A 72,089-nucleotide genomic window follows, 5' to 3' on the forward strand; every position below is an offset into this window, starting at 1 on the left:
TCATGGCTATTGCCTCCTCAGCCCTGACGGTTACTAACATCCCATTCATGATGTACTTCAAACATTGGTGTAATGATGAAGCTACTGCCCCCGCTGCGTGGATCCAAGGTCTTCCCAACAACATACTATAGGAAGGATGAATATCCATAACCTGAAGTGTCACTAGGAACATTTGCGGTCCCACATATAGCTCCACTTCTAAAGTCCCAAGTATTGGCCTAGGTGAGCCATCATATGCTCTGGCCATCATAGTACTTGGCTTCATATGAGATTCATCAATCGGCATTTCCTCCAGAATGTGCTTTGGCAATACGTTCAAGGCCGAGCCATTATCGACGAGCACCTTCCCTACGAGGCAGTCTTTGCACCTAACCGTGATGTATAAAGGCTTGTTGTGTCCGGTACCTTCAGTATCAAGCTCATCAGATGTGAAGTAGAGGTAATTAGTTGCATGGATCCTCCCCACTAAATGCTCCATAGTTTTATGCTCAATGTCCTGGGGTACATATGCCTCATTTAATACCTTTTGCAAGGCATTTCGATGCGGCTCAGAGCTGAGTATCAAGGACATAAGGGAGATCCGAGCTGGAGTCTTTTTTAGTTGATCCACTATGCAATATTCGCTATGCTTGATCAACTTCAAAAATTCATTTGATTCCTCTTCCGTTACTGGCTTATTAACTTCTGGTGCTTTGTCCGGATCTACCACTTCTTTACCCTTTTCCTTCCTCCACTCTTCAGGCGTAAAGCAACGACCACTTCTGGTCAAACCACTTATCTCCGTCTGGAACAAAGGAAGAGGAGCTCGAACGTTGGAGGCATACCCATAATTGTACGTCATGGCCTTGTGATTCTCTTTTGTGCAGGACGGTTTAACCAAGATCAGCCTTGGGGGCCCATTAGCAGTCTGTTGAACCCTGCAAACTCCTGCCATCTTATCTTGACCTTCCATCATACTTACTTCATACCTGCTCTCCATTGGTTCAATCCTCAATTGTCCCATCCTCAACATTTTAGCAATCTTTTCACAAAACTCGGTGCAATCCTCAATGTGATGTCCCTCTCTTCCATGGAACTCACAGTAGTCACCTCTCTCCAATTGGCTTACCACCTTTACCGCTAGAAATCCTGATTGGACTAACATGTCGTACAACCTTTTCATCGGCACCTTCAACACCTTGCATTGATTTCCCACTTCGATCATGCCTATTCCGCCACTGTTTGGAACATGTTTAGGCAATGGGTTTGAATTGACATTGGGCTTGTCTTCAAAAGATACCCATCCTAACCTAATAAGTTCCGATAACCTCTTCTTGAATGCATAGCAGGTTTCAATCCCATGCCCGGGATTACCCCCATGGTACTCACAAGTCAAATCGGGCTTGTACCAAATTGGGAATGGTGGTTGTAGTGGTAGTGTAGGGATAGGAGCTATTTGTCCAATGCTCAAAAGTTTGGCATACATGTCCTTCAAAGGCATGGGTAATGGTGGCAATTGTTCTGAGGTGTATCCTGAGTGGGGTCTTTGGTAATGATTTTGGTAGTTTGGTTGGTTATTTGTTCGGTTAGGTGAAAAAGATTGGTTAAAGTTTATGCGTGGGGATTGAGAGGTAGGTGCTTGTGGGCTGTGGAAATTTACTTTTTTGCCTTTATACCCGCCTTCCAAATTGTTAACGTCCCCTTCTCTTTTCCTTCCCATAAAACCTTTCTTCTCTAAAGGCTCCGCTATGCGCCCTGCTTTAATTTCTTGCTCGATTCTTTCCGCCACACGTACAACATCATAGAAATGTTGAGATGAGCTACCCATTAAATGCTCATAGTAAGGTGCCTTGAATGTATTGGCGAACAAAGTCACCATCTCCGTTTCTATCAAAGGGGGTTGCACGTGCGTGGCCTCGTCCCTCCATCTTTGTGCATAAGCCCTCACTGACTCTTGGCTTCTCTTTTCCATCGACATGAGGCTCGTTCGATCTGGAGCAATTTCCAAATTGAACTTGTATTGCTTTAGGAAAGCCTCCACTAAGTCCTTCCATTTCTTAATCTTGACATTATCCAGCCTCATGTACCAACTTAGCGCAGATCCCGATAGACTGTCTTGAAAAAAGTAGATCATTAACTTATCGTCATGAATTACTTCATCCATCTTGTTGCAATAAGATCGAAGGTGAGTGTTTGGGCATTCCAACCCAGTATACCTTATAAACTCTGGTATCCTAAAATCTTTTGGTACCGTGAGGTTAGGTACCAAGCATATTTCCGACGTTCGCAGGGGGTCAAACCAATCATTTCCCTCGACTGCTCTTAACCTTTCTTCTAATGCTGATATCTTGTCATCATTCACAAAACCCGTGGACCTATTATCGGAAGGCCCCTCGGCTGTTAAATCTACAGTGATATGAGCTTGAGGGGGCTGAATGGGAATAACAGGTGTAAAGTGCTGCCCCGTTGCTGAATCTGCCCCCATATTCTGAGATACCCCCGGGACAGGGGCCGACGGTGCTCCTATAGGTGGTTGGGTAGATGTTCCCTCCCCATTCTTGGCTTTTAAAAGTTGCTCAAGCAAATTGGTCAACCGGGAAACTTCATTTTTCACGGATTCCAACTCGGTCTGGTAGTGTGACTCTAACTGAGCTCTTTCTTCGTTTTCCATTCTTGATCTGGACCGGGTTTGGTGGACTCTGGATGTGGGACCTATGTTTCACGATCTGGAGATGCATGCATAGATGTATGAGAAAATGTATGATTGTGATGGATGCATGCATGTTTTATTGTGAACGAAAAATAACCATCCCATTATAAGCATTCTCTTGTCACATTGCTTTGATAGAAGTTCTGCCTTTCGAGTCGTTTTGCTAGAATCATGTTCACCAAGAGACAGATTTTGCATAAGAAGATGGGTCAACGCCCTTTTCATTAATGCTTGGATAAAAATACATTTAAAAAAATACAACATGCTAATCTCTTTCCTCCATAAACTCCTTAGCCAAAGGTAAGAAAGCAAAGCCGCGGTTCTCAATCTTCCCTAAAAAGGCATCGGTTTCGGCTAGGCTTCGGCGATAGCGAATGATGTCTCCTCCCACATTCCGTGCATTGATTCTAATAATTCGAGCATGTGCAGTAGCTTCATCCATTTGCTCATCGGTTTTGGTCATTTTTTCTATGAGCAACATGTTTGTTCTGTTCAAAGCAATGTTGTTGGCGTCGATTCGATCCTTGTGCTTTTCCGTTGCTACTAGCTTCTCATCCAAATACTTCGACTTTTCGCGTTCTTTGTCGAGCTTTATCCTTGCAACTTTTATCTCACTCCTCTTGGCTGCTAACTCCGCTTTAACATCCTCGAATCCTCCCCTTTTGCTTTCCAACTCTATATATTTCTTATTCAAATCCTTATACCTCCTAATCCTATCCATTAGTTCGAATTGCATTTGCACAAATTTTTCTTGGTAATATTTTGCACTTTCTTGGCAATCGCTAAAGTCCATCTCCATTGCTTCAAGTTCAGAACAACTTTGCATCCAATCCAAACTCAACCCTTTAAGCTCATTCTCACTCCTTTCCCTAGCAATCTTCTCCTCAACCAACTTTAACTCAAGCTTGGTTATTTTCGCATCTCTAGACTGTATTTGCTCATCTAGAAATGTTCTCCTTTTATCCTCTTCTAGCATCATTCCTTCCAACGTCGCCTTGTCCTTTCTGCTCTTGCTCAACTCTATTCTTATTTTGTCCACTTGCCTTCTCAATTCACCGTTAACCCTCTTTCTTTTGAGGGGTTCCTCTATGGTTTGAGGAGATTTGACTTCTACACGAGGCATGGCTGAAGCAGCTAAATCATCTTCAATATTAACCTCTTTTCCCTTAATAGGCTCCTCTATAGCGCAAGGCATGGCTGAAGCAGCTGAGGCTCTCCATTTTACATATCCTTCGCTCACACTTGGATCTCTCAAACCTTCTATTTCCACCAACACTAGATGCTTCCAATCTTGTTTGATGATCTCCAAAACTTCTTTTGCCATGGGATCTTTGAACAGACCAAAGAATTGAGCAATTCCCATAGTTCTGGGAACAAACTGTATGCCCCCAAATTGTCTTACCACTAAAGTCGGAGCATAACTCACATAACCCGTAATCCCCACCAATGGTACCCAATGCCTTTGTCCACAACTCATTAGGACCTTCGTTGTTGTTACCCATGGTGCTCTCCATTTAAAATCGCTATTAGGTAATCCTTCCAATTTATCAACCCAACCCTGGTTGTCTAGATCTCCCCATTCTTCCTCTTCCACAATCTTTAGGGGTTTTTGAGTGAACCACCAAAAATTATTGAAGACAGGTTTCTTTGTTTCGATATGGCTCACCATCCAAATATACAACAGTTGCGTGCAGCATCTCATTGCTCCTTTTCCAGCTTTTCTACAATGGTTAAGTGTCAAAAATGTTTCGGCTAAGATAGCAACCACTGGATTGATCTGTGTGTTCTCATACTCCACATAAGCAGCGGCGACCTCCAAGCTTACTAAACCAGTCTGACTTGGGAACAACACAAGGCCAAATATACCTAAGGCAATCAATCTCTCTTTTTCTACTTCTGACTCCTTTTCCAACTCTAGCATCCTCCATTTCAAACCGGTGCCATTCTTTTCCAGAAACTTTTCCAAGTTGGAGATTCTGAGCAGTTTTGACAGCTCAGGGATGATCTTGTCGGATCTCAAAGGAGAATAAATCCGATACAGGTCATTCGGAAACTCGGTCAACAATCCATATTCCTCAATCGTGGGGCACAAGTCTATGCTTCCAAAGGAGAAACATTGGTATTCTGGATCCCAAAAATGAACTAAGGCTCGCACCGCTGGGCTTAACACTTCTACCTTTGCGATTTCCATCAAACGTCCGTATTTCCTAAAAAATGCATCTTTATCCACATTCTGAAAATGAGTCGTTAACTTGTTCACCTCATTCAATATGCAATTCAGGTTCTTGATTGGCGACATCTTCTTAGCATCGCTTCTAAGGCAGTCTCCTTCAATCAATTGTGACAGTTCAGAATTCTTTCCATACTCTATGGAAGATTTGGTGATGGTCATTTCGTTCATAAATCCTGCAATTCAAAATGCATGGGGGGTTAGTCTTGTTTCGATGCAAAAGATTTATATCGGAACATACACCCTAAGGATAGGTTCTAGTTCTTTTACGTGAGACATAGGGTAGGTTTACTACTAGGTCTCTAAAAGAGGGTCTCTTGCTGTTCCAGTGATCACCCTCGTAAAGGCGATATGGAGGTCCAGCAGATAGTGGGATGGCACGTGTACCAATCACTATCAGTCTAAACACTCAGCAAAGAGTTGGGGTTTACACAAACTTAAGCCTTGACTCAAGTCATAAGGCAAGCTGCTAGTCCCCCACTTAAACTTAGAGTTACATGTGTGTGCCCTCCAAAACATAATAATAATAAAAAAGTGATGCATGACTATGGCATGTATGATAGAATGTAAAGATATATGCTAAAGCTTTTAAACAAAACATCATAAGAAAACAAAAACCAATAACATATAACATAAACAAACAAACAAATCAAGCTTAGTCCTAACATCCCCAGTGGAGTCGCCATTCTGTCACACCCCCACAAAATTTTTTTATAAAGGGCACGACATCGGCTGGCGATTTTCGTTGTGTTCTAAGGATTTGGTTCTTTGGAGTCGCCACCTAGTATTTGGTCACTAGGAACCCTAACTGGTCTTTCAGAGATTCTAAGGCAAGGGACTGGTTGCGTAAAGGGAAGGTACTAGCACCCCTAATACGCCCTACCTAAGGTAAGCTGCTTGGTGTTTGGTTTGCTCTATAGTCTATGGTGTTGGTGTTTTCTAATCCCGTCAACTCGTAAATCGCAAGGAAAAGAGAATAAAAAAAACGAAGAAAATTTCACAATTCTTAAAAAACAATTACTTTTCACGACTCGTAAACCGTGGAGAAAAAAATTTAATTTTTGAAATGTTCTCGATCGCAACCAAAGCTTCTTTCAAACATGTGCGTTGATTTATTACTCCCAATAATATTTTGGATGTTCGTTCTTTTAAGGATTTCTTCATCCAAACATTAGCGGTGAACAATAACCACAACTTCTCCTCCTAAAATAAGATTTTTATAGTTTTTGGAATATTGGCCAATACCCTTTGGAGTTTTACAAACAGGTTGTAAAATCCACAAATGCAAGAAAATGATTTGTGTTTAAGAAATCCATGCGAAAACACATTTTCAAAACTTCCAATATTTTTTTTTTTATATATAAAAAGAACATTCAAAACATGTTAGTGTATTGGCCGTATGCAACACGCAAGAAAATATATTTTTTTTTTGACGAAATCGGGTATTTTTAATACTGAATTTGTATCTCCACAGCATAAAAATACAAACTAATATTAAGTCATTTTTAAAAAGATGTACGAAAAAAATCAATAATATTTTTAAGGAATTTTTAGAAATTTTTTGAAAGCAAAAAAAACTTATCTTTGAAAATTTCAGGTGTCTCGACTAAAATCAGATATTTCAAATACTGATTTTATACCTCCATAGTATAAAAACAAAAATACAAACCCCCTAAAAAAATATATATATATATATATATATATATATATATATATATATATGAAAGGAAAATAAACAACATTTTTTTTTAGATTTTTCAGATTTTTTATAAATATTTTATATATATATAACATATACACACATATTTTATATTATATATTAATTATTAAGGGGCTGGGCCGGCCCAACTAATTGGGCCGGACTTAGCCTCACAAGTCATTGGGCCGGTATCGGCCCAAGAAAAGTGACTGGGCCGATCTCGGCCCAAGAAAAGCGAATGGGCCGATCTCGGCCCAAGAAAGAGAATGGGCCGACCTCGGCCCAAGGAAAAAAATAACTTGGTCTGGGCCGGACTCGGCCCAGGCCGCCAGGTTGGGCCAGAATCCTTCTGGCCCATATACATGCTTCTGGGCCAGAACCCATCTGGCCCAGAAGAGAAAACAGAACGGGGGGAATTAATTTCCCCCCGTCCCCTGCATGCAGAACAATTCTGCATGCAGGAGACGAAACCTACAGCAGAAGAAGAAAACAAAAGTGCAGGGGATAGAGCGTACCTGGCGGGGCTGGAGACGGTGGTTTGCTGGCAGGGCTGCGGTGGCGTGGCTCGTGGACGGCGGCTCCGGGCGGCGTTGCTGCTGTTTCTAACAATGGCTAAAAATTTCTTCCTCCTCCCCTCTCCTTCGTGTTTTTTTTTTTTTTTAGTGGCTGTTTGTTCTCGGTTTGGTTTTGGTTTTTTTGGTTTCGGTTTCCTTCTTCTCGGTTTGTTTCTGTTCTTCTCTCTCTTTCGGGCCTTACTTCTCTTCTCTCTCTCTCTTCGGTTCCTCTCTATTTATAAGGAAAAAAGGGACCGGCGTGCCTTTTGTTAGTGCGCCTTCAATCACGCAACGGCTGGTCGGCCATTGATGCTTTCGGTGGTGGTGGTGGGGGCGAGGAGAGAGAGGCGGGAAGGTTTTTCAAATTTTTCATCTTCTGTTGCTGGTAAACCGGGGGGAAAGAAGAAGATGAACAGTGTCGTTCAAAACGACACCGTTCTAGTCTTTTTTTTTTTTTTTTTATATATATGAAACGGCGTCGTTTTGGATAAAACGCGCCGTTTCATTTAAATGGCCAAACTTCAAATCAGTCCTTCAAATTCGGTCTCCGCCCCTCTTGTTGGCCGCATTTTTCACTTTGGTCCTTGGCCTCTGATTTATGCAATTGAGTCCTCAATTGATTAATAAACTTTCAATTTCTTCAATTAGGCCCCTGAACCGAATAATTGCAGCCCCTCCATTTACGCGCCTCTTCCAATTTGGTCCCTGGTTTCGGATTTTCTTAATTAAGTCCCTAATTGGCCATTAAACTTCAATATTTATGCAATTAAGCCCCTGATTTGACTTAATAAAATCCTAAAAATTATAATTTGGCCCCAGAACTTAAATTTCTTCAATTTAAAGCCCAAATTGACTTAAAAATCAATTTTCTTGCAATCAAATCCCCTATAAATCCAATAAAAATCAATTAAACCCATAAACATCCAAATTTGGGCTTCTCTCTTCAAAATTCAAAATTTCCTTCTCAATAGGGTTCTCATCCTTCAAGAATATATTGTCAAGAATCCAATCTTTGTATCTTTATACTCCTTGACCAATTTTCTGACCATTTTCCGAGCGCTTCTGCCTCTTGTCATTTTTCTAGCCTTCTTTGGCTATTTATTTTATTTTTTTGCGGGGACCCAAAAATGGGTTACAACAACACTTAAGGATAAGTCATCCTCGTTGCTAGAAAAACTAGCTGCAACCATCTGTTGATGACGTGCTGTTGATTTCATTCTACGCATCTACATAAATTTATATGAATAATTACATAATTAAATTTGATTATTTTAAAAAAATTTGGCAGCACTTCCTTTATAATGAAGACTACCCACAGTTTTCAAAAACTTGCAAATATTTACAACAACCACAAACCAATTAACTCTTATATACAACCTAACATCTATAGAAATTTAACATCTATATATATTGTCAACTAACATCTGTTGCTACCCAATTTTTGACCTATGTTTTTGATAAATTTTGAGAAAAAACCAAAAAATAGCAAAAAAACAATGAAAACCCTAAAAAAATATTTTTGATATATTTGCATCGTTTTTAGCATTTTCAGCATCGTCTTAAAAGAATTTAAATTTTCAAATGATTTTTCTCTATAAATAGAGAAGAAAAACCGGTTTAAAGAGAGGTTGTGGAGGACAATTTCCTAGGGGGAAAAATAAAAAAAAATAAAAAAAGAGAGAGGGAAGAGCCATTCGACGGGGTTGAAAAAAAACCGTAAACCTAAATTATTTCTCCCAAGCCAGCCGATTGCCTCCCTCCCTTTGCAAAAAAGGTCGGCCGCCGCTCCCTCAGTTTTTCTTCCCTTTGGCTCCTTAAACCTTCAGCCCCTTCATCACTGTAGCCCCCATTTCCTCTCATCTTCAAGTCCCACACCACTCACCATCTACTTCAGCCTTTCTCACAAACCCATGGTCCCCCACTTCCTCTGTTTCTCTCCCAAACCAGCAGCCATCCCCAACTCTTCCCTACACACACCGTGAACATCTACCTCCATTGTTCCCCCATCCCCCCCTCTGTTACATAGCCCAACCTATCCACGGTCTCCTTTAACTCTCATAGTCGACCCAACATGCCCATTGCCGGCCTTCATAGACAAGCTCTCTTCCTCGACCAACCAATCCCCAGCTCTGACTGATCTCTTTCTCAGCCATTGACAATGTCGCCTAGCAGCCTACAGGCCTTTGTCCTCACCAAAACCCGAACCGGCCACCAGCATCTGCACATACACGACAGAAGCTCAGTCGCTGGCCGCCCCTTGGTCATACCATTGGCCATCTGAAACAGAGAAGAAGGTGAAACAAAATGAAAAAAAAAAAATAGATATGCAGAATAGATAGATTTGAAAAAAGGGAAGATCGAGAGCATATCTGAAAAAAGAAAAAAAAATAAAACTGACTGTCTTGCATATTTTTTCTTCTTTTGCAGGTGACGGTGGTCCACACCTCCGGCGAGGAAGGTGAAGAGGGGAGGAAGCCGTTGTAGATCTCCCCTGTCACCTGTCATTTTACGGCGGCATGTGAACCCACGCGCTGCCATTAACGGCCGCGCGTGGAGAAGATGCGCTGACAGGATTCTGGTAGATCCCAGAAGGCTTTCTGACAGTTTCTGGATTTTTGGGGTTTATTTTGTAATTTTTGTATTGTATTTGATTTATTTAATTTTTTTTTTATTTTTGTTATTTTGTAATTATGGTGTATGTGTAAAATATAATAAAAAGGGATGTGTGTGTTTGTATGTTTTTTTTTTTATGTATGTTATTCAATTATAAAATAAAAAAAAATAAAAAGAATTTAATGTTTTAATTTGCATATGGTCAAATATCTTGAAGGACAAATAAAATCATGTTGTATTTCCCATGAAAATATAAGAACATGTTTCTATATATTTTTTTGGAAATTAATAACTAATTTATTAAAGCCTTAAAAATTTGACTAATATTTTTAAAATCACATCAAATCACAAAGCAACTTATCTCAGGTAGGGTGCGTTAGTGGTGCTAATATCTTCCCTAGCGATAATTAGTTCCTTACCCTCGAATCTCTGAGAATGATCAGTATACTCGGGCTCCTATTACCCTTCAATCAAATACTAGATGATGACTCCTAAATCTAGCATACGAATGAAAAATCACCATTAGACGCCGTGCGGGGACAAGTAATAGAATGATGACTCCACTGGGGAAGGTACTGTTTTCAACATTATCGGACTAAGCTTTGTGTTTTGACATGTTCAAGTTTTTTTTGTGTTTTGTTTTGTTTTATTCATGCATTGTATAGAATTCTCTCATGCATCACATGTTTTAATTTTTGAAAGCACACACAAGCTTCAGGTTAGGTGTGGGATTAACAACTTACTTTACGACTTTTAGTCAAGGTTTAAGTTTGTGTGAACCCCAACTCTTCATTGAGTGCTTAGACTGGTAATGATTGGTACACATGCCAACCATTACCTACCCCCATATTGCCTTTACAAAGGTGATCACTGGGACAACAAGATACCTTTTTTAGAGACCAAGTAGCAAACCAACCCTTTGTTTCACGTAAAAAGATTAGAACCTGCCTTTAGGGTGTATGCTCCGTGCACATTGTTTTGTATCTGAGCAAACCCTTCTTGAAGCATCTTGAATTCAGGACTTACGGGGGATATAATGGTCATCATTCAAGAAATTTCTATTGTAGAGTTTGAGAAAGAATAAAATTTCTTGTTTCATCATGTAAGAGTTATAACCATATGTCACCCTTCGAATGACGAGTCCATCATATAGATTACATGTTCATACATTTGTCATGCATGCACCAGGATGAAAAGTAGGCTCCCCCACCTGAGGTCTACTGGACTGAGAAAAAGATGGAAAATGAAGAAAGGGGTCAGATAAAGGCTCATTGTCAAAAGAAAATTGGAGCGTCAAAGGTGAAATAGCTAGACTCACATCTGCTTGAACAAACGTTGAGCTTTAAAAAATAGAAAGGGAATGCCTGCACAACCTTTATGGGAACACCATTTGTCCATGTCTCATAAAAAAAAAATAGCTTTCTCCTTAGCAGTCCACCAGTAGTATCCACAATACCAAAGCTGCACCTCTTCTTTTCAGTCATGAACAACGGTAACAATGCCTTCAGTCATCTACAACCTTTGCTTTTGTTTAGCTGTACTGATTGTTGCTCATAACCTCTACATCTTCCTATAGCATCCAACGGTTATTAGCCTTTTACGTCGTGAGTCAGGGCCTTCTTTCCAGTTTCCCCACCGTGAGCTCCATTCCAGTCCAGTAACACACAATGTTAGTCTGGAAAACATGATTATGCATTGAACTTCAACATAGTAGAGCTTCCTCTACAGAAATCTATTTGTGACTCTGCAAGAGGGGAATCCAAGAAGGGATATAGTAATTTTAGATCATGTGCAATTTTCCTCTACTAGTGTCATTATTAAAACATAGAAGTTGGGAGAAGAGACAAACCTGAGCTGAAAAATAGGAAAAATACTGAAACTTAAACAGAGCAGAACTCCCTCTACAGGTGTCTGTTTGTTGTACTATCAGTTCTCTTCCAATTGAGACACGTCGGCAGTGATAATGCTGTATGTTTCCGGCACTGCCAAGCTTACCTAGTTGAGAGATGACTCTGAAGGCGGATGAATAAGAGGCAAGTTGAGTTCGTGAAAGGTGATGTCATTGGCTATATTGTCCCCCGAACATCTTTAAAATGACAAGTGATTGAAAATGCTTGAAAAAAAAAACAAATATTGCCTGAAAAGCTAATCCAAGAATGGTGATGAATTGTCACTCATATTGTTATGGAATTTTGCTATTTTTGCATTTTATTTTGACAAAACATGTATTTTTATTTGTCTCTTTGTTGTTTTGAAATAACGAGATGTTTCTTTCAAAGTTTATTTTGACAAAATATTTTGATCGAACTCCAACATGCAATTAAGGCTAATCATTCATTAAAAATTAAAAGTATTTTGATTGCATAAATGACTCGATGCTTGTTAAAATGATATGGGGTGCTCGAACAAATTTTGAGCTCATACATGAAACTAAATCACCCACCATGTAGCTAAGTTTTAGTAGTATGCATAATGACATGTAATGTATTCAATAGTTATGGCCTCGCAAATCAAGGTTCTTGTAAGTCCAAATCATTACACTAGACAAGGTCAAAATTTATCGGTTCACACCAACTTTACTTGAAATGAGAAAAGGCTATCTTTCTTTTATCCTTTCACAATATTGGAAATATATCATTTGCAATCCCAGTTTAAGCCTGATAGAATATTCTTTTAAAAAAAAAAAAACCTGACCAGGATCACTCCCACAATAGGGCAAATAAGGGAAGACAAAAGTGAATCAATGAAGGCTAAGAACAAAAGTCCAACGTTTGAGAGAGAGCTAAAAGAAAGAAGACTTAGACTGGGGGCATGATAGAAAACTATGAGAAAGGCTATTTGAAATATATATATATAACATGAAAATTGCCTCCACTTAAAGGGAGGTCAAAGATAAAGGAAGGAGAATGCCTATTGAATCTAAGAAAAACAAAGAAGTTTCAAATGAGGAAAGACACAACAAATGTCAAAAGTCAATTAAAAAAAAAACAATACTAAGCTACAAACATGACTTTTGGCATCCATGATAAAGCCCCTGATGTTATCAGATGATTGAGATTATTATTCATCAAAGAAAAAGTTGGATTTTCATTATGACCTATGAGAATTCTGATATTTGAGGCTAATAAGGTTATATGCCACTTTCTCTACAAAGACAACAAGAGAAAGAGAAATGATGAATAATTGATGTAAAATTCCTTTCTTTCATAGCCATAAACCATAGCCTACTTTACATGCTTTTAAAAGCCCTTTTCGATCAAGTAAGCAATTTGAACCAATAAATGACGCTCTTAAAGCTTAAAGAGTTTTTCCATTAGGGTTGTGGCTTCATAGATTAAGCTACTTGTTATTATGCATGCTGAGAAAATAGTGCTAAAAAAAAAACTTTCTTGATAAAGCCTGAGTTCTGACTTTAGCATCTTGTTTTTCACAAAAAGGTCACCTTATCACAGACTATCAAAAGATATACCCAAGATCAGAGATTAAAATTAACACAAAGAACCATGGAAAAAAACCATTTTAATCTTTCAACGAGTAAATTTATGTTTTCCAAATATAAAATAATCAAAGGACTACATGTATTGAATGGCGTGTGTTGGGTCTTTGACCAAAGAAGCTTGAATTTCAAAAAAATACCTTTACAAAACTGACATCTCTCTTATTCCATTTCAACAATTAGACTTTGGAATAGGTATGATCTTTGAAATATGAGAGTTGATTCCCGAGCAAGAAAGATTGTCAAATAAAAAAAGCACCGATTGAGTTTACAAAGTCCTTGACAGAAGTGACATCAATACTTCTTGACACTTCTTGAAAAGTTGAGCAACCGAGGGCAATACAGTGGACCTTGAGAAGGAAAAACAAGCAATATTCAGATCAGCTAGGGGGCAATAAAAAAATGATTAAATGATGAATTAATGGAATTGAGGACAATGGTGTTGAAAGGAAGATAATAAGATGAACGAGCACTGGAGGCAAATCAATGGTTGATTAGCAATCTAAGATGAGGACAACACCAGAAAATCTCTTGATGAGTGCTGGTAGGATGCACACAACTAATCAAAGAATGATTCTCGAAAGAATTCAAGAGATGAAATGATTTGTTAAACTCCTTCATGATGAATCAAGCAACACCACACTTGAGGGCATTGTCAAGCTTCATAAACAGTGAAATCAATAATCATTGAAGACAACCTGGGATAGGTGCTACATTTATAGTGGAGTGTATAACTAGCACAAGAACGAGCCAGTACATGGAAAGAGCAAAGAAGGCTTTTGGATAGCAAACAAAGGCATCCTATGACAATATAACATAAAATAGGGGGGGACCTATATTTCAAATCAGGTAAGGATGCATGCATGTCATCTAACCTCAAAGCATTGCACATATTTTTTATTTGTTATAGGAAAATCCTCAAAAAAAGTCCAGCAAGACTGAAAAAAAAGCGAAAAGAATCATTAAGCTTATAATAATAGAGAATCATGGTTGTGATCCTAGAACGGGAAGAAGATGAGATAAACCTTATTGTCAGGAAAATCTCAAAGAAATGTGAATATCAACCTTGTCATCATGAGGAGTCTTCAGGTCAACCCTGCAATCAGGAAGCACCAAGTTTTCCAACCTTGTTATCGAGAAAAATCTAGTTAATTTCAATCATCAGGAAGGACAAATGTCAACCCTGCAATTAGGAAAGACATATGTCAGTCCTGTAAAATAACAAAAATACAAGAAAGAAAGAAAGAAAGAAAGCATCAAGTGAAAAGTTTGATTTAACCTTATCATCAAGATGAAAAATGTGAAGAACCCTACCATTAGGAAATTATCAAAAAAAGAAGAGAAGAAGAAGAAAAGGAAGAAAAAGGACGCAAGTTCAAACCTTGCCAACAAGAAGAACATATATTTTGGTTCTGGTTAAAGAGGATTGCCAAAAGGGATCTCAGGTTAACCCAACCACACACAAATGTTGATTCTGGTTAAAGTAGATCGCCAGATGGGATCTTAGGTTAGCCCAACCACGCGGATTTTGGTTCTGGTTAAAGGGGATCGCCGGATGGGATCTCAAGGTATCCCAACCATACAGAGTTTGATTCTAGTTAAAGGGGATCGCTAGATGGGATCCTAGGTAGCCCAACCATACATAGTTTGGTTCTAGTTAAAGGAGATCGTCAGATGGGATCCTAGGTATACCAACCATACAGATTTTGATTCTGGTTAAAAGGGATAGCCACAAGGGATCTTAGGTTAGCCCAACTACACATAGATGTTGGTTTTTATTGCTACTCAATTTTTGACCCATCTTTTTGATAAAATTTTCAAAAAATCCAAAAATAGAAAAAAACAACAAAAATCCAAAAAAATATGTTTTTAAATATATTTGTATCGTTTTTAGCATTTTTAGCATCGTCTCAAAAGAATTTAATTTTTCAAATGTCTTTTGAACACGTTCGACTTTTCACGCGCCATTTTTAAAAGTATTGATTTTCCTTATTGAGTCGATGTTGATATTGCTCATTTTTAAAAAAATACAAGAAAAATCATAATTTACAAAAAAAGGAAGGTTGAGGGACCAATTTTGAGGCCCAAGTAAAATTTTACCTATAAATATAGGTCCACAACTCACATAAAAGGAGGGAGCAATTTTGCATATTTGGGAGAAAACACACAAAAAAAAAACCTAACCCTAAACCCATCTCTTTCAAGCAAACCGACCACCTCCCATTTGGACAAAAAGAAATAACAGAAGCCGCCACTCACCCCCCCTCATCTAAACACAAACCTGAACCGACTGCTCCCTCACCTAACCAGACCTCTCCTTTTTTAGACCCATCGACTTCCCTTCCCCGGATCTAACATTTTCCTTTCCCCCCATTAGCCTCTCTTCCCTATTTAATAAAGGTCGGTCGCCTCCCTTCTCCTTAAAAACTAAACAACTCCAGCCTTTCTTTCCCCTCTCCATCATCCATCTTCTCTCTCAGGTTTCCCTCAACCCGTCCACCGCCAGCGACAGAGAAGCAACACCCGAACCACGTACCAGCCTTTCCCAGTGATATTTTCGCCTCAGCATCGCCACCGGCCTCCACCATAATCAACTGATAACAGTCTAGCATAGTGGCGCCCAAAGTTCCCAAATCGGTTTGCTTTCTTCCTTCAATAGTAGCCTAAGCATAGCGGCGCCCACGACCCCAAATCTGTCTGCCGCTCATCCTTCTACACCATCATCGACCAATTTGCCCGACTGAGCCGGACCCTCCAACAGTAGCGACACACCACCTTAGCCTAACACAGTGGCCTCCCCCTCACAGCGGATCTGCTATCTAAAGAAGAAGGAGAGAGAAACAGATCCAAAAGAGGAAGAAATAGATCTAAGAAGGAGAGAATCAACTGTGTTGTTATGTTTTTGGTGTTTTGCAGGTCATGGTGTCACTGCCAATGCAAAAAGGAAGAGGAGAAGAAGCCAATCTTGATTGTCCTGTTTCCCGGTTGCTTTCACGGCAACCCGTGAATCCACATGCTGCTAGTGGCGGTGGTGTATGGAGAAGACGCGTCGCCACTGTTTTTTGATCCAGAAGACTTCCCAGTAGTTGTCCCAGATTGTTGTTAGCTATTTTGTAATTTTTAAATTTTTTAATAAAATTTTTGTTTAGTTTTTTTAAAATTTTTATCATTTCTAGTGTGGATGTAAAAAAAAAAAACAGAGAAAAAAAGAAAAATATAGTGAAAGTGAATGTGTTGTTTGTATGTTTTATGGTTGTTTTTTATATATATAAAATTGTAAAGAATAAAGAAGAATTTAATATTTTGATTTGCTCATGGTTAAGGATTATGAACTTACACGTAAGTCTTATTTCTAATATCTGATGAAAAGATAAAATTTTTAAAACTTAACACATTAAAGCCACGAAGCAGCTTACCTCAAGTAGGGTGCATTAAGGGGGCTAATACCTTCCCTAACCACAACCAGTCCCTTACCCGCAAATCTCTGACAAGACCAGTACATCCGGGTTTCCTAGTAACTCTCAATGAAATACTAGGTGGTGACTTTTAAGAAAAAATCAAGCAAACAAACGAATAAAAAATCACCAATAGACGTCACGCAGGTGACGTGTGACAAAATGGCAACTCCATCAAGGAAGGTACTGTTTTTGACAATATTGGACTAAGCTTTGTGTATTTGATGTGTTTAAGTTTTTGTAATTTATCTCTTTTTTTAATGTTCTTGTATCGATGCATTTTATAGAATTGTCTCATGCACCACTTGTTTTAATTTTTGAAAGCACACACAAGCTTCTAGGTTAGGTGGGGAACTAGCGATCTGTCCTATGACTATTGATCATGGTTGTTGTAACCCATTTTTGGGTCCCCATATAAGAAAAGAGAATAATATATATATATATATATATTGAAAAAATATAGCAGTGAAAAAAGGATGCCAGAGCGCCTAGAAAATGGCCAAAAAGTAGTTGAGGAGGTTCAAAAAAATAATAATAAAAATAAAAATAATAAAGATTGAAATTTGACAGTAAATCATTGACTGGTGAGAGCACTATTGATAAAGAAAATTTTATTTGAGGAAGTACAAAATCAGATGTTGATGGACTCAATTAAATTTTATTGAAGGTTTAATTAAATTTATGGAGGGTTGATTTCAAGAAAAAAAATGTTTTTTAAGTCAATTTGGGTTTTAATTGGAAGAAATTAAAGTTCTGGAGTCAAATTATAATTTTAGAGAGTTGATTTGGTCAAATCAGGGGCTTAATTACATAAATATTAAAGTTTGATGGCTAATTAGGGACTTGATTGAAGAAATCTAAAACCAATGACTAAACTAAAAAGCGCGCTAATTGAAGGACTGATTTGAAATCTGACGCATTTTGGCACCAGTTTCCATTTAAATGAAACAACATGTTTTGGACAAAACGACACCGTTTCATGCATTTTCCAAAAAAAAAAGAGAGAGAATAAAACGAAACGGTGTCGTTTTGAGGCAACACTATTTCTTCTTCTTCTTCCCCTGGATGTGCAACAGGGGAAAAGAAGATTTTTTTTTCTTCCCCTTATTTCTTGCTCTCCCTCCCACGTGCTCTGTTAGAGCCGAAACCTGATGCCACCCGCCTCATGATGAGAAAATAGAGAAGCCGTGTCCTGCAAGCGACACCCCCATTGGACATCTCACCCGGTGTCGTGACAAGGTGGAGTGGCGGCCTCATAACATGATCAAGAGATTGATGTCTTCTTCCAAGTGTAGGAGTGTCAAAGTAATAAATAACCCGACAAGACCTGGGTCAAACCACAGGGAGGTTAATTGTATAAATTATAGATAACAAGAATACAATAACAACAACAACAACAACAATGATGATGAAGTTGATGAGAACTTTGGGATGGAAGATTAATGTAAGGATTAAACAATGATAAAAACAAATGTCAAAGTTAGAGGATCAATTAATGGTATTTCAAACAAGTATAGTATAAACTCTTATTATTACTGTTGTTCCGATTTTGTTGTTGTTACAGGTGATTGTGGTCCTCACAACCAGCAAGGAAGGGGCTTATTTTGTAATTTTTTAATTGTATTTGATACATTTTAATTTTTTGTTTTTTTGAAACATGTAAAAATGGTGTGAGTTGAGCATAGTAAAAAAGTGATGTTAGTGTGTGTGTTTGTATTTTCTTTTATGTATGTTTTCTTTAAATGTTAAAATTAAAAAAAGAAAAATAATAAAAAGAAGAAAAAAAGTATTAAGTGTTTTAATTTGTATATGGTCAAGTATTTTAAAGACAAATAAAATCATGTTGTACTTCCCATGAAAATGTAAGAACATGTTTCTACATATATTTTTAGATTTAATAACTGATTTATTAAAGAGTTAAGAATTTGACTAATATTTCAAATTTTCATATCACATCAAAATGCGAAGCAGCTTACCTCATGTAGGGTACACTAAGGGTGCTAATACTTTTCCTAACCACAATCAGTCCCTTACTCGTGAATCTTTGACAAAAACCAATGCTACTCACAAGACCCACCTACCAATCAAATACTAGGTGGCGACTCCCAAGACCCAAATCAAACAAACAAACAAAAAATTGCCATCGACGCGTGCAGGGATGTGCGACAACACTAGGCACTCATAATAAAAAGATCATTGAGAATTTTAGCATACTTTTTGTATTTGATATTAATTATTTTAACAAAGATATCTACACCCCTGTCAAATTCAAGATTATCCAATGTTGTGCACTCGTGTCATTTTAGTCGTTAAGTCTTCTAGGATGGCAGCATTGAATTTTCATGTTGCCCATGCTCCACTAGCTCATTAGCATTCATCATGGTTTCCAGTCACCTCTGGTTTTTCTCTCCAGCAATTTAGGAGCACCGAATATGCTATTGAATCTTAGGATCTCTGGTTTTTCAATTAGATATCGCTCAAATCTAGTCCTTATAATTACTCTAAACATATATATCAGAATAGCTCACGCCACCAACAAGAGAGAGAGAGAGAGATCATAAGTAATACTAAACTTGGAACTACAAAAAATTAAGGGTGACATTTCCCTCCTGATACGCAGTTTCGTTAATGATTCTCGCTGTAGATTCTTTAAATTCGGTGATATATAGCAAACAATTTTCTTGGGTATGCGAAGTGTGACAGCCCGAACAATGTGAAAAGTCAAAACAGAACATTTTTCACAATCTCTATGAATATACATTTATAAGAAAGCAGCTGAAAACGAAAAAAGATTTGAAAATCATGGACTATTAATGCTTTGTCTAGTTTTGTTATAAAATTAACCGATTTGTCTTGCTAGTCACGAGACAAGAATATCGTAAAAGATAGACCAAATTGCCAAGAAAAGATTTTAGAATAGAACAAGTCTAAACAGTCGTATTCTATTACATAATATGGCATCCATATCGAGAAAGGATTTAAAATAATATATGAAACAAGATATGTTTTGGAAATTGTACAAGATTTTATGGATTTTAAAATAATATAGCTGTACATTTAATTATGATTTAATTATGTACATCAATATAAAATAATTTAAATATAAATAATGAAATTGAAAAAAAAAACTAAATAAAAAATAAGATCAAGTTATTAAAGGTTCAAATTAAAAAAATAATTAAAAAAATATTATTTTAATAAATAGTATTTTATGAATATAGCTACAATTATGTAGACACACCTATTAGTATTTTGTTAATGCGACTTTTGGAATAGCTCTCAACCCTAATCTCCGTGCACTCAAATCTCACAACGTTCATAATTAATGCCAATTATATTGTATAAAACATGACAACAATATATAAAACATGACAACAAATATATCAAACCTACCTGGGTAGTAATGGCTATACAGTCTAGCTAGCCTGGATCAGAAAAATCCAGTTGGCACAAATAATCTTTGATATATTATTGTTGATAAGATGGATAGATACATTATGAGAATAGTCTCCATCAAGAATTAATAATAATTCAAAACGAGTGAAAAGGCACCTTTTGTAACAATATAAAGGGGCTTGAAGCAAAGTTGTAGCATTCAAGCTATCGAGTAATGGCAAATATTCAAGGAGCCTTCCTCCTCCCTTTCGTAGTCGTTGCTGGCTTGTTAGCGAGCACTCACGGTGCAAAACCTAGCCGTTACTCAATGCCCTTCAACAGGACAAGTTTTCCGAAAGATTTCACGTTTGGAGCTGGCACTGCTGCTTATCAGGTACACAGCACTTAGAGTCAGTGCAATGAACTTGTTGCTGCGTTTAATTACGCGGTGAACCTTGAGCATTTTCTTGCTTTCATATGCTTGTATTTACCCCTTGCTTTTTCTGTGTTTCTAAGTCTGAAGGAGCAGCATATATTGATGGAAAGGGACCAAGTATTTGGGACACCTTCACTAAACAGCATCCAGGTCCATTTCTCTAAACTTGGCTTCTCGGCTTTTATATGCAATTTTACTATCCATTTAACGGGGAACTTGGATTAAAAATAAAAATTACGATGTACTTGCAGAGAAAATTTGGGACCATAGCACAGGAAATGTAGCTATCGACTTTTATCATCGATACAAGGTATGGCCACTCAATTTTCCACCATGTATATCTTCGTATCATATAGCAAACTTATATATGTATATTCTAAGGAAATTCCGTTTTACTAATATTTAGTATAAAATGTCTTAGGAGGACATACAATTGATGAAAAAAATTGGCTTGGACTCCTTCAGGTTCTCCATCTCATGGTCAAGAGTGTTACCGAGTACGAAAATCACTCAAATCAATTTCTTCGGCATCACAATTATGTTCATATGATATTCATAATTGATTCTTCTTTCATTTTCAGAGGGAAAAATTAGTGGAGGAGTGAACCCTCTGGGTGTCAGATTCTACAACAATCTCATCAATGAGCTCTTAGCTAATGGTGATTATCCGATATCTACCTTGCAGTACTCCAAGCTCTACCATTGATATTTGCTTTTGGTTTCTGATTAATGTTAATTATGCACAGGCATAACACCTTTTGTAACATTGTTTCACTGGGATCTTCCACAAGCACTTGACGATGAGTATTCCGGATTCCTAAGCTCCAAAGCTGTGTAAGATACATAACAATATAGGCGAATGTAATTTTAATCTAATTACTATTGTCATAATGTTCAAGATCTCATATCACTTAATTAACTGGTAAGATTAATGTATTAGGGATGATTACCTTGACTATGCGGACTTTTGCTTCAAAACTTTTGGCGATCGAGTGAAGCACTGGTGCACATTTAATGAGCCATACTCGTTCAGCAACAATGGCTACAATGGCGGTACTTTCGCTCCAGGCCGTTGCTCTAACTATGTCGGAAACTGCACGCTCGGTAACTCCGGTACAGAACCCTACATGGTAGCCCATAACTTGATTCTTGGACATGCAGCTGCTGTGAAATTGTACAGGGAGAAATATCAGGTTTGCGTGCATACCTGGAGCTGTGTGCAATGAAATCCATAATAAATCATGATGCACTGTAAATAAATTAAACAAAGCAAAAGTGAGACTTCTTGACAAGAAAAGGCTGTGAACTTAAGGGGATATTTCATTTTTAATTGCAGGCTTCTCAAAAGGGAAAAATCGGGATCACTATAGTGACAAACTGGTTTATACCAAAATCTCCAAAATCAGAGGAAGATATCAAAGCAGCCTATAGAGAACTTGATTTTCTGTTTGGTTGGTAATTTCTTGACACTAATTTTCATCTCGCTAGTTAGTTTCTCCCTGTGATTTTTCGATGCGTGCTCATCATAACGTGCTCTTACCCTTTTTCTAAAAATCTGCCCTTAAAAATCCTAGGCGGTTGCATCACATTTTGGCTAAAATGATAGCAACAGTCACACCTTAATCGTCACAAAACTGTGCAGGTTTGCGAATCCACTTACTTACGGAGATTATCCTGAGACCATGAAAGCTATAGTGGGACATCGACTACCCAAATTTACTAAAGAGGAATCTGCTTTGGTAAAAGGGTCAATAGATTTTCTTGGTGTGAATTACTACACTACAAATTATGCAGCAAACAATCTAGCTCCTAATAAAATCAACTTTAGTTACTCTGGAGATTCCCATACCATTCTCTCAAGTAAGCTAAGAAAATAAAATTTATTCTCATTTAATTATTTTTCTTCTTTTAAGCCTTAATATATATAAATACACTCTAAAGGGTCATTTTAATTTTTTACCCCAGCTTCCAAGGGTGGACATCCTATCGGTACACCGGTACTTTCTTTCCCAATTCTATGCTTCATTTCATAATTAATCTATCACCTTCCACTGAGCCCAAATGAAAGAAAAATGGGAAGGATTTTCTTCTATAAATGTTCCTATTTTTACACATCAATTAGTTTGTCCAAATAGAACAGGGCGTAATTATTTGCTAAGGAAATTCTATGTTATTGTTTCACAGACAGCTTTGAATTGGCTATTCATCTATCCGAAGGGAATTTATGACCTTATGCTGTATGTAAGGGACAAGTACAAGAACCCTCCGGTTTACATTACTGAGAATGGTAATACTTAAGAGCAGTTGTGCATCTTTAATACTTTATGACAAGTACGTCTATTATTATGGAATTTTTTCTTAATAATATCCAGAGCTGATATATTGTTGAATCTTCCTTGATTTACAGGTCTCGCTGATGCAAATAATGCATCATTGCCAGTTAAAGAAGCTCTGAAAGATGGGCTAAGAATAAGATACTTAGCTAGCCATCTGCAATATCTTTCAAAAGCCATCAAGTGAGCCCTCATTCTCTGATATATGTTATTGCTTTCTGTTTTCAAAAACATTAAAATAGATGATTAGTTGCCGAACATCAAACAAAATAATTAGGTTAGAGTGCTCCAGGGAAGGTTTTATTTATAAGAAATTCAAAACAAATTAACTATTTTCTTTCTTTTGAAAAATTCTGGAAAGAGAATTTACACCAAAATAACCCTTAGGCACTAGCATTGATGTTGAAGAAGAGTAGTCATGGTTTTCTTCTTGGTGCAGGGAGGGAGCTAATGTGAAGGGATACTATCAATGGGCATTTTGGGACGATTTTGAATGGGATGCTGGATATACCGTCCGTTTTGGCATGATTTATATTGATTTCAAGAACAATTTAAAGAGATATATGAAATACTCGGCGTATTGGTTCAAGATGTTCCTCCTACACTGAGTTGTTGAGGTTGAGTTGGTTAACCCTAGCTCGGTCATCTTAATTTGTTGCTTTATGAGTGATTAGAGAAGTTTAGACAAGGAGAATCTTCCTTGCAATATGACAACGATGTCTGTCCCTCGTCTCTTGTATGTTTTCTTGTAATAATCCCCATGTTTTTTTTCCATGGTGTGGCTTGTTCAATAAAGAACGAGACGTCATCCTTCTGTCTTTTACGACATGTGAGAAATCCTATATTTCCATTTGCTTTATAAACTTCTCAATTTGAATGTTTTGAGGGAAAATCTGAACAGAAAAGAATTCTAATGTGAATTACAAACTTTTCTTTATGCCTAAACATCAATTATTGGTGGCAGAAGAAAATAATATATGGTCAGATCGGATCTGATCAGATCGGCAGATGGCCTGCTTCGGTGGTCCAATGCTCACTCTTTCAGGATTAATAATATATGGTCTCCTCCTATGATTAATAGCCTCAAATGGAATGTGGACGGCTCTTCTCTTAGTAAGTCAGGCCCCTCTGGAATAGGTGGTGTGCTGCAAAATCATCATGGCCATCTGCTCGGTATGTTCTCTATTCCAGTTGGTATTTTAGACTTTAATATTGCTGAGTTAAGGGCTATTGTCAAATCCATTGAACTATCAGCATCTAATTGCCTCTTACACCATCAACACCTCATCATCGAATCTGACTCTGTCAATGTTATTCACTGGATGAATAATCCTCTCAGCCGTCCCTGGAAGCATCATAATTTGTTCTCCTTTGTTAATAGACTGAAAGCATATTTTGGTTCAATCACCTTCTCATATATCTTTCGTGAAAGTAATTACATGGCAGATGGCTTGGCTAAACAAGGAGTGCGGAGATCAAGTGATTTTGTTGCCTGGCTTTGAATTTTCTATAGTTGGGCTGTTGTTTCTTTCCCCATTATGTCTTTGAGCAATTTCTGTTTTGTTTTGTAGAGAAATGTTTAGCTTCAGCTCATTCGGATGGGTTTTTTGTGATTTTCTTTGCTTTGGTTTATCTTAAGTTGCGCTTTATCCTATATATGGTTTTTTGTCATAATATGATATTGTGTAGCTTTGGTTCTATCCCCGTCAGATTTTGACGTTTAAATAATATATGTATCTTTCAAAAAAAAAAAATCAATTATTGGTGGCAAACTATGCCTAATCTCGATTGATGATGTACTTAAAAGGGCCCCCGAACTCATGTACACCCTTGCTTCCTGCATTTATCTGCTTCCAATGGTTTTGCTAGTTAACAACAAATTTCCATATATAAACAAGGATAGGCCATTAATTCCCTCGAAGGATTTTGTATAAACCCTAAATCTGTTTAAGAGTTATTCCTCTCAAGCCCATCCTAAATTTATTCAATATTCAGTTCAAAAAGAGAGAGAACTAATTGTTCGGTATTTACTCTCCACTTCTAACGTACTGTCCACTTGCAGTAGCGTGAATTATTCTTAATTAGTCGGTTTGTATACAATCTTTTTGTAATTCTTAATTTGTTTTTTTCTTACCATCTTTTTGTTAAGCAGGAGTTATGTTCTATTAAACCCTTCTCACCTTAATCAATCCTTGCTTGACAGGAAATGAGCAGATAAATAGATCGCTTATCAATCATATTCGAAAACAATGAGAGAAGAAATTGTTGCATCTGGTGCTTAATTTCGAGACCCAGGCTTCAAAAATCAAGTTAAAGGCTTTCGGAGTTCATTTAGCTTCAAAGAGCCCAACATTAGTAATAAAACATGGCACATGCTGATGTGGGACACGCTAGTGTCTTAATGCTTATAAAACATGCTGATGTGGGACAGTACCAAAGGCTTGACAATTTTGCTGGCCTAGATACTTATCTTGCTCGTTGATCATATTTCCACCTGCACCATTGCTTGCGTGTGTGAATAACCTGGCCTCAACTATAGGAATGTGCTGTAATTCCTATAGTGTAAATCTAATATTTTTTAGGTTACTCATGAGTTCAGGTGGATGGGAGTTTGATGAACTCTGCTAATAGCCGATCAAATTTTTTATTTTATTAATAGATGTAAAAAAATATTTATTTTTTATTAATATTATTAGAAAAAAATGAATTTTTTAATTTTCTTCATTTCATCAAAATAATAAGGTTTGTGGATTATAAATACCTCATAAAAACATCCTAGTAAAAGATTTATAATTTCTATTATTTAAACATTTGCATTTTTATTTTTAAAGTATTTATTATACAAAAACAAGAATAAACATATTTGTTCTTGGAACTTAAAATCTATTCTAGCATTTATTATAATTCTTTATTAAAAATTATTGACTTTATTATCAGAGGATATCTAAACCCTATTGTTGTAACCCATTTTTGGGTCCCCACAAAAAATAAAATAAATAGCCAAAAGAGGTTAGAAAAATAACAGGAGGCAGAAGTGCTCAGAAAATGGTCAGAACAATTAGTCAAGGAGGTTAAAAATACAAAGATGGATTTTTTGATAGTATATTCTTGAATGATGAAAGCCCTGTTGGATAAGAAAATTAGAAGTTTGAGGAGAAAAGTCCAAATTTGGATGTTTATGGACTTAATTGGATTTTTAATTGAATTTATAGGGGATTTGATTGCAAGAAAAATTCATTTTTAAGTCAATTTGGGCTTTAATTAGAAGAAATTTAAGTTCTAGGGCCAAAATATATTTTTTAGGAATTTATTGGGGCAAATCAGGGGCTTAATTGCATAAATATTGAAGTTTAATGGCCAATTAGGGACTTAATTGAGAAAATCCGAAACCAGGAACCAAATTGGAAGAGGCACGTAAATAGGAGGGCTGTATTGGATTGATCCGGGGGCCTCATTGAAGAAATTGGAAGTTTATGGATCAATTGAGGGCTCAATTCCATAAATCAGAGGCCAAGAACCAAAGTGAAAAACGCGGCCAACTATGGGGGCGGGGACCGAAATTGGCAGGGATGCAATTGCAATGAACAAAAGATGATTGAGGGTTGATTTGAGAATTGGAGCGGTCTGGCGCCACATTTAAATGAAACGGCGCGTTTTCTCCAAAACGACGCCGTTTCATACATTAAAAAAAAAAAATGAAGGCCGAACGGTGCCGTTTTAAACAGCACTGTTCCCCTTTCTTCTTCCCCCCCCCCGAACGTGCAGCATTGGAAGAAACTTTGTTTAATCGTCCGGTGCCCCTCTCTCCTCGCATGCGCTGACAAGACCCGAAGCCCATACACCTCGGACGACGCAAAGCCAGGAGAGTCACGCCTTGGCATCCACACTCGCCGACCAGCCGACTGGCGCTACCCCGCTCCCCATGCAGTCCCGCGCCCTTTGCCCCCTATAAAGGACGGGGAGGAGACCCCGAAAAAAGGGGGGAAGGAGACCAAAACCGAGAGGGAGGAGAGAGAGGGAGAGAACGAGCCTAAGAGAGAAATGAAGTAGAGAGAGAAAGGAAAGAGAAGGGGAAAGTTTGAAACCGGGGAGGGAAGTTTTTTTAAAACAGAACCGAGAAGACAAGAGGGTAAGCACAGGTAAAACGAATCGAGAAAGAAGGAACGAAAGAAAACCAGAGGAGAAGGGAAGAGGACGAAATCTCCCTCTCTCCGCCACTTGGGAACAACCACAGCGCCACCCGGAGCTGTCGTCCGCGAGTCACGACACTGCAGCACCACCAGCAACGCGTCACCGCCTCCGCGCCGGGTACACTTTCTGCCCCCTCACTGTTTGCATTTTACTTGTTTTTTTCCTCCTGCATGCCGGGTTCCGCATGCAGGAGGAGGGGAGGGGAAAATATTCCCCTCCCCCCGGTCAATTATGCGCTGGGCCAGGCTGATGCTGGCCCAGCATTGTGGGTTTATTTTCTTCTCTGGGCCAGACAGGGTCTGGCCCAGAAATAATTTTGTTTGGGCCAGAATGGTTCTGGCCCAATCTTGCTGTCTGGGCCGGATCTGGCCCAGACTAAGAGGGGAGTTTGTTGGGCCGAATCCAGCCCAACCCTTTTGGGGCTGAGTCTAGCCCGTTTATCTGGGCCAGCCCAGCCCACATAATATATTATGTTATATTATATATTATATTATATATGTGTGTGTGTGTCTATATATATATATATATATATATATATATATATATATATATATATATATATTATATATATATATATTTTGAAAAGAAACAAAAAGAGAAAATATTCTGAAAAATCTTGAAAAAAAATATTGTTTGGTTTTCCTGCATATTTTTGGCCAAATGACTTAATATTGGTTTGTATTTTTTATACCGTAGAAATACAAATTCAGTATTAAAATACCCGGTTTTCGTCAACAAAAAAAATGTTTATATAAAAAAATGTTTTCTTATGTGTTGCATACGGCCAATACTCTAACATGTTTTGAACGTTTTTATATATATAAAAAAATATATACATATTGGAAGTTTCAAAAAAATATGTTTCTGCATGGATTTCTTAAACACAACCAAAAATTATTTTCTTGCATTTCTGGATTTTACAACATGTTTGTAAAACTCCAAAGGGTATTGGCCAATATTCCAAAAAAATATAAAAATCCTATTTTAGGGGGAATTCATGTATTATTCACCGCTAATATTTAGATAAAGAAATCCTTAAAGGACGAATATCCAAAATATTATTGGGAGTAATAAATCCGCACACATCCTTGAAAAAGCCTTGATTATAATCGAGGACATTTCAATTTATTTGTTTTTGCTCCACGATTTACGAGCCGTGAGAGTATAGAATACAATATATATTATATATATATATATATATATATATATATATTATATATATATATATATATATATATATAATATATATAGATTTTTTAGCGCCCTAGATTTCTAAATTTTTTTTTTCCCTCCTTGCGATTTACGAGTCGCAAACTCTTGAAATACTAAGGGAAAAAATGAGCTTTCAAAGCACATGGAATCTCCTTGGATTTCTATCTAAATAAATTTTATTTGAATCAAACCTAAAAAAACTGATGGGATTAGAAAACACCAACACCATAGCAATTATAGAGCAACCCAAACACCAAGCAGCTTACCTTAGGTAGGGCGTACTAGGGGTGCTAATACCTTCCCTTTACGCAACCAGTCCCTTGCCTTAGAATCTCTAATAGACCAGTTAGGGTTCCTACTTACCATAATACTAGGTGGTGACTCATTTACACAAAAGAAAAACCCTGAAATTCAATCGAATGGTCGCCACGAGGGTGCGACAGGATGGCGACTCCACTGGAGACTTAGGACTAAGCTTGATATTTTGTTTGTTTATGCTATGCGTTATTGGTTTTTGTTTTCTTATATGAATGATACTTTGTTTAAAAGCTTTAGCATGCATCTTTACATTCTATCATACATGGTATAGTCATGCATCACTTTATTATTATTATTATTATGTTTTTGAGGGCACACAAATGTAACTTTAAGTTAAGTGGGGAACTAGCAGCTTGTCTTATGACTTGAGTCAAGGTTTAAAGTTTGTGTAAACCCTAACTCTTTGCTGAGTGTTTAGACTGATTGTGATTGGTACACGTGTCATCCCACTATCTGCTGAACCTCCATATCGCCTTTACAAGGGTGATCACTAGAACAGCAAGAGACCCTCATTTTAGAGACCCAGTAGTAAACCTACCCTATGTCTCACGTAAAGGAACTAGAACCTATCCTTAGGGAGTATGTTCCATAATATCTTTTGCATCAAAACAAGTCTAACCCCAATGCATTTTTGAATTATAGGACTTGTGAACGAAATGGCCATCATCACTAAATATTCCATCGTAGAGTATGGGAAAAATTCTGAACTGTCACAATTGACTGAAAGAGACTGCCTTAGAAGCGATGCTAAGAAGATGTCACCAATCAAGAACCTGAATTGCATTATCAATGAGGGGAACAAATTAAAGACTCATTTTCAGAATGTAGATAAAGATGCATTTTTTAGGAAATACAGACGTTTGGTGGAAATCGCAAGGATAGAAGTTTTAAGCCCAGCTGTGCGAGATTTAGTTCATTTGTAGGATGCAGACTACCGATGTTTTTCCTTTGGAAGCATAGACCTATGTCCCACGGTTGAAGAATATGGATTGTTAACCGAGTTTCCAAACAACCTGTATTGGATTTATTTGCCTTTGAGATCCAACAAGATCATCCCTGAACTGTCAAAACTGCTCAGAATCTCCAACTTGAAAAAGTTTTTGGAAAAGAATGGTACCGGTTTGAAATGGAGGATGCTAGAATTTGAATTGGAAAAGAAGTCATAATTAGAAAGAGAGAAATTGATTGCTTTGGGTATATTTGGCCTTGTGTTGTTCCCAAGCCAGAATGGTTTAGTGAGTTTGGAGGCCGCTGCCGCTTATGTAGAGTATGAGAATACGCAAATCAATCCAGTGGTTGCTATGTTAGCTGAAATGATTTTGACGCTTAACCATTGTAGGAGGACCGAAAAAGGAGCAATGAGATGTTGTATGCAATTGTTTTATATTTGGATGGTTAGCCATATCGAAACAAAAAAACCTGTCTTCAATAATTTTTGATGGTTCGCCCAAAAACCCCTAAAGTTAGTAGAAGAAGAAGAATGGGGAGATCTAGACAACCAAGGTTGGGTTGACAAATTAAAAGGTTTGCCTAATAGTGGTTTTAAGTGGAGAGCCCCATGGGTAACAACAGTGAAGGTCCTAATGAGTTGTGGACAAAGACGTTGGGTACCATTAGTAGGGATTATAGGTTATGTGAGTTATGCTCCTGCCTTAGTGGTAAGGTAGCTTGGGGGCATGCAGTTTGTTCCCAGGACTATGGGAATTGCTCAATTCTATGGTTTTGTTCAAAGATCCTATTGCAGAAGAGGTTTTGGAGATTATCAAATAGGATTGGAAGCATCTGGTTTTGGTTGAGATATAAGGCTTAAAAGATCAAAGGATATGCAAAATGGAGAGACTTAGCTGCTTCAGCCATGCCTTGTGTAGAAGCCAAATCTCCTCAAGCTGTAGAAGAGCCTATTAAGAGAAAAAGGGTTAACAATGAAGATGAGTTGAGAAGGCAAGTGGAAAAACTTCGAATAGAGTTGAGCAAAAGCAGAAAAGATAAGGCAATGGTGGAAGAAATGATGCTCGAAGAGGATAAAAGGAGAGCATTTCTAGATGAGCAAATACAGTCTAGAGATGCAAAAATAACAAAGCTCGAGTTCAAGCTAGGTGAGGAGAAGATTGCTAGGGAAAGAAGTGAGAAGGAGCTTAAAGGGATGAGTTTGGATTGGATGCAAAGTTGCTCTGAACTTGAAGCAATGGAGATGGACTTTAACGATTGCCAAGAAAATGCATAATATTACCAAGAAAAAATTGGTGCAAGTACAGTTCGACTAATGGATAGGATTGGGGAAGTATAAGGATTTGAATAAGAAATATATGGAGTGGGAAAGTCGTTCTACGGGGATTGTAGAAGAAAGTAAAAGGAGAGGTTTCGAGGATGTCGAAGCAGAGTTAGCGGTTAAGAAGAATGAGATAAAAGTTATGAGGATAAAACTTGACAAAGAACGTGAAAAGGTGAAGTATTTAGAAAAGAAGCTAGTAACAATGGAAAAACACAAGGATCAAATCGACGCCAACAACACTGCTTTGAACAGAACCAACATGTTGCTCATAGAAAAGATGACCAAGACAAATGAGCAAATGGACGAAGCTGTTGCACATGCTCGAATTATTAGAATCAATGCGCGGAATGTGGGAGGAGACATCATTCGCTATCGCCGAAGCCTAGCTGAAACCAATGCCTTTCTAGGGAAGATTAAGAATCGTGGCTTTGCTTTCTTACCTTTGGCTAAAGAGTTTATGGAGGAAAGGGATTAACATATTGTATTTCTTTTTATTTCTAAATGTAATGAATTTATCAAGCATTAATGAAAAGGGCGTTGACCCATCTTCTTATGCAAAATCTGTCTATTGGTGAATATGATTCAAGCAAACGACTCGAAAGGCAGAACTCCTATCAAAGAAATGTGACGAGAAACTATGCTTATAATGTGATGGCTATTATTCGTTCACAAGAAGGTTGCATCCATACCCAATGAACAAAGCATTCTTATCACAATCATGCATTTTTCTCATACATCTATGCACACATCTACAGATCATGAAACATAGGTCCCACATCTAGAATCCACCAAACCCGGTCCAGGTCAAAGATGGAGAACGAAGAAAGAGCTCATTTAGAGTCACACTATCAGACTGAGTTAGAATCCATAAAAAATGAAGTTACTAGGCTGACCAACCTACTCGAGCAACTTTTGAGAGCTAAGAACGGGGAGGGAACGTCAGCACAACCACCTGAAGGAGCACCAGCAGCTCACATCCCTCAAGCATCTCAAAACCAGGGGACAAACTCGGCCAATGAACAACATTTTGTGCCTATTACCCCTACCCAACCAACTCAGGCTCCAATCACTGTTGACTTAACAATAAAGGGAATCCTGGATAATAGGTCTCCCAATTTGATGGACCAAGACAAGTTGTTTGCCTTGGAAGAAAGATTAAGGGCAATTGAGGGTAATGACTAGTTTGATCCCATGCGAGCAGCGGAGGTGTGTTTAGTACCAAACATTATAGTGCCAAAAGATTTTAGGATACCAAAGTTCATTAAGTACACTGGTTTGGAATGCCCAAACACTCACCTTCGATCCTATTGCAATAAAATAGCGGAAGTAATCCGTGATGATAAACTGCTAATCTATTTCTTTCAAGATAGCCTCGCAGGGTCCGCTTTGAGCTGCTACATGAGGTTAGATAGTGTCAGGATCAGGAGCTAGAGAGACTTGGTGGAGGCTTTCCTTAAGCAGTACAAGTTCAACATGGAAATCGCTCCTGATCGAACAAGTCTTGTCGCACCCGACATCGCGGCGGCCCTAAAAAATAATTTTCTTGAATTATGGAAAAAGAACAGATTTCTGGCATCCGGTTCTTTTAGGGAAAAATATCTTGTTTAAGGAGTCGCCACCTAGTATTATGGTCACTAGGAACCCTAACTGGTCAACAGAGATTCTATGGCTCGGGATTGGTTACGTAAAAGGGAAGATATTATCACCCCTTAAATGTTCTGCCTAAGGCAGACTGCATTGTTGGTTTTGTCTTAAATTGCTAAATGTTTATTAGTTTATGTTCTAATGATTTATTCACAATATTCCTGACTCTGGCGTCAGTGAATATTCAACTACGGATAATTCCAACTCTGGCGCTGGTAATTATTAAGTAGTTAAAAAAATTAAATCTAGATGTTTTTTTTTGTTTTTTTTATGTAGTAAAAAATAATAATAATAATTAAATCAGTGTCTTTTATTCCTGACTCTGGCGTCAGTGAATAAATAAATAAATAAATTCATTTTTCATACATGCACATATATTTTTCTTGCCAAATAAAAAAATATAATGAATAAAAATAATATAAACTTAGACCAGTATTTTATTCCCGACTCTGTCGTTGGTGAATAAACCGATAAATTTATATTATTTTTTTTCCATGCATACACATATTTTTTCATTTTTTTTATTTCTACTATTTTTATTTATTTTTTAAAATTTTTTTATTATCTATTTATATTTTTTTGGGGCCGGGCCCAGTTCAGCCCAAAAGAGGCTGGACTGGGCCCAGCCAGCCCGGCCACTGGCCCAAGCCAGTGGCCTGGCAGAGTTTAATTAAATTTCAACTAAACTGCACGCGTGAAGCAATTTCACGCGTGCAGCAACTGTGCGAAGGTAATTAAATTACCTTCGCACAGTTCTTTCATTATGCTCAATTTCAAACAAGAATGAAGAGAAGAATGGGATTGGTTTACCTGCTTCTGGAAATCGCGAGGAGGCTTGCAGCACAGTGATTTCGTGCTCGTCTGCGTATGACTGTCCCCTTCTGTTTTCCTTTTGCTTTGGTGATGATGAAGGTCACGGCTGGCTTCTTGGGTTCTTTCTATTATTCTGGACTTTCTCTCTTGGTTTCTTCCTTTGCTTCTGTTTCTGTGGTTTTATTCCCTTGCCTCTAGTTCCAAAGGTCAAAGGACAGCAACGATGGAGGCTGGTAGCCGTTGGTTTTTTTTTTTTTGCTTCTGTTCGTCTGCTCCTCTGTTATCGTCTCCCTATGCCTCCCAGTTCTTTTTCTCTTAGTCCGTGGTTCCCCCTTTTTTTTTTTTTTCGTTTATGTGATCCCCCAGCTTTTCTCCTCTGGTTTTTTGTCTGGGTTTAGCTGAAGTTTTTCCTCGGTTTCTCGTCCAAAATCCCACTGTTTCCCCCCCTTTCAGTCCCCTGGTTCTGTCTCTTTTCTCCCCTCTCAACCCCTCGGTTCTGTATTTCCCTTGGGTATTTGTTTTTTTCGGGTTTTTCCTCCTCTGTTTCCTTGAGAAGAAACAGAGGAACAAAAGTCTGTTTTGTTCTTCCCCCTCGTCTCAGGTTTTTTCGTTTCTGTGATTCAACCCCCCCACGCGTGTATGGACTATCTCTGGCTTTTATAGCCAGAGAACAAAGCCGTTTCTTCAATCCATAAATTGTGTTAATTGCAGGTGTAATGGTGGGAGCGGCGGTGGGCGTCCGTTTTCAGTCGAGAAGAAGATGAACAGTTGCGGGAAAACGGCGCCGTTTTGGTGTTTTGTGTTTTCATCCCTGACATTTTTCATTTTTACAGTCCAGTCCTTGGGTAAATTGTAATTGAACCCCTGCATCTCAGCGCCATTTACACATTGGTCCTTGGGTTTTAATTTTGCAATTTTGACCCCAAACTTTAATATTTCTTCAATTAAGTCCAAGCTTTAATTAATTTAATTAAATCCAAGTCCAATTAAGCCTCAAAACTTATCGATTCTCCAATTAAACCCTTAATTGGATTAATTAAATTAATTCCAAGCTCAATTAAGTCTCAAAACTTATCAATTCTCCAATTAAACCCTTAATTGGATTAATTAAATTAATTCCAAGCTCAATTAAGTCTCAAAACTTATCAATTCTCCAATTAAACCCTTAATTGGATTAATTGAATTAATTCCAAGCTTAATTAAGTCTCCAAACTTATCAATTCTCCAATTAAACCCTTAATTGGATTAAATAAATTAATTCCAAGCTTAATTAGATTAATTCCAACATTTAATTAAAACCCTAAAACCTTCATTCATATTGCCCTTAACCCAAAATTTAATTCATTCTTCATTTATTTCATTTTACTTCTTTTTTTATTATCATTATTATTTTTTCATCAATTTTTTTTATCCTTTTCAATAAATAAAATAATAATATTAAAAATAAAAAATAAAATGGTCAAAATTTGGGTTATGACAGTTGCCCCCTCTTTATAATATTTACTATGCAAAGATAATTGGAAAATTTCATTTTCTTTTATCTCTGTGTAGTAAATTTATAAAGAAAAGTAGATAGAGAAAGAACCTCTTTTTTTTTCTTGAAAACAGTAGATTGACACACGACCTTTACAAAGAGATGTAGAAATCAAGAAACAAGTCATTTGGAAGACGACCCCCTTTTTTTTGTATTTTGTTTTTTTGTTTTTTTTTGTTTTTTTAGAAGTGGTCTTATTATGATGGGTGACCTACCCAAGTAAAAAAAATAAAAATAATAATAATAAATAATAATAATAATAACGGCTCGAAGGCGCACTCAAAAGAATGTGAGGGCTCAAAGGCACTCGAAAAAGAAAGTGAGTGCTCAAAGGCACTTGAAAGGGAAAGCGAGTGCTCAGAGGCACTGGTGCTCAGAGGCACTTGAAGGGAAAAGCGAGTGCTCAGAGGCACTGGTGCTCAGAGGCACTTGAAGGCGAAAGCGAGTGCTCAGAGGCACTGGTGCTCAGAGGCACTTGAAGGCGAAAGCGAGTGCTCAGAGGCACTGGTGCTCAGAGGCACTTGAAGGGAAAAGCGAGTGCTCAGAGGCACTGGTGCTCAGAGGCACTTGAAGGTGAAAGCAAGTGCTCAGAGGCACTTGAAGGGAAAAGCGAGTGCTCAGAGGCACTAGTGCTCAGAGGCACTTGAAGGCGAAAGCGAGTGCTCAGAGGCACTTGAAGGGAAAAGCGAGTGCTCAGAGGCACTAGTGCTCAGAGGCACTTGAAGGGAAAAACGAGTGCTCAGAGGCACTTTAAGGGAAAGGGAGTGCTCAGAGGCACTGGTGCTCAAAGGCACTTGAAGGAAAAAGCGAGTGCTCAGAGGCACTGGTGCTCAAAGGCACTTGAAGGGCAAAGCGAGTGCTCAGAGGCACTTGAAGGGAAAAGCGAGTGCTCAGAGGCACTGGTGCTCAGAGGCACTTGAAGGGGAAAACGAGTGCTCAGAGGCACTGGTGCTCAAAGGCACTTAAACGGGAATCGAGTACTCAGAGGCACTAGTGCTCAAAGGCACTTGAAGGGAAAGGGAGTGCTCAGAGGCACTTAAAGAGGCAAACGAGTGCTCAAAGGCGCTCGAACAGAAAAGTGAGGGCTCAAAGGCACTCGAAGAGGAAAGCGAGGGCTCAGAGGCGCTTGAAAAGGAAGGCGAGTGCTTAAAGGCACTCCAACAGAAAAGTGAGGGCTCAAAGGCGCTCGAAGAGGAAAGCGAGTGCTCAAAGGCGCTCGAAGAGGAAAGCGAGGGCTCAGAGGCGCTCGAAAAGGAAGGCGAGTGCTTAAAGGCACTAAAGGAGGAAGGTGAATGCTCAAAGGCACTCGAATGGGGAAGTGAGGGCTCAAAGGCGCTCAAGAGAGGTGGAAAAGCATGAAGATTTTTTAGATGGCCTATTTCTTATGGGCGGCCTTCCCATGTTGAAAAATTCTCAAAAGTGAAAAAATTTCAACAACAATTTCGATCTTTGGCCATTTCAAGTTGGTCTTCCACTTGATGGATTCAGCTGGAATTTTCTCTAATGAGATTTGCAAAACTCATTGTCCAATGTCTCAAAGTTTAGATGATATGCATGCATCTTTACCTGATTTGAAATATAGGCCCCCATTTCTTCTTAGTCTTCTCGTTGCTTGACTGATGAGGACTTGCCAATTCTGATTTGGGTCATCTTTGTCACTTGGCTTCTAGCCCACTTGAGTTGGCCCATGTAAGTCTATTTCTAGATTTGTTCCCATAACTCAGCCTTTGTGGCGCCCATCGTGACCCACTTGCTTGCTAAAGATTTTCTGACTTGTCAAATATTTTAAAAGGATCATTCATTACTCCTCGTCTCACTGATAAAAACATTCGGTGTCACTTGCTGAAAGGATTAAATTGTCTTTCGTAAACCAAAATGCCCCCTTGTCTTGATGTAGGAAATATTCCTCTCTTTTTTCTAGAAGAGAAAATACAATGTTGCCCCCTTGTACTGGTCATTGCCCCTAAGTGTGCTTTGCCAGCGACTTAGATAAATAATGGTTTTGAAAGACCATTCTCTCGTTTCTCTTTTTGTTCATTTTGGTGAAGGAATGTGGGTCTAGAATGAATCTTGAAATCTTGATCTTGCATTTTGAAAACAAAAATTATTTCGATGTGAATCCAAAACAATTTGCTTTTGAAATCTTACAACTCCTTGGCTATTTTCTTTCTTGGAAAAGAGCTTATTTGCTCTTGTGTTTGGCAATGAGATCTTCAGTGAAAATACATCATGAGATGATCTTTTGTTTCAAAGTGAAGGGCTCGAGAAAAAGCTCGAGGTTTTGTATGAGAAAAATTTGTCTCTTTTTGAATCATTCATTTTTATCAGCATGAATAATAATGAGTAGTTTATTCTTGATGTCATGAATCTTATGAAAAAGTATTCTTTGCATTTGGAGAGCATTGTTTATTATTCTCGGTTGCTTGCTTGCTTGATTAGAAAGGACTTTTACAGGGACGTAACGTAGGCTGTGGTTGTTGGCTATGAAAGAAAAGGATTCGTAAGGCTCAAAGAGTGTTTCAGGGTTTCAAAGACTAAGGATCACTATCAACAGTTTGACTATTGACGTCATTCATATTTTCTTTTGTCGCACTTCTTTGATTTGTTGCTTCTTCTTTTTTATTGCTTTGCTAGGGCATACTCACTTTATCTTGGATGTCACGTTTTCTAGTGATTTGGGCATGCCCCCTAGCATTTGAGTTTCTTGAGCTCTTATGCTTTTTTTTTTTTTTTGCTTTCTTGTAGCTTTTTCACTTTTCTCATTGAAATTTTCTCTTGCCCCCCAGTGTGGGGTGTGATCCTAGTCGGGATTTTTTCATGAAAGAAAAATTATTCAGGCTCAAAAGTGGATAGCAAGGGATGTACTTATTTCAGAATGTGAAAGAAATAACAAAGATGGCCTTTCCTCATTTCAAGCGCAAGCAGTTAAGATCAATAAACTTTGACCTCATCCAGTGTGATGGTTTGGTCTTTACAAAGATGCATTTCATGGATCATGAGCAACAAGTGTACTACATACCATTATTCATACATTTAAAAACAAATGATTCAAGAGTCATGGGTAAGGGTGTTCATTCATTTGTTTTTTTTCTTTTTTTTTTGGTTTATAATTTAGTCACCTCAATGATGGAGTTGCTTGATTCAATTGTCATTCTACAAGTAGAATGTTAAAAATATCATTTTTGAAAGAACATCAAATTATTTTTGAAATCAAAATACCAGATCAATTTTTCAAAACTCCAATAGGGAAATGAATTTTGGTACAAGAGATGAATTGCGTCTATAAGATCACGCGAGGCTTCAAAGGTGTATTCGTGAGTTCTTATAACAAAACTCTCTTAAGAAGATGAATAATGATTGGTCGCAAACACGATTGAATGACAAACTCATTATTTCATTGAAGCTTAGGGAAAAAAGTTCAACAACAAAGATCTTATGCCAACATGAATATTGGCATGATAACACAAAAGGGGCTAAACATTTAGTGATCATTCATTGGAATTGTTGAAATCTTTCAATCATTCATTATCCTCGACAAGGGCATCTTTTCAACACTTAGTTGCAGTCGCATGCAGACCATTCTCGACCTACTATCACCATAGCTTTATCTTCAAAACAGTTGATATCTGAGAGTCGGTGCGAAGAAATTAACTATAGGAACGGTAAGTGCCTTGGCAACCCCCTTCATTGTCCTTTCCTTTTTCGATGAAACCGTTCTTTTCAGTCGGATCATCAATTTTACCTAACCCAATAGCTTGTTCAATCCTCTCAGCTATAATAACCAGGTCAGTAAAATGTTGTGCAGAGTTTCTAACCAGGTACTCAAAGTATGGAGTTTTAAAGGTATTGGAAAATAAACTGATCATCTCTTTTTCCAACATGGGAGGATTAACTTGTGCAGCTACCTCACTCCATCTTCGGGCGTATTCCCTTATGGACTCTTTGTTGTCCTTCTCCATAGCTTGCAAGCTTAACCGATCAGGGCCCACGTCTATATTGAACTTATATTGCCTCATAAAGGCATCAACTAAGTCCTTCCATTTTTTAACCTTGGTATTGTCCAACCGCATATACCAAGTGAGGGCAGTGTCACTCAAACTGTCTTGGAAGAAATGAATCAGCAGTTTCTCATCATCAACCACCTCAGCCATTTTGTTGCAGTATGCTTTGAGATGAGTCATAGGGCATTGAGTTCCCGTATATTTGACAAATTCTGGCACTCTAAACTTTTTGGGAATGACAACATTGGGCACCAAACACATATTGACAGCTTTCACCAGGTCACACAAATGGTTTCCTTCAACTGCACTTATCCTCTTCTCTAGGGTAGTCCATTTTTCCCAATCCTCTTCTTTCACCATCTCGCCCTTTTGAGATTCTTTCTCGGTGGAATCAGTGGTAGATGAAATTCTTGAAGGGTATGCTGGCTGGAAATGCATAGCTTGTTGAAATTCAGATGACATCCTACTTGCCCCCAGATTATGTGGATCGAAATGAGTTACATGCATATCTTCAGGCTGAGCTATAAGTGTTCCTTTTCTGGATTTATCTCTCAAGGCTTGCTCGAGTAGACTAGTAAGCCTTGCGACTTCTTCTTTAAGATTATCCACCTCTTTTTGATGTTGGGCTTCCAACTGGGCTCTTTCTTCGTTTTCCATTTGTCTTTTTCTCGAACGAGTGTTATAAATGAGTTTCAATGGGGGACCTATATTTCAACCTACTAAATGTAAATCATGCAGTTATGCAAAAATGCTAAAGCAATAATAAATAAAAAATGCGTATGAAATGTGAACTTGCCCTTCACGGGGTGACAACCTAATTGGAAGATCCTAATTACTGAGTGCATCAAGGGATTGGTCAATATCTAGTTTCAAAGGGTCTCTCGCATGCTCAGTGATCGTCCATGAAAGGTCGATATGAGGCTTACAAGTAGTGTGAAGATAGAGGCCCTGAGTAATATCAGTTTGGCATATCAACCACTTCCAAGTAAACAATCAAGCGAGAGTTGGATGGTTTCACGAGTCTTACCCAGGCTAAAGCCATTGGGGTACCGTTACTTTCCCACTTATCCTAGGTTGCAAAGTGTGTGCTCTCAAAGTGATGCATGGCAACATAAACAAGGATGCATGCTAAAGCAGTAAATGCAGGAAAAATAAACAAATAAAAACAACAAAAAACAAAAAAAAAAAAAAAATAATAGCAATAATAAGACAAAAGACAAAGCTTAATCCTTGTCCCCAGTGGAGTCGCCATTCTGTCGCACCCGACATCGCGGCGGCCCTAAAAAATAATTTTCTTGAATTATGGAAAAAGAACAGATTTCTGGCATCCGGTTCTTTTAGGGAAAAATATCTTGTTTAAGGAGTCGCCACCTAGTATTATGGTCACTAGGAACCCTAACTGGTCAACAGAGATTCTATGGCTCGGGATTGGTTACGTAAAAGGGAAGATATTATCACCCCTTAAAAACTCTGGCGCTGGTAATTATTACGTAGTTAAAAAAATTAAATCTAGATGTTTTTTTTTGTTTTTTTTTATGTAGTAAAAAATAATAATAATAATTAAATCAGTGTCTTTATTCCTGACTCTGGCGTCAGTGAATAAATAAATAAATAAATTCATTTTTCATACATGCACATATATTTTTCTTGCCAAATAAAAAAATATAATGAATAAAATAATATAAACTTAGACCAGTATTTTATTCCCGACTCTGTCGTTGGTGAATAAACCGATAAATTTATATTATTTTTTTCCATGCATACACATATTTTTTCATTTTTTTATTTCTACTATTTTTTTATTTATTTTTTTTAATTTTTTATTATCTATTTATATTTTTTGGGGCCGGGCCCAGTTCAGCCCAAAAGAGGCTGGACTGGGCCCAGCCAGCCCGGCCACTGGCCCAAGCCAGTGGCCTGGCAGAGTTTAATTAAATTTCAACTAAACTGCACGCGTGAAGCAATTTCACGCGTGCAGCAACTGTGCGAAGGTAATTAAATTACCTTCGCACAGTTCTTTCATTATGCTCAATTTCAAACAAGAATGAAGAGAAGAATGGGATTGGTTTACCTGCTTCTGGAAATCGCGAGGAGGCTTGCAGCACAGTGATTTCGTGCTCGTCTGCGTATGACTGTCCCCTTCTGTTTTCCTTTTGCTTTGGTGATGATGAAGGTCACGGCTGGCTTCTTGGGTTCTTTCTATTATTCTGGACTTTCTCTCTTGGTTTCTTCCTTTGCTTCTGTTTCTGTGGTTTTATTCCCTTGCCTCTAGTTCCAAAGGTCAAAGGACAGCAACGATGGAGGCTGGTAGCCGTTGGTTTTTTTTTTGCTTCTGTTCGTCTGCTCCTCTGTTATCGTCTCCCTATGCCTCCCAGTTCTTTTTCTCTTAGTCCGTGGTTCCCCCTTTTCTTTTCTTTTTTCGTTTCTGTGATCCCCCAGTTTTTCTCCTCTGGTTTTTTGTCTGGGTTTAGCTGAAGTTTTTCCTCGGTTTCTCGTCCAAAATCCCACTGTTTCCCCCCCTTTCAGTCCCCTGGTTCTGTCTCTTTTCTCCCCTCTCAACCCCTCGGTTCTGTATTTCCCTTGGGTATTTGTTTTTTTCGGGTTTTTCCTCCTCTGTTTCCTTGAGAAGAAACAGAGGAACAAAAGTCTGTTTTGTTCTTCCCCCTCGTCTCAGGTTTTTTCGTTTCTGTGATTCAACCCCCCCACGCGTGTATGGACTATCTCTGGCTTTTATAGCCAGAGAACAAAGCCGTTTCTTCAATCCATAAATTGTGTTAATTGCAGGTGTAACGGTGGGAGCGGCGGTGGGCGTCCGTTTTCAGTCGGGAAGAAGATGAACAGTTGCGGGAAAACGGCGCCGTTTTGGTGTTTTGTGGTTTCATCCCTGACATTTTTCATTTTTACAGTCCAGTCCTTGGGTAAATTGTAATTGAACCCCTGCATCTCAGCGCCATTTACACATTGGTCCTTGGGTTTTAATTTTGCAATTTTGACCCCAAACTTTAATATTTCTTCAATTAAGTCCATGCTTTAATTAATTTAATTAAATCCAAGTCCAATTAAGCCTCAAAACTTATCGATTCTCCAATTAAACCCTTAATTGGATTAATTAAATTAATTCCAAGCTCAATTAAGTCTCAAAACTTATCAATTCTCCAATTAAACTCTTAATTGGATTAATTGAATTAATTCCAAGCTTAATTAAGTCTCCAAACTTATCAATTCTCCAATTAAACCCTTAATTGGATTAAATAAATTAATTCCAAGCTTAATTAGATTAATTCCAACATTTAATTAAAACCCTAAAACCTTCATTCATATTGCCCTTAACCCAAAATTTAATTCATTCTTCATTTATTTCATTTTACTTCTTTTTTTATTATCATTATTATTTTTTCATCAATTTTTTTTATCCTTTTCAATAAATAAAAATAATAATATTAAAAATAAAATAAAATGGTCAAAATTTGGGTTATGACAAGTCTAATGTCAATGGAGAAAAGGAGCTAAGAGTCGGTAAGGGCTTATGCACAAAGGTGGAGGGATGAGGCAATGCATGTCCAGCCCCTTTTAATAGAAACAAAGATGGTGAGCTTGTTTGCCAATACCTTCATGGCACCTTATTATGAGCATCTAATGGGTAGCTCCACTCAACATTTCTATGATGCAGTACGAATAGCCGAAAGGATAAGAGAGAAGGGTTTTAAAGGATAGAGCAAGGGATTAAAGCTGGGCGTATAGCGGTGCCATTGGAAAAGAAGGGTTTTATTGGAAGAAAGAGAGAAGGCGATATTAACAACTTGGAAGGGGGGTATAAGGGTAAGAGAGTAGATTCCCATAATCCATAAGTACCTACCTCTCAATTCTCACATATAAACTTTAACCAACCTTTTTCCCCTAATCGAACAAATAACCTGCCAAACAACCAAAATCACTACCAAAGACCCCATACAAGATACACTTCAGAACAATTGTCGCCGTTACCCATGCCTTTGAAGGACATGTACGCCAAACTGTTGAGCATTGGACAGATAGCTCTTATCCCTACACTACCACTACAACCACCATTTCTAATTTGGTACAAGCCCAAGTTGACTTGCGAGTACCATGGGGGCAATCCCGAGCATGGGATTGAAACCTGCTACGCTGTTCGGGCCAGAATGGTTTTGGCCTAGTCTTACTGTCTGGGCCGGATCTGGCCCAGACTAAGAGGGGAGTTTGTTGGGCCGAATCCGGCCCAACCCTTTTGGGGCTGAGTTTGGCCCGTTTATCTGGGCCAGCCCAGCCCACATAATATATTATAATATATATTATTATATATAATATTATATCTGTGTGTGTGTGTGTGTGTGTATTTTAAAGAAACAAAAAGAGAAAATATTCTGAAAAATCTTGAAAAAAAATATTGTTGGTTTTGCTGCATATTTTTTGTCGAAATGACTTAATATTGGTTTGTATTTTTATACCATAGAAATACAAATTCAGTATTAAAATACCCGGTTTTCGTCAACAAAAAAAAATGTTTATATAAAAAAATGTTTTCTTGTGTGTTGCATACGGCCAATAATCTAACATGTTTTGAATGTTTTTATATATATAAAAAAAAATATACATATTGGAAGTTTCAAAAAATATGTTTCTGCATGGATTTCTTAAACACAACCAAAAATTATTTTCTTGCATTTCTGGATTTTACAACATGTTTGTAAAACCCCAAAGGGTATTAGCCAATATTCCAAAAAAATATAAAAATCCTATTTTGGGGGGAATTCATGTATTATTCACCGCTAATATTTGGATAAAGAAATTCTTAAATGACAAATATCCAAAATATTATTGGGAGTAATAAATCCGCACACATCCTTGAAAAAGCCTTGATTATAATCGAGGACATTTCAATTTACTTGTTTTTGCTCCACGGTTTACGAGCCATAAGAGTATAAAATACAAAATATATATATATATATATATATATAGATTTTTTAGTGCCCTAGATTTCTAAAAAAAAAAAATTTCCTCCTTGCGATTTACAAGTCGCAAACTCTTGAAATACTAAGGGAAAAATGAGCTTTCAAAGCACATGGAATCTCCTTGGATTTCTATCCAAATAAATTTTATTTGAATCAAATCTAGAAAAACTGATGGGATTAGAAAACACCAACACCATAGCAATTATAGAGCAACCCAAACACCAAGCAGCTTACCTTAGGTAGAGCGTACTAGGGGTGCTAATACCTTCCATTTACGCAACCAGTCCCTTGCCTTAGAATCTCTGAAAGACCAGTTAGGGTTCCTAGTGACCATAATACTAGGTGGCGACTCCTTTACACAAAAGAAAAACCCTGAAATTCAATCGAATGGTCGTCGCGATGCAGCGCTCCGCCGCGAGGGTGCGACACCTATATAAAAAAAATTATTTTACAGGTGTTAAGTTTTTAACCACCAATCATCTATACTTCGTGATCTTTAAAGAAGAGAATATTGACTTGAACTTATAATTAACTGCTATTCAAATTAAATATCAAATGATCTCAATCCAGAGCATGTAGAATTTTGGAACATTATCATTTAGTGTTTTCTATAACAAATTTGATAGGAGTCATTAATGGCTCTTTTATAATTGTTTTATTGACATCCCTAATCATCATTAATAATAAATAATCAAGACAGTCCTCAAATAGAACGTGTAACTAAGGATAACCCTTCACCCGATCTGTGTTGGTAGCTCGAGAGTCAAATCAAACTTTGTAATCTCAACAAGTATTTGTACCTGCAACAATACACTCCTTTATAGCTCCACAGCAACAATACACTCCTTCAATCGCTATGTTTCAACATTAACGGTCACCAAACCCTTCTAGATAATGTTTGTGTCAATACAATACACGTGAACATAGCGAGTATTCTAGAGTCTTATTTGGCCATTATAGGATGGGGTCTAGCCATTGATCTCGTCGTTCCGCTCCAAAAAAACTCAAGCCATTGATTCTTTAAATTCGGTGATATGTAGCAAACAATTTTCATTCAATCTCTATGAATATACATTTATAAGAAAGCAGCTGAAAACGAAAAAAGATTTGAAAATCATGGACTATTAATGCTTTGTCTAGTTTTGTAATAGAATTAACCGATTTGTCTTGCTGGTCACGAGACAAGAATATCGTAAAAGATAGACCAAATTGCCAAGAAAAGATTTTAGAATAGAACAAGTCTAAACAGCTAGTGGTATTCTATTGCATAATATGCCGGCATCCATATCGAGAAAGGATTTAAAATAATATATGAAACAAGATATGTTTTGGAAGTAAAAGATTTTATGGATTTTAAAATAATATAGTTGTACATTTAATTATGATTTGAATATCTCCATCAATTCAATAAATTGGGCAGTGTAGAGGCATTGTTGATCAGTAAAGTCAGCAATGGCAATTAGAGGTCCTTTACTAGTTTTGTTCCTGGCTTTAATTTGCTTGGTAGCAACCATCCATGGTGCAAAACCAAGCCCTCTTGTCCCGTTTAGCCGAAGCAGTTTCCCACCTGGTTTTTTGTTCGGAGCTGGATCTGCTGCCTATCAGGTTTAAGTCCATTAATTTCTTTCTCACAAGAATTTTCCCTGAATAAAAATTAGTGTTATGAAAAAAAAAAAAAAACAAAATCTTCTATGAGGCCTTACAAAAAATAAAAAGAGTGAAACTAGAAAACATATGGGATAAATCTTTGCTCCGTTTTGAATGTCCATAATTATTTTCTTTAATTTACACAGATTGAAGGAGCAGCACTGATTGACGGAAGGGGATTTAGCATATGGGATAAATTCACGAGGGAACATCCAGGTTTGTGACTTTAATGTTAATGCATGGTGATCCTTTTTTCGTATATAATAATGTCGTTCAAATATTCTTCTTCTTCATGTTATTTATTTTTATTCTTTTTTTGTTATGTATGGTTTATAATAATGTAGTTCAAATGTTCAGATATTTATTTATTTTTTCAAATCTTTGCTCAAGGTTAAACATAAATAAATAAACTTTATTTGACTGAAGTTATATTTGTTTATTTATTCATTAAATGTCCTATCAAGATATATAAATAATCTTTAGATCAAGTGCTGATTTATATTTTTTATCCCCCGGCTGTTCTACAGTCATTCTTTACCCTTTTTTTCTTTTTTCTATTTGTTCTCCATTTTTGTCTATTTACTATTTAAACAATTAGTTCTCATACACAAGTAGGCTTGACCTACACATTGTGTTTATCTATATATTCTTTCAGTTAACAGGCTTGGGTTTTAATGGTTGGTGTTTTTTTCATTATATACAGGCAACAGAGAAGGATTACTCTTTATTGTGTAGCATAAAATCCCATGAACATATCAACGAAAAAGGAAAAAAAAAAGAATTCTATCCAATTAAACTGCACTTTTCCAAGCTGTTTAAAAAAACGAAATGAAACTCACCACTAAGACATTGAATATTTTTATTAAATAATTGTAACAATTTTAAATAGGAAGTTACTGTGATTCTCTATATTCCATATTTCAAGATTTTATGATGAATGAATAGGAAAAAAAAAATATTAATGGACCGATATGCATCAATGTACTGCAATATTTTTTATTTTTTTTTACGGTGAGGATAAGAGATCCAGCTCAGTATTGTATTTTAAAAACCAAAAATTGTTCAGTCGTACACCAAGCCCCTTTTCCGAGTTTGTGCCGTTATAGATATAATAGATTTGGCATCCAATCCATAAAAAATGAAGGATGTTTTAGATCTCAATTGAGAAACCTTTTATTCTCCTTTATCATTTACAAAATTAAGATAAGAGTTTTAGTAGAGGGATAGATTTGCTATTTTCTTATAAAATATGTGGTGATAATTATTTTTTAAAATGTTTTTTATTTGAAAATACATTAAAAAATATTTTTTTATTTTTAAAATATTATTTTTGATATTAACACATCAAAACAATCTGAAAACACCTAAAAATATTAATTTAAAATGAAACAATTAATTTTTTAAAAAATATTTTTAAAACATAAAAATAAACATGCTCTTGATTTATTTGGAAAAATAATGAAGCATAATTTTATTTAGCATTAAGATAAAATTTACAAAAGACTGCCTCGAAATTGGGGAAACCTAAAGAAAATCTAGTTACTATGTTAGCTGATTTCAAAAATGATATTGTTTCCAAAAATAGAAAAAATTATAACTGATATTAAAACTAATAAGTCATTGGTTTTAATATAATATTACTGTTTATTATCTATGTTCTTAATCATTTTATGGTTGATAACAGAAAAGATTTGGGATCGCAGCAATGGAGATGTAGCAAGCGATTTTTATCACAAGTTCAAGGTGTTCCCGGCTACTATTTATATTAAACAACAAATTAATTGCTATGTTCTTCGCTTAATCTTAACCAACTTTGATTGAAATGTTACAGGATGACATAAAATTGATGAAACGTGTTGGTTTGGATACCTTCAGGCTTTCCTTTTCTTGGAGCAGAATATTGCCGAGTGAGATTTCCAAGTCTCTTTTCCCTATTAATTACATTTTCCTCTTTCATGAGTGGAATCTAATAAATATTATGTATCACTTCTGTTTTCAGAGGGAAAAGTTAGTCGAGGAGTGAACCCACTGGGTGTTAAGTTCTACAACAACGTCATCAACGAGCTTCTTCACAATGGTCAAATTCCCATCAATATTGTTTTTCTAATTCTCTCTATAAAATCAGTGTGTGTGTGTGTATTTTTATTTACTTTTTACTAATATGAGCAGGTATAAAACCCCTTGTGACGTTACTCCATTATGATCCTCCACAAAGTCTCTATGATGAGTACGGTGGATTCCTAAGCTCCAAGATAGTGTACGTATATTGTTAGATCCATATATCAGTGAAATATCTTGCATCATTCAATAGTTTACAAAATAGTTGCACAATTTTCAAACAATATAACAATTAGAAAAGGATGAGTAACCTTTTCCGTGTCTTTACCACAAAAAGGACAAAGCAAAGATGATTTTTTTTTTTTAAAGAAGCTGTTATTATTAAGTAATGCAAAATTGTGCAATGCAATCATTACACAGAGAAAAAGTTTGCTGAATTAGCTAGCAAACCTATTTAACATAAACCCTACAAACTCAATAAAAACCTTCCACCATCTGGTTCCTGCATAGGAGCCAAAAGAATGCCCCAATCAACATAATCTGCATTGGATTAAACAAAGTACCGATAAATTATCTATGAGGGTCATAGCCAAGCCACAAAATCAGATATTCGGTGCACTCCTTGTTTAGCGAGATGATCTGCCATGTGATTGCTTTCCCGGTAAGAATGAGAGTAGGTGATTGAATCAAAACATGAAGCTAGCCTCTGAGCTGAAGAGAAGAGTTTATGATGAATCCAAGGCCTATTATAAGAATTATTCATCCAGCTAATGACATTGGCAGAATCAGATTCGATAATAATATGTTTATGATGTAAGAAGCAGTTAGAGGCTGACAATTCGATAGCTTTGACTACTGCTCTCAGCTCAGCTACATTAGAGTCTAAGATCCCAATCGGCATAGAAAAAATACCTAAAAGTATTCCATGATGATTCCGCAAAACACCACCTATTCCGGAGGGGCCAGGTTTTCCGATAGAGGATCCATCAACATTCCATTTGAATCTATTCGTCATAGGGGGAGACCACATAATACCAATCCTCAACTTTTGAGAATTAGTCCACCGAACCAGACCTTCAGCAGATCGAAGCAAATCTGAGGAGGAGTAGGGAAAAATCCGGTTCAATAGCCTTTAACCATAAGCAAAGCCGAGTAACAATAAGGAAGAACAAAGTATCATAATCTGGGATCTTCTGCTTAAATATTACATCATTGCGAAGAAGCCACATAGACCATGTCGCAGAAAAGAACAACATCACCCATACTTTTTTCTGAAATTTGCCATAAACCAAAGAGTCCCACTGAGAGAAGAGATTTGCCAAGTTCCTTGGACAACACCAAGCTAAGCCCCACCAATTGATGATTTTAGACCAAATGAGCCAGTGCTTGTAGCAATGAATAAAAAGGTGGTCGACCATTTCTTCCTCAGCCAAGCAGATCGGATAGATTGCAGCTGAGATATCCAGTATGCCTCTTTTAACTAACATGCTGCGGGTGTTGATTTTGTTGATGATGGCCATCCAGCAAAAAACCTCTACTTTAGGTGGGACGAGACCTCTCCAAATCCCCTTAAAGGAGAAGACAGTGTTCAATGGAGAACTAGGAGATAAAAGCCCACATAGAGATTTAACCGAGTATCTTCCTGTGTTATTGGCTTTCCAGACAAACCGATCCTCTGCTTCTTTGTCCAGTTGCATTCCCACAAAAATGATTTTGAAGATGATTTTGAACAGAGAATGAATTCCCACAAAAACGACTTCCTTAAAGTTATTACTAACTTTCAAATTTTTTGAGCAGAGATGATTTTGCAGAGTATGCAGACTTCTGCTTCAAAACATTTGGTGATCGAGTGAAATATTGGATAACAATGAACGAACCAAATGGGCTGGCTATTAATGGTTACAATTTCGGTTCCTTTGCACCCGGTCGATGTTCTCCTCTCGGAAACTGCCCTGGCGGCAACTCCGCCGTCGAGCCCTATGTTGCTGCCCACAACATGATTCTTAGCCATGGAGCTGCCGTTAAAGTATACAAGGACAAGTACCAGGTTTGTATCCTTCAAAATTATTGATCTAAGCTTTATCTTTTAACATTTAAAAACTATTAAAGCGTATATATAGTACTCAAAGCTTCAATGAGCTTGCTTGGATTTTGTGCAGGCTATTCAAAAGGGGAAAATTGGAATTACAATCGTAAGCCATTGGTTCTTACCAAAATTTAATACAACTGCTGACCGCATAGCTGTTTCCAGAGCTTTGGATTTCATGTTTGGATGGTAATTTAATACTTAACGACTCGGTAGAATTTCGAGTTATTTTCTTTAATGATGCTTGATTAATTAGCGCCTAACACATCATATTATTGATATAGATCAATTTCTTTTTAATCCTTTATAGGTTTGCACGTCCAATTACATTTGGTGATTACCCCGATAGCATGCGGTCTTTGGTTGGAAATCGACTTCCGAAATTTACCAAAGAACAGTCTGCAATGCTAAAAGGATCCCTCGATTTTCTTGGCTTAAACTACTATACAGCAAATTATGCAGAAAGCATTCCTTTGACAGCTACCGGGGCTAACCTTAGTTATACCGACGACAGGCGTGTCAGTCAAACTAGTATGCTCGATTTTCTGTGCCTTGTTTTAATTAGGGTTTATTTGACGAAATATATATATTAATTGATCTCACAAATATATTTTTGTCATCACAGCTGAGAAAAATGGAGTTCCCATAGGCACACCGGTACGGTTTTTTATTTGTTTTTTTTTTTTTAGATTTCCGAATATATAGAGATTAAGGCCAAAGGATTTTGAATCATTCACTGCCTTACAGAATCTAATTAATAAGAAGACTAATTATGGTGTAAATGGTTTGCTGCAGACTGACTTGAACTGGCTTTACGTGTACCCGAGGGGAATACAAGATGTTCTGCTGTTTTTTTTTTTTTTTTGAAAGATGTGTATATTATATAAGCGTCAAAGTCTGACGGGAATAGAACAAAAGCTACGCAATATCTTAATATGGCATAAAGTCATATGAAGGATAAAGCGCAACTTAAGATAAACCAAAGCAAAGAAAACCATACAAATCCATCCAAATGAGCTGAAACTAAACATTCCTCAACAAAACAAAACAGAAAATACTCAAAGACATAATGGGAGAAGAAACAATAGCAAGCCCATAGAAAAATGGTGGATTCAAAGCCAGGCAACAAATTCACTTGATCTCCGCACTCCTTGCTTAGCCAAACCATCTGCCATGCAATTACTTTCACGAAAGATATGAGAGAAGGTGATTGAAACAAAATATGCTTTCAGTCTATTAACATAGGAGAGAACAAATTATGATGCTTCCAGTGACGACTGAGAGGATTATTCATCCAGCGAATAGCATTGACAGAGTCAGATTCGATGATGAGGTGTTGATGGTGTAAATGACAATTAGATGCTGATAGATCAATGGCTTTCACAATAGCCCTTAACTCAGCAATATTAGAGTCTAAAATACCAACTGGAACAGAGAACATACCGAGCACATGGCCATGATGATTTCGCAGCACACCACCTATTCCAGAGGGGCCTGGCTTACCAAGAGAAAGAGCCGTCCACATTCCATTTGAGCCTATTAATCATAGGAGGAGACCATATATTTTTAATCCTGAAAGAGTGAGCATTGGACCACCGAAGCAAGCCATCTGCCGATCTGATCAGATCTGAAGGGGAGTATGGAAAATCTGAATGGATAGCTTTTAGCCAAAGACATAGACGGGTGATAATAAGAAAAAAAATTGAGTCATAATCAGGTGTCTTCTGTTGGAAAATGAGATCATTTCGAAGGAGCCAAAGAGACCATGCCACTGAGAAGAACAACATCAACCATGCCTTCCTTTGAAAATTACCATGCACCATGGAAGACCATTGAGACCACATATCTGAGAAGCTCTTTTTGGGCAACACCAAACTAAACCCCACCATTTAATGATTTTGGACCAAATGAGCCAATGCTTATGGCAGTGAAGCAGAATATGGTCCACCGATTCTGCTTCAACAAGGCAAATAGGGCAATTTGATTCCGAGCTACTCAAGATACCTCTTCGAACCAACATTACATCGGGTGTTGAGTCTGTTAATGATAGCCATCCAGCAAAAGATCTCTACCTTAGGAGGGACAATACCTTTCCAAAATCCAGCAAAATGAGAAGGCATTGTTTGTGGAAAGCTTTGGACTCAACAATCCGCAGAGAGATTTCACTGAAAATCTTCCTGAATTATTGTCCTTCCAAATTAGTCTATCCTCTCCATCTTTGTCCATGAGTACTATTGATAGGATTGCATATAGTTGATCAAGCAAGCCAATGTTGCGCCCCCGTAGTGGACGTATCCATGAAAAAAACCAAATCCACTCATACCCTTCCCACATTCCCATCTTAGCAATGGTGGCATCTTTGTCATTGGATAATTGGAAAAGAGTAGGGAAGTGATCTGCTAAACAGTGATCATTAAGCCAGCAATCAAGCCAAAAAACAAAGTTTTCTTGCCATTTCCGATAAGGACCAAAGATTGCTCATTCACAATATCCTGCAACTTATTATTTCTCACACAATGATTGACAATCCGAGACCATGTAGTTGCAGTTCCTGGAATAGGAGCTTGCAGCAGCAGATTAGAGCAATTGGTGTTGTAGATGCTTTTGATCACACCCTTCCACATACTTGATTCCTCCAACCTAAACCTCCATAACCATTTAAAGAGCAGAGCTGTATTTTTGTCCCTTAAAAGAACCAATCCCAAGACCACCGCATGTTTTGGAAGAGTAACAGTTGCCCAGCTAACATTGCATATTTTGTGCCTTTCCGCATTTCCAGACCAGAGGAAGGATCGAAGTTTCTGATCAATTTTGGAGGCTACTGTAGTAGGCATGGGGAACATAGATAGGTAGTAGATGGGGAGATTGTTGAGCACAGATTTAATCAAGCACAAAACGACCCCCAATAGATAAGAATCTGCCTTTCCACGAAGCCAACCGATAACTGATATTGCGCAAAATAGGGTTCCACATTGTAGCTCTGCCCAAGTTTCCACCGATGGGGAGCCCAAGATACATGAGAGGCAACTGATCCTGCTTGCATCTGAGAAGCTGAGCTGTGAAGGTACATGTATGAGCTGCTACACCCACACCCACAATACTGCTTTTATGAAAATTGACCTTCAGCCCTGAGACAAGTTCAAAGCATAATAGGATACATTTAATGTTCTGCATGCTATGAAGAGAGTCTGAGCTGAACATAAGGGTGTCGTCCGCAAACTGTAGGTGAGATATGACAAGCCCTGAATTGTCAATGTTTATACCCGAAGTCAAGCCCAAATCACAGCCACGCTGCAACATACAACTCAAACCCTGGACTGCAATGTTGAAGAGAAGCGGAGAGAGAGGGTCTCCTTGGCGTAGGCCTTTAGCTAAGCAGAACTCCTCCGTGGGAGACCCATTAACAAGCACAGACATTTTTGCCGTTGATATGCATTGCATTATCCACCCTCGCCATCTACTACCGAAGCCCATACTAGCCATGATGTCATTAATATATTCCCATAACACCGAATCAAAGGCTTTATGAAAATCTAGTTTGAAAAGATAAGCTTTACCCTTTTTCTTCTTGATGAAAGAAAGGACCTCATTTGCAATCAAGACGCTGTCTAAAATTTGCCTCCCTTTGATGAAAGCATTTTGATGATGAGAGATGACCTCTGGCATAACATGTTTCAACCTAGTTGCAAGAATCTTTGAGAAAATCTTGTATAGGCTACCCACCAAACTAATAGGTCTGAAATCCGATAGCTTGATAGCACTTTTAATCTTTGGAATAAGAGTAACGAAGGTGCTATTGATACCTACAGGGAGGAGATTAGTCCGATAGAATTCATCAACCATCTGGATAATGTCCTGACCTATAATGTTCCATGCTTTCTTGATGAAAAGAAAGTTAATACCATCAGGACCTGGGGCTTTATTTCCATCACAATCCCACACAGCTGCTTTAATCTCTTCTGCAGAAAATGGAAATTCAAGAGCAGCCGAGGAGGAAGACTTCAGCCTTGAGAATTCTAGTTTTGTACATCAAAGATAATTACAAAAATCCACCAGTTTTTATTACTGAAAATGGCAAGACATGCAGCTGCTATTTTATTTTTTATTTTTCAATAATTTGAACTCACTAACACGGTTTTGTCAGCGACTGATTAATGTGTTCTTCTTGGCAGGAATTGCTGAAAATGCGTCGCGACCGCTTGCCTTTGCCCTCAAGGATAGTTGGAGAATAAGATACCACAGTGCCCACCTCTCATATCTTTTGAAAAGCTATCCAGTTTAGTATTTCAACATCTTAATTTTAAATTATCATGTAAATTAATTCCTTGAACGTCATTCTAGGCAAAACATATACAGAAATTTCTGAATTAATGGACCTTTTAATTACACTCTTTTATAGTTTCTTCTTAGTATAAAAACTATTAGATATATCTGGATTAAGATATAGTTAAGATGGTAAGCTATTGGTTGAACATTGGCATGCAGGAAGGGGGCTAACGTGAAGGCATACTATATATGGTCATTTTTGGACGACTTCGAATGGGATGCTGGCTACACTGTTCGCTTCGGTGTGACTTATGTTGATTTCAAGAATAATTTGAAACGATATCTGAAGAGTTCAGCTAGATGGTTCCAGCTCTTGCTTAAAAAGTAAAACTTTAATTAATTGGCTGTCTAGATCATGTGTGTGAGTGAGTGAGCAGCATGAGGAGACCAGAATCAACCGTGAATTCGTTCCATTCAATAAGGTTTTCTGTACTGTATTCCGTCAGGAAAAAATAAATTCTTGTTTTTTCGTATGCAGAGTCAAATTAGTAAATTGCTTCTCCTTTTATTCTTATAGTATTTAATTAAAAAACATTACTATAGGATAAGCTACTCTAAAAAAAAGAGAGACTATAGGATAAGCAAGTAGGAAAACTAAATTTTCATTTTCAAATCTTGCACAAAAGCAAACTCAAAAGAGAAAGAGACGTACAGTATTTTGAAGGGCTTGCAGACGTGCATGGTCCAACAATATGTGAGCTTGTGGATTCAGACTTTTAGAAACCATAAAAAACTGGGCTTAAGCCAGGGAAGGACGGTAACGCCCTCTTGAATTTTACATGTGAATAATAACTTTAAAAAATTATCTTGAATTTAAATTATGGATAAGATATATGAATCATTTTATATTAATTTTTATTACATCTTTAAATAAGAAAATTTGAACTTAAATCTTATATTAAATCCACAATTATCATATATAGAAAAAAAACAAGACAGTAAAAATTTTTAACTCATAATCTCTTAATTATTAAAATTTGAAATATTTCAAAATCAAAACATTATGTATTAACATAGAGAACACAGGTTGACTGTCGATAAAGCTAGAGTAAGGGGTGGAAAAGAGCAATAGAGAACCAGATGAATTCTTCCTCGTTGAAAAAGCCCGATCATATATTTTTCCAGTGTTTGAAATGCAGATGACTAGGCCACTATAGAAATTTCTGGAGATCGAGCTTGCTCTGTTCCTGCAGAAATCAACAACAAAGGGTGCAGCTTGTGTGCATTGTAAGAAATATATGTTTAGGTTGCAAAATCCGGGGGACATGAGGATAGTGGCTACACTTATTTTTGGTAAAGGAAGGGACACAGACTCTGAAGAGGGGTTTTTATGGATCCATAGAGCCAAGCTCTTTTTGAGTAAGGGAAGAGTATTTCATCAAAGATAACATATCTAGAAACATAGATTTTTACCTATAGAGACTTGTACCCTGAGGACAAAGACTATAACTAATGAAAATGCAGGTTTTAAATCTGAAATTGAACGTTAATTCTTGTTAATATGGTCTTGAGTTCGGCCACCAGGCACAACCAAAACGCACATATAAAACAATAGTTAGGGAATTTATTATTAGGCCATTTCAAAAGGCAACTTGTTTTTTTAAAAATAGGTGTAGGAAGTTTGTTTATAACATAGGGTAGTGGTTTGAAATGCATCTTTCCCAATATATTATAGGCAAATTCAAAATAAGCTAACTGGCTCAAAACCAAACTTCAACAATGTGTTCGATATTTGTGTTCAATTGAGCCATTTTGTTGATGCGTGTCATTTGGGCAAGCCCAAGGTGATAGGTTAATGCCATTTTGTTGGAAAATACGATGTTTAGTTGTCGATACTTCTCCAACTCAGTCTGATTGGATTGCTTTTATTTTTTTTCAAAAAATGTTTTTCAACATATGCCTAAAAGGTTAAAAAGGACTTCTTCAAATCATATTTTTAGTTTAATAGGAAATAACCAAAGAAACTTGGAATAACCATTAAGAAAGCTAACATAATATTTAGCACCAGATGTTGAGAGCATTGATGCAGGCCCCCTTATATTGGTGAAAATTAAATCCAAAGGTTTTGAAGAAACAAAAGTAGAAGATATAAAAGGTAAATCATGGCTTTTCGTCATTTAACATTTAGGGCACATATTGTGTGTTTTATTTTTCTCTATAAGGAAAAAAGCAAAGTGAAATAAGATTTTATTGACCATTGGAACAGATGCATTGCCAAGTCTATGATGCCACTCAAGATACGAACAATAGAAAAGGCTTGAGGGAGGATGGTTTTATTGGTGAACAAATAGAGTCCATCATTGAGATGGCCTCGATAAAGAACCTTCCTCGAGTAATCCTTTATAAGAAAATAATAAGAGTGAAACTCAAAATAAACCTCATTGTTAACACAAAAATTGGTGCACGGATATTAAAATTCTTTTGTATTTCAGGAACAAAAAAAGGACTTGTTAAGAACAAAAGTAGAAGAAAGAGTTGAAAGTTTTGAAGACCCATTTTTGAGATTTACAAACCTTGCCCATTTTTTACTTGCACACTGTCTACACCATTGTGTCAGTTTTCTATACATTCAGAGTAGTATCATCATTAGTGAGATGATGTGTGGCTCTTGTACCTGTATGCCACTCAGTTTCCCAACTGTTGTTGGAGTCATGGCTCATTGCTTCTAATGTTTGTTTTGATTGTAGTGATGGTGCATCCTGATAAGATAGATCAAATTGAAAATAATACTTTTTAGTAGAGTGTCCAGATTTAACATAAATTTGGCAAATGATAAGAGGTTGATTGTTATTTTTGTTGGCTGAATTATAACCACCATGATTGCCACGCCCCTTATCACGAAAGAAGTCATGTCTTTAAAAAAGGTATTGTTGCTGTGCAATATTTGCAGAAGGTTGTTAGACAGTTGGAGTGAGTTGATGCCGGGAAAAGTGAGCTTCAGAGCTTAGCAAAAAGGAGTAGATTTCTTCAAGAGTGATGCTATCAATGCGTGCTAGCATTACAGTCACAAAGGAATTCTAACAAAAATATTTATTCAAGCTGGTAACAGTTGTGCAATTTAATATGCAATTTACTATCGTGTTGTCAGGTGTCAGTGGATTGTTTTCATGCAATTTTCCACTTTAATTTGGGGAAGAGAAACAAGTTCGCGTCAAATGCCTTAGGGAATGAGGCCTCTCGGGCAAACTTCTCTGAAGAAGAAGAATGAACAGTATTTTTTTTTCCATTACTCTTTAGTCTTTTAATATGTGATTTATCTCTAATTACACCTCTGATTGGTCTCAAACTTCAATTTTGTTCAATTTCACCCTTGATAAACTTCAATTCAAACCCCAGATTTCAGCATATTTTTTATTTTGGTCCTTGGTTTTGAATTTATTTAATCAAGTCCCTAATTGGCCATTAAATTTCAATATTTATGCAATTGAGCCCATGACTTGACCAAATCAACTCTTAAAAAATGTAATTGACCCCTAAACTTTAATTTCTTCCAATTAAAGCCCAAATTGACTTAAAAAAATAATTTTTCTTAAAATTAAACCCTCTAAAAATTCAATTAAACTTCCAATAAAATTTAATTGAGTCCATAAACATCTTATTTTGGACATTTTTTTCTTAAATTGAATTTTTTTTTTTTTTCAACAGGGCTCTCATCAATCAACGATATACTGTTAAATTTCAATCTTTGAATTTTTTAACCTCCTCAACCAATTTCTAGCCATTTTCTGGACACTCCGACATCTTCTTCTCACTGTTATTATTTTTTTTATTTTTTTTGTTTTTAGTCCGAATATGTTTTTTTGATTTTTGAAAGAGAAAAAGTGAATTTGAAGAATAACCCAAAAGGGGGTTATGACACTCATCACCATCTTCTTATGTTGTGACTCATTTTGGTCAAGCTGCTTCGACCTCAATTCTCATAGTACTACTTTGGCTTCTCTTGACTTGGATTTAGTGATGGATTTTAGTGGTTATGATTTTTCTAGCACTCCTATCTATTCTATCACGCCTTCACTTTCATGTCCTACCTATTGGTCCTAAAACAATAAAACAAAGGTAAATGCCTCTTTTATTTAACATTATAGTTGTCTTACAAGTGTAATCCTTGTTTCTGCTACTACATAGGACTCTCGGCTGCAAGTTTTTTTTATTTTTGAATCGAAAACTTTCAAAAAGGCTAATAGATTCTATTGTTAGAGATCAATCCAGATGGATACAAGAGATTTTTGTTGCAAGTCAACAATAACATTAAATTGCATTAGCAGCCTTGGCCTCAACTTTGTCAACTTCATCATGCTAACTTTATCTTCACGTCCTATTTTAGTTGGATTTGAAGCTAAGAACTTAATTTTAACTGATTTAGTCTTGATTTGTTACTTCATGATTTAACAAGATTTTAGACATTTGAAGTATCAATGGAGATATACCATTATGGATACATAGAGAGATGCAACGGGAATTATGATATAATTGTTTATGATACAGAGAACACAAACATTTATCTTATAAAGCTAGATGTTTTATGAAACTCAAGAGGATACATGGGCATGATTTTTGTTTTTTTCTGAAGTTGTTAGCTACTACTACAATCCTCAATGATACTACCAAAGTGGAGTTTTCTTGCATTGAAGAAACAATGGCATGCGTTTTTGATTTTTGGTTTTTTCAACGTTCTTGTGTTTCTTGGTTATAAGTTAGCTATTTCTCTGTCTTCTATAGATCCTTGGTCTTTGCAAATTTATTATGGTTCTCGTATGCCTATTATTGAGTGTTTTAATGCATTTTATTGCCTATAAAAAAATTACACAGACAATTAAAATATTTGTTCTTTTAAAAATTAACTTTCTAATATTGTATGAGTATGAATTTGTTTTTTTTTGTTTTAAACATATAGGTTTGTGGCCTTTCGTGACTCTATTTCTTGGAAATACTTGATAAGTGCAATATATATATATATATATTTGTTCCTTTTACATTATGTTTTTTAATGTATTTTGAGCTTATTGGAAGTTATTTTTATGAGTTTGGCATGCCTAAGTTTTATGAATTAATTGTTAAAAGATAAGAATTTCTGCATTTTATGTTTCAAACCATGCTTTTTGTTATAGGTTTTTCAGCGAGTTATAATTTTAGAATGTGAATGTGGATTAAACAAAAGTTAAAGTACTCATATCAAGCATTCATAAATCCAAGTTAGACCTATAAAATCAGGCTGAAATCCTATTTGCAGCAGAATTCTCTACTTTCACACCTACAGATTCAAATGGACATATCTTAAACCTCAAATGTCAAAATCATGTGATTCAAAAGCCAAAAATCATCTACATATACAGGATTACAACTTTTATAAAGGATGTCAGGTCAAATAAAATCATTTTGAAGGAAAAAAGTTAGATGTAAGATGAAGGACGAGATTGGTCTCCTAATTTGATGAGGAAACTAACGATGTCGAGCATCCCACTACACCTAAGAGTTTGACATATAAATGGTGGCTCTTAGGATCCAAGAAAGATGCAAATCAAGCTTCTAACATTCCATGGATGAAAGAATACAGTTGAAATGGTTGAATATTACAAGAAACCAAGTTAGAAACAAAGTCTAAGTTGCAATAGAGTCTAAATTACAATAGAGTTATGACAGCAACATAATCAGTTTTCAGCACAAATTTGAGGGATTTAACCAACTTTAATGACCAGATAAAGAAGAAGGAAGTAAGTAACATCAAGGACTTTTAACTAGGAGAAGAATCTTAATGAAAGACAGTAGCTGAGGAAGGAAATAAAGGAAGTAAATCACGGCGGAAACAATTCTTTTCTTCTTCTCTGCAACATTCTTTTCTCTCTATTTTTGTTAATTTTTCTATAACTATGAACTAAACTTTGGCTTTTGAATTAAGGGTAATAGACACCATCTCCATTATTAAGTTGTGAGAAGTAACGTTATCATTGTAATTATTTTATATTTAAGTACTTATTTATCCTTATTTTAGAATTACACTATTGATTTTTGTTCATGCTTATTAAATTGTTTTAAGATAGTATATATGTGCTTTCTAGTTTTTTTCAATCCATAATTGTTGTTGGGGACTAAAATAAAAGGCAAAGAAATTAAATTGATTGTTAGAACTATCACTTTAATTTATTAGGGATGAATAAGCTAAGTTTAAATTGCTCAAGCTTTTGAATAGTTGCTTAGAATAAATTCTACAAACTTTGCTCATAAGGCTATGTCGAGTGAATTAAAATTGTTTTTCACTATTAAATTCACTTGATGGTAAGAAAATTGATTAGATAGCTTAATCTAATTAATTTATTCATAATTTCTTCGATTCCCCTTAGTTTTAAAGGATATCGAATTTATTTACTTGAATTGAAAGGTTATTTATTTTATTTTGATGATCAACAAATTTATAGAAATGGATGTCTAGACCTCTAAATTGAGTTATCAACATATGAATTTATTGTTTTTATTTTTAGAAAAAAAATTTAATTGTTTTGTTCAAATCCCCCATTCTTTTTTTATTTCAATATATTGCAAGGAGATTAAATGAAATTTCCATTGGGTTCAACCTGGGTTTCACTATTATACTACGAATTTATTTCGTTTGTGATAATAAAGTCAGAATCATGTCATGAAGGTTCTGACAACTAACCAAATTTTGGCATCGTTGTCAGGGAAGTTTTATCTAATTTTCCTTTAATAATTAACTTATTTATGCTAAGATCTTCCCATACAGGTGCACTAGTATTCAATCCTAAGATTGAAAGGACAACTAAGACAAATAAAAAGACCACAAGACAAGAAGATAACCTGCCAAGCCCATCAAATCTGAGTGCACATTCCAAAAAAAAGAACTAGAAGTAGAAGTGCCAAAAACAGATAATATGGCTAAACAAAGGACATTAAGGGAGTTATCTTGAACAATCGGCCTTTATGTATTGAATCTTCAAATATTGATGTAGTTTTTGAGTTAAAATTTGGTTTGATTCATTTACAATCTGCTTTATGCTTGCATGTGAGGACTCCCACAAGCACTTTAAGGAATTTCATGCTGTTTGCTCAATTAAAAGTAACAAATGAACAAATTAAACTAAGAGCTTTTCTATTTTCTTTGGCAGACAAGGTAAAGGACTGATTTTATTATCTTTCATGGATTTGTTACCACAAGGAATGATCTAAAAAGAAAATTTATAAGTGACGTTAATGATCTAAATCACGAATTTAATAATTAATCAAAATTTTATTTTTTTAACGATGTAAAGATAAGCGTTTGCTACACCAGCACAGCAGCATAACCCGGATCACTTAAATCTAAAGACAATGAAACGGTATCACCACGTAAATGGTCCTCTTCATAAAAGAAAATGCATGACTACACAAATGGTCCCTTTTTTTAAGCCCACAATTGATGGAATCAGGCCACGAAAGCTATATCTCTCCCTATCTACTGGGCATTTTGGAAAATTTCAGACACTTTGATAATGAGTGGGCTTACCCCTAAAAGTTTCTTTATCTCTTCAATGGTTTGAGCTTTAAATCAAGAAAGAAAGGACTTTGAATATCATATTAGGCCCATGGTTAAGTGCTTGTCTTGGAAGCCAACGGGTGCTAATCATAATTAGGATTTGATCTTCATCCCTTATGGTAACTTGTTGAAATCTGGGGGCTTTTATTTAGTGCACTTGGAATGAAGATGATTTTTATGGTCTTTTAAGATGATTTTGAAGTGAAAATTGTTAGCACAACACAATCTGACAACAAGCTTTGTGAGAGTTCAGTGGAGAGATAAGGGTGTCTATGCTAGTGGAGTAATAAGGCAGAATTCTCTCACAAAGCTCCCTACGATGCTGCCCACATTGTTCTACAAAACTTCCGAGTTTAATGGAGAAAAGTCAGGAGATAAAGATGTTTTTCAAGGGTAACAAATTCAAGTCAGAATGGTAGTCTAACAAGATAAGGAGACTATTGTGATTCCAAGTCAGAATTGACAATGCATGGAAGCCGCCTCATGTCCTTGTTCATGCTTATCAAGATAAACACTCAAGATAATCCTTAGTTGGCTAGCTCTTTGAATCCTTGTATATGTCATCTTCAGTCAACTTTAAATACTCTGCTAATGGCAGTGTAATGCAATCAATTAAGATTGTATGTTCACGTTTCAGTAAACAAACCATTAGAACAAATTGTTCTACTCACGTCTTCAGATTTTCTTTATGGTATCAGAGCTTGTGTGAGCATACAAGTAAAAAATAATGTCTTCACTGTCTCTAAATGTTGGAAATTTCATTACTCTCAAACTCAGCCCAAATAATTATCCCCTATGGCGAGAGCAAGCTTTGGCTCTTGCAGAAAGCCAAGACTTAGTTGGCCATCTCACCAATGAAGACCCTGCACCCATCCAATACATCACACTAGATGGCAGTAACATCACACCCGGAGAAAAACTTGAACCCAAACTAACAGAAGCCTTTATTGCTTGGAGAAAAGCAGACCGCCTTCTGCGAGGGTGGATCATTGGAACACTTTCTGAGGAAACATTAAGTCTTGTTGTAGGACTTGACACAGCCTATGCTGTGTGGGAAGCATTCAAAAACGCATATGCACAAGATTCACAAGAACGTGAATTCACACTGCGTCAACAGGTAACATATTTTCGTAAAGAGGATGACAAAACCATAGGTGAGCATATTCAAAAATTCAAAGGATTGTGTGATAGCCTTGCTGCCATTGGAAAACCTGTCCCTGATAAAGAAAAAGTCTTTTGTCTTCTCACGAGTCTTGGACCTCAATACGAAAATTTTACAACTATCATGCTAAAGCCTCCAAGACCATCATATACAGAGTTGGTCTCACAACTCCAAAATCTTGATCAAAGACGTAGCTGGTTTTCCAGTCAGTCAGATGCAGCAGCGTCACCATTCATCCCTCAGTTAGCATTCTATGGACAACAACAACAACAACCCCACCTCCCTTACAGGTATCGTAATAACTCCCAAAATTTTTCATCTAATGGAAGAGGCTTTCAGGCACAACAAACCAGAGATGAAGGTCAAAACCGGCATGCTGATGCTCCACAACAACGACGTCCTCCTCCATTAGGAGAGCGTCGTATGACTCTAGTGGAAAGAAATCTCTACCGAAATGAAAAATGTCAGTATTGTGGCACCATAGGACATGTTGCCAAAATCTGTTGGTGGGTACCCAAGAAGACTACAAAACATGATGATATCCCGCAAGCTCTTGCTGCACTTACTCTTGATAACACAGTAGCAGAAACTGAATGGACATCAGATACAGGAGCATCAAACCACATGACAGGCCAGCCAGGTATGTTGTCTAATATTCGTGAATATTATGGTACAGATTGTGTTATTATAGGCAACGGATCTTCCCTACCAATTCTTGGTATTGGTGATACTCTTGTTAAACAAAAAGAATACTGCTTTACCTCTCAAGAATGTTCTGTTTGTCCCTGAATTGAAAAAGAATCTACTCTCAGTAAGTCAACTAAACTACTCAATTTCCAGTTAATTGTGAATTTTCTGATGTTGATTTCTGTGTTAAGGAACGAGCAATTGGACAAACCAGTGATCACAGGACGACGCAAGGGTGATCTTTATGTTCTTCACAACTCACCAGAACTTTTATTTTTCTCATCGTTTTAAATCCGGATCAGCAGATATTTGGCATCAACGTTTTAGGACACCCTCAAGTTTCAGCTTTGCAATTATTAAAAAATAAAGGATTTGATTGATTGTCATAGGAGCAATAAAAACTGAACATCTATGTGATAGCTGTCAGTTAGGAAAACTCAGTAGACTTCCTTTCTCTAGCTCTGAACACTCAAGTACTGATATTTTTGAAAAAAATTCATTGTGATTTGTGGGGACCTGCCCCAACTTTATCTATTGGAAAATTCAGATACTATGCTTGTTTTGTTGATGACTTATCTAAATATACTTGGATAATCCCACTCAAATATAAATCTGATTTTACGAATACATATTTTGCCTTTGAACAATATGCCAAAAGACAATTCAACAAACATATCAAAATTTTCCATTCTGATGGAGGTGGTGAGTTCATCAACTCAAAACTCTCCAGTCATTTTCTTTCCACAGGAATTATTCATCAGATATCATGTCCATATACTCCAGAACAAACAGGTATGGTTGAACGACGCCATCGTGTCATACGAGAGCTAGGTATGACCATGTTTTTTCATAGTTGTGCACCATTATTTCTATGGGCAGAAGCATTCACTACTGCTGTCTATCTCATCAATCGCTTGCCCTCATCATCCATTAATTTTGAAACTCCATACTTTAAGCTACATCATACTCATCCGGATTACTCTTCACTGCGTACTTTTGGCTCAAAATGCTTTCCTTACACTTGGGACACACGAATTAACAAATTTGATCCCAAAACTGTTCCCTGCATCTTTGTAGGATATAGCAGTACTCATAAAGGATATAAATGTTTCCATCCAAAAAGCAAAAAAATTTTCATTTCACGGCATGTGGTCTTTGATGAATTGCTCTTTCCATATAAACCTGTCAACGATCTTGCTTTTACTCCTTCTCCACAACTTGCCCTTAGCATTTATGATGCTTGGTTACCTTGTACTAATATTCTTGCAAAGTCCTCTAAGATAGCAGCAACCTCATCATTGCCTACAACCGACACTCCTTCATCAACCTCGCTTGGTGAAGTATCCTTGTCTCCTGCCCCACTCCCCCAAATGTTTAAGGACTCAGAGTCACTTGCTTCGATGATGCTTCCTACTGATAGTATCACCCATCACTGTGTGCGGGAAGATGATAGTTCTTCTCCTAGAACTGGCCCCACATCCTCTGCTCCTTTAGCCCCTGCTGCTGTGTTTCATGAGGAAAACCAACTTATTATGCCTGAATCAGATGAATCAACACCAACTTTGCATATGGTTCAACCAAATGACGTTGATAGTTTACTTTCTCCCCAAGCAGCTCTACCAGCTGATCCACCTAGTTCGAATCAGTCTCCCCAGGTAATTTTCCCTCATTCTATGACTACACGGTCACACCATGGGATTGTTAAGCCAAATCCTAAGTATGCTTTATCAACAACATACTCCTCTTCTGTCCCACGAGAGCCAAGGAGTGTTCAGGCAGCACTAGCTCATCCAGGTTGGCGAGCAGCAATGAATGAAGAATTAACTGCCCTGCATCAAAACCAAACCTGGATACTGGTTCCCCGCACCTCTGATATGCATGTTATTGGGTCCAAATGGGTACTTAAGACAAAGCTTAAACCTGATGGTTCCCTAGATCGTTTAAAAGCCAGGGTTGTTGCCAAAGGATTTCATCAAATTGATGGCATTGACTTCACCGAAACCTTCTCCCCTGTGGTAAAACCAAGCACCATTCGCATGGTTATAACAGTTGCACTTGTTCAACAGTGGTCCATTCGACAACTTGATGTCAAAAATGCATTCCTATATGGCTTCCTCTCCGAAGATATATTTATGGAACAACCGCCTGGAATGTCAGATTCCCAGTATCCAATGCATGTCTGCAAGCTCCAACGAGCTCTATATGGCCTTAAACAAGCGCCCCGTGCCTGGTTTGATCGGTTCAGCACCTTTTTACTTATTTATGGTTTCTTTTGTAGTTTAGCAGATCCTTCATTATTTATCTCTCATGCAGATCATGGCACATTAATTCTTCTTCTCTATGTTGATGACATACTACTCACATGTTCAAATGCAACCCTTGTTACAGAATTTATACAACTCCTCAGTGGTGAATTTGCAATGAAAGACCTCGGCCATGTTCATCACTTTCTTGGGATTGAAATATCTCACACATCAGATGGTCTACACCTCTCTCAATCTCATTATGCCCTCACCATCCTTGAACGTGCGAACATGATAAATTGCAAACCCATGAGTACACCACTTGAAGCAAAGACAAAGACCTCCTCCGCTGACACCCCTTTGGATGACCCGAGTTATTTTCGGGGTCTTGTTGGTTCTTTACAATACCTTACTCTCACACGTCCTGACCTTTCGTAGAGTGTTAATTTTGTGTCCCAATTCATGCATGCCCCAAATACTACACATTTAAAAATGGTCAATCGTATCCTACGTTTTGTGAAAGGAACTCTCCATACCAGGTTATTTTTCACTTCACAAACTACACTTGATCTCTCTGCTTTTTCAGATGCAGATTGGGCAGGATGTCCCATCACAAGACGCTCTACTACTGGCTACTGCATCTTTCTCGGAAAAAATATAATCTCTTGGTGTTCGAAGAAACAACATACAATCTCCCGCTCCAGCACTGAAGCTGAGTATCGGTCCATGGCTAACACTGCAGCCGAAATTACTTGGCTGACCTTTCTTCTCAAAGATCTGAACATCCCACTCAAATCTACTCCAGTACTCTACTGTGACAATCTTAGTGCACTTCACTTGACAATTAATCCAGTATTCCATGCCCGCAGTAAACATATTGAGTTGGACTATCATTTTGTACGAGAACGAGTTGCACTTGGACATCTTATCACCCGACATATAAACTCCAGTAATCAGATTGCTGACATATTTACCAAACCAGTGTCAAAAGCTGCCCTCATTTACTTCCAAACCAAACTTTGCCTCCAGCCCCGGCCAAGTTTGCGGGAGGGTGTTAGCACAACACAATCTGACAACAAGCTTTGTGAGAGTTCAGTGGAGAGATAAGGGTGTCTATGCTAGTGGAGTAATAAGGCAGAATTCTCTCACAAAGCTCCCTACGATGCTGCCCACATTGTTCTACAAAACTTCCGAGTTTAATGGAGAAAAGTCAGGAGATAAAGATGTTTTTCAAGGGTAACAAATTCAAGTCAGAATGGTAGTCTAACAAGATAAGGAGACTATTGTGATTCCAAGTCAGAATTGACAATGCATGGAAGCCGCCTCATGTCCTTGTTCATGCTTATCAAGATAAACACTCAAGATAATCCTTAGTTGGCTAGCTCTTTGAATCCTTGTATATGTCATCTTCAGTCAACTTTAAATACTCTGCTAATGGCAGTGTAATGCAATCAATTAAGATTGTATGTTCACGTTTCAGTAAACAAACCATTAGAACAAATTGTTCTACTCACGTCTTCAGATTTTCTTTAAAAATAACAAAGCCATGTTATTATCCTAACTTGGTATCTTCTTTTTTAGCTTTTTTTCCCGTTAATTTAACCCCTATGCCTTTGTAAGACTGGCCTTATCCGCTTGTCTATCGTGTTTTTTTGCAGTTAATCAATCAGAAAAACTGAACCGAATGTTTTGAGCCTCTCATCTATCTTTTATCGAAGATATGAATCCTCCACCTCTCTGTATGATCGAAACATTACACTACTGCTCTCCAGCTTTCTTTCTAATTTCAACTATCTCTGACGATGTTTATTAGGATTCATTGAACTAGGAGCTGAAGTATATTGTACTAGGAACGAGGCAGCTGGGACTTTTAATTGGATGAGAAACCTAGGAACCTCAGTTTTATCTGCAGGAACAACTCATAAACCTAAGCTCAAATGTCGCCTTCATGTACCTGTCTGTGAATGCATATGAGCTTTGAGTTATGAAAATCTTTGCTAATAGAGATCAGAGCTAGTGATTTTCTGTTTGGGGAGCTGGCGAATGAACATAATTTAATTGTTTTTTAGAATAAATATGGACATAATTTGGTGGTCCTAAAGAAATATGTCCCGAAGACCAGTAAAAGAAGCCAGGACAAGAACAAGAGAAGCTGATTTATCACATGGGAGAGACAACACTCACATGAAAGTAAACAGGCCTTCATTTTCCTTGCCTCCGCAGTTCATAACAATCTCTGCTGCTTCCTTCGAATCTAGTCATCTTAATCTACCCTACCTATCCACTTAGTCAGAATATTCATCACATTGGCTACAATGTGAAGACAACAAAAACAAATTGGCAAAAAGTTCATGTGGGCTATTAAATGACGACCCCCAATGTGTTTGTGAGGATACAAGATGACTCGGTTCAAAAAGAAAAGGAAAACAGAAAGAATAAAACCACAATAATACTGCCCTCCTTATTGAATTAGTATAAACTAGTTATAGTTAAATGATGCGGTGGGTTAAATATTTTTATTTTTTATAAAAAAATTATATATATATATATAGGTTTTTTAATAAATTTTTATAGTTTAAAAAATTTAACAAATTAAAAAATTTATGCACACATATAATTCAATAAACTAAAAATTATGTGTGCTAATAAAAAAATTATGCACACATATAATCAAAACCGAGAAACAAATATAAATTAAGATATTTAATAATCAAAACCGAGAAACAAATATAAATTAAGATATTTAATCTCATAAGATAGGATATTTACCTAATCATGTTTGCTAATTTTTCTTTATTAAAACATTTTTTATTTAATCAAATAATAATAAAAATAAACAAACATAAATAAAAGAAAAGAAATAATATGTATGTAAGGTTGTATATATTAGAAATATCTTATGAAAATAAATATTTTTTTATTTTCAAAAACATAGTTCATCTATATAAGAGATTAAAAAAAAATTATAGATGAATTAGAAAAATCTTTTTGAAAATTAAACGCATAAAAAAAATTCACCATTATTTAAAAGATGCTCTCTAAACAAAATAAAAAAGATAAGGGGTATTAATGTAAATATAATTAAGTTTTAAAAAATTTAAAAAAAATACCATTAATTGAAATTAAAACAATAGGGGGGCAAAAAGGGTCAGGCAAGCCCGCCTAACCCATTTCACCAAGACCCGCGCGACTGGGCTTTTTTTTTAATCTGCACCTAAGGGCCCCTTTAAAAAAAATATAGCTAACATGTAGCCTATTTTTCCTAGATTTCTGCCACTATGGTGGCTAAAAAATTAAGGTTTATATTCTTCTGACTTGAAAACCTATTTTTTAACCCGCTTATTACCCAAAACACTTATAAAACACCTTAAAAACTATGACAAACCTATTCATGGCCTTACAAAATAAAACTCAACCAAAAATCAAAAATCAACCTGACCTCAAATTTATTTTTCACGAACTTTTAAAGTATAAAAATACATAATATGAATTCTCCGCATCAAATGGAATAATTTGACACAAATATCCTCCATTTTGGTGGCCTCATTCGGTGTCAACGACATGTTCGATCTCTCTCTCTCTAACACTAGAATCCTGCGATCTCTCTCTCTCTCTCTCTCTCTCTCTCTCTCTCTCTCTCATCTCTCAACCAGTGATCAAAAAAGAGCAAAAATAAACTTTTAAACCAAAATGGAATAAAAAAAATTTCGAGGGACCAAAATTGTATAATTTATGTGATTGTTTAAGTTGAAGGATCAAAGTATATCTTTTTCAAAACTTATAGTACATCACTTATGTTTGCCGTGTTTTTCATTTCGGCCCTCCTCTTCCAATCTCACTCTTTCATAAGAATTCGAAATCAATTACTCCCTAAATAGGACCAAATTCAAAAAATACAAAATTTTGGATAGTCCATTCACAGTAAAATATGAGAGGATGAACAGTAAAAAATACATGATAAAAATCCAACAAAGTTTAGAGTATAAGGTAATTTTGTGTCCAAACAATTTTTTGTACCAATTTCACCCATAAACAATTGTTATTTTCAATTTCGAAACTTAATTAAGAATTTTGTAAGCTTTCAGGGATAAAATTGAAATAAAAATTTCTTCAGGGACAATATTGGGACTATCTACATGGGGTCATTTTCTAGGTTTGCCAAAAAATTGAATACAAGATGACAAGCTTGAGTGTTGGTCAAAATTGCCCTAATGATGCATTATTTAGGGGATGGCAAGGTCTTTTCCTATGTATGGTGGTGCCTCATGTAATCAAAAGTGCCAAACAAATGACCCTCAGTATGTCTTCTTTTTTATCCAATCAGAAAAATGGTGTCCACTCTATGATTGGCATTAATCAGAGACAGGGATGCATCTCGAAAATTCATGCTACAACTTGTGGTTCATTGCATGTCCTCAGAAGGACTCAACTGGGGTTTAATTATTAATTTCTATTGAATTATTTGCTATTATAATCAACGTGGATAAATTATATAGTTCTTGCATCATTTGACTAAGCTTAAATTATTGCTCTGGCATAGTCCCCTAAAGATTTATATATCATTGATTTAATTTATTCTATGGAGATCTTCAAATCTGTGGATGGACTCTTGATTTCCAGTAATCACATGGTTAACGACTCCAATTAATACTTTAGCATTGATTGTCAAAGAAGCCAACTGAAATTCTGACTCCAATGAAATTGTTAATACTTATAATTATCAATAATTATTATTTTTTGGTTAAAACAATGATGAGATAAATCTTGCATTTTAAGTCTAGCCGTTGTTGTTATCTCAGAAATTAGGGGAAAAAAAAAGTAAAAGACAATGGTTTGGTTGACATTAATTGTTGTTGTTCAGGAGAATGGCAAAACAGATTACATGAAAATTGTCTAAAATCTCACTTATAAAAATATTTTAAGAGGTTTTATCTATAATTTTACACAATGCTATTCTTGGAGGCTCGAGAAAAAATTAGGTAGCTCTATGTTGTTTTTTATTTATTTTTATTTTATATATATATTGATTCTTAACTAGTTAGATTTTAAGTTTTAAAAAAAAAAAAATTATTTGTTCGAGTCTTATAAATTTCAGGATCACTATAAGTTTACATAATTATTAATTTTAAAATTTATAAAATTAATAAAAATACATATAAACTGAATCAGACACTATAATCATAAAAAAAATTAAAATAATATTGTATTCTAATAAAAATTAATTTTTATTTATATTTTTATCAACATCATCATCATCATTCAATGAGCAACTTGCTCACTATATCATGTATCAGTGTAAAATTACTTCAATCATTGTGGTGGCTCTTGGGTAATTGTCCTATCTCTTGAATGAGCAAAGAAATGTTTTTAATCAACAAACACACATGCACTTGTGAAGACAAGGACACGAGAGATTTACTATGATGGGTGAGACGTTTGTATTTTTCTTAACTTATGCTATTTTCATTCTTCAAAGAAATTAATTATAATAGTTTTAAAATTTTTAACAAGCATATATTTGTTCTTATTTATTTTTATCATAAGATGTTTACGAAATGGCTGAAAATCGAAGACAATTCTCATAACTAAAAGCACTCACCAAAAACTGCAGATTCCACCTCGATTCTTGGGAGACCTCTTGTCCTGGATCCGAACATGTTATTGGAAAGGGTTTTAGGAAGAATAATGGCGGACTCCCAAGAATAATGGCGGACTCCATAATTAATTTCTAATTCCAGCATGAAACGATGACGTAGAGAGAATAACAGTGGTGATTTTTTTCTTTTTCGTCCAATAATATTGTCTTCATCATCTCTCTGTTAATATATATGAGTACTTATGTGCTGAGCAAGATAGTTTTGAGGCATCACATTATTATACAAGTGGTACCAGGTAGGGACCTAGATCATGTGGTGCCACTGTTTACTGTTAAAACAAGCATCTAAAGCTGTGAACACAAATCATTTTCTTCTTATATACGCCAGGAGAAAAACTCGTTTAACTTTATACTATTCGTTTCAATTATACCATGGAAGCTCAAAATATTGTTAAAGTTCAAAGTATTTTTATATTAAAATATATTAAAATGATATTTTTTATATATTTTTTTAAAAATTATTTTTGAGATCAGCACATCAAAATTATTCAAAATATAAAAAAAAAATAATTAAAAATTAATTTTTAAAAAAATACAGTTTAGCTCATATTTCTAAACACTTTCTCAATTGAGATGCTAGGCCGCACATGAAAACAAATGTATCTGGTTATAGAAGTTTACCCAAAAATACGTTAACAATAGATACCTTCACAAAGGTTATAGGAATTTAGATCCAAACTAGCATTCCCCACCTTTATAACTCAAATTACCCACAAGGCAAGATTATAAAATTTAGTATATATAAGCTAGCTAATATGGAATGATTCAGTTGTGGCAAAACATGATATCTTAATATAAGTTTAAGGTAATAGATGAGATTATAAGAATAATTTTATAGTATTTTTTAAAATATTTCCTTAAATA

General features: G+C 36.6%; 2 protein-coding genes and 1 long non-coding RNA gene across 3 annotated transcripts; all 3 read left to right on the plus strand.

Moving 5' to 3' along the window:
- The first annotated feature begins 20,346 nt into the window (after positions 1–20,346).
- LOC118046179 (vicianin hydrolase) lies at positions 20,347–23,706 on the plus strand. Its single transcript, XM_035054971.2, has 13 exons — positions 20,347–20,505; positions 20,628–20,697; positions 20,799–20,857; positions 20,969–21,044; positions 21,129–21,206; positions 21,294–21,381; positions 21,488–21,740; positions 21,884–22,002; positions 22,190–22,407; positions 22,513–22,544; positions 22,732–22,834; positions 22,955–23,063; positions 23,320–23,706. Exons 1-13 carry the CDS (start codon positions 20,347–20,349, stop codon positions 23,486–23,488), a joined length of 1,533 nt encoding a protein of 510 aa, XP_034910862.1. The 3' UTR covers positions 23,489–23,706.
- Positions 23,707–40,910: 17,204 nt separating this feature from the next.
- On the plus strand, positions 40,911–41,882 carry LOC140955523 (uncharacterized). Its single transcript, XR_012169761.1, has 2 exons — positions 40,911–41,539; positions 41,650–41,882. It is a non-coding gene; the product is annotated as an uncharacterized lncRNA (long non-coding RNA).
- A 3,405-nt stretch (positions 41,883–45,287) lies between these two features.
- Positions 45,288–54,425, plus strand: LOC118046181 (vicianin hydrolase-like). Its single transcript, XM_073406084.1, has 10 exons — positions 45,288–45,440; positions 45,629–45,698; positions 47,167–47,225; positions 47,314–47,389; positions 47,482–47,559; positions 47,652–47,739; positions 49,338–49,587; positions 49,700–49,815; positions 49,937–50,173; positions 54,112–54,425. The coding sequence occupies exons 1-10, from the start codon at positions 45,288–45,290 to the stop codon at positions 54,278–54,280; spliced, it is 1,296 nt and encodes a 431-aa protein (XP_073262185.1). The 3' UTR covers positions 54,281–54,425.
- Positions 54,426–72,089: the final 17,664 nt, after the last annotated feature.

The sequence above is a fragment of the Populus alba genome, chromosome 1 (assembly GCF_005239225.2).
Source record: "Populus alba chromosome 1, ASM523922v2, whole genome shotgun sequence".
NCBI lineage: Eukaryota > Viridiplantae > Streptophyta > Magnoliopsida > Malpighiales > Salicaceae > Populus > Populus alba.

What these genes read in the sequence shown, in the direction of transcription:
- LOC118046179 (XM_035054971.2), top strand. Translation starts at nt 20,347, where the DNA reads ATGGCAAATATTCAAGGAGCCTTCCTCCTCCCTTTCGTAGTCGTTGCT. An exon ending in TGTACAGGGAGAAATATCAG is followed by an intron (nt 21,741 to 21,883) that starts GTTTGCGTGCAT and finishes TTTTAATTGCAG; the next exon opens with GCTTCTCAAAAGGGAAAAAT. An exon ending in TATCTTTCAAAAGCCATCAA is followed by an intron (nt 23,064 to 23,319) that starts GTGAGCCCTCAT and finishes TTCTTGGTGCAG; the next exon opens with GGAGGGAGCTAATGTGAAGG.
- LOC118046181 (XM_073406084.1), top strand. Translation starts at nt 45,288, where the DNA reads ATGGCAATTAGAGGTCCTTTACTAGTTTTGTTCCTGGCTTTAATTTGC. An exon ending in ATTCACGAGGGAACATCCAG is followed by an intron (nt 45,699 to 47,166) that starts GTTTGTGACTTT and finishes GGTTGATAACAG; the next exon opens with AAAAGATTTGGGATCGCAGC. An exon ending in ATTTTTATCACAAGTTCAAG is followed by an intron (nt 47,226 to 47,313) that starts GTGTTCCCGGCT and finishes GAAATGTTACAG; the next exon opens with GATGACATAAAATTGATGAA.